At 43.9% G+C, this 55,054-nt stretch overlaps 2 protein-coding genes across 3 annotated transcripts; one reads left to right on the top strand and one right to left on the bottom strand.

Annotated features, from left to right (window-relative positions):
- Window positions 1-4,064: 4,064 nt before the first annotated feature.
- On the bottom strand, window positions 4,065-45,137 carry LOC148542371 (metabotropic glutamate receptor 6-like). Of its 2 annotated transcripts, XM_088470512.1 has the most exons (12): window positions 45,098-45,137; window positions 36,498-36,548; window positions 25,414-25,985; window positions 15,276-15,492; window positions 14,969-15,104; window positions 14,577-14,731; window positions 14,340-14,480; window positions 13,089-13,289; window positions 11,306-11,445; window positions 9,188-10,123; window positions 8,612-8,871; window positions 4,065-5,703 (listed from the first exon to the last, which is right to left on the bottom strand). In XM_088470512.1, exons 3-11 carry the CDS (start codon window positions 25,894-25,896, stop codon window positions 8,623-8,625), a joined length of 2,658 nt encoding a protein of 885 aa, XP_088326638.1. In that variant the 5' UTR covers window positions 25,897-25,985; window positions 36,498-36,548; window positions 45,098-45,137; the 3' UTR covers window positions 4,065-5,703; window positions 8,612-8,622. The 2 variants fall into 2 exon arrangements, with proteins under 2 accessions (XP_088326638.1, XP_088326639.1); XM_088470513.1 differs by lacking the exons at window positions 25,414-25,985; window positions 36,498-36,548; window positions 45,098-45,137 and adding an exon at window positions 23,795-23,880.
- Window positions 45,138-49,742: 4,605 nt separating this feature from the next.
- Window positions 49,743-53,810, top strand: ABT1 (activator of basal transcription 1). Its single transcript, XM_088469267.1, has 4 exons — window positions 49,743-49,865; window positions 51,548-51,796; window positions 52,930-53,105; window positions 53,190-53,810. Exons 1-4 carry the CDS (start codon window positions 49,856-49,858, stop codon window positions 53,553-53,555), a joined length of 801 nt encoding a protein of 266 aa, XP_088325393.1. The 5' UTR covers window positions 49,743-49,855; the 3' UTR covers window positions 53,556-53,810.
- Window positions 53,811-55,054: the final 1,244 nt, after the last annotated feature.

Genomic DNA, 55,054 nt, shown 5'->3' with positions numbered 1-55,054 from the left:
TATAATGTTTAGCAAATCTAAATGCAGATCCAATTAGGTCTCTGCTATGTGTCCTCAGGCACCCCTGTAAGTTGCTATTAGTGTGTAGCTGGGACAGTCAACCACAGTACATGCAATGAAAATCATTGCTCAGGAAACTGACGGCCAAAGATGTAACTGCGCTGTAAAGCAAAGCGTGGCCGGCAGAGGACCAATATTACCCGCTAAATGGTTACCTTACTTTGCAGGGGCACAGATTCGTGTCAATCACTGGCCAATTCCAATCGGAACACATTTCCCTCCTAATGTTTTTAATGCATTAGAGTAGTGGTTTTACAGGGGTGCCACAGGTAGGTGGCCCAGGACCAAATCAAAATAATTTATGGTCAATCTGATAGTCAAAACCAGTACTGGTGGCTGCCAGTCTCAAGAAAGTTTGGGAACCACTGCATTAGAGGCTTAGGCGACCAGCGACTCGCCAGCTTGCACATAGGGCCTGATCCAGCACGGATCGCAATTGCGATGGCAGCTCCGTAAGCGCACGCAGTGCCGCTACGAAAATATGGTAATGTCTGCCACCGCTCAGCTAGCATAGAGACGCCCACTTCTGCTTTCTCACATCCGTAACACCTCGCAGTCCAGCGTTTACATCGAAGTACATCGGGCTGTCACGCACAGTTAGCTCTGACCTGTCTCAGAAATTGCAAGTCTCGTCGCACACGCAGTGGGTACGACGTTGCAGTGGCTAATTTATGCACGCCCACGCAACGGCGTTCAAACGGACAGGCAGGCCTGCGTTTCTCCGACCACTCCCCCGTCACCACCCCCAAACGCTGATGTCCCGTCACTCACTCTGCGATGGCTTTCTATGTGCGTACGTGATCGCAGTGCGATTGCAATGCTGTCGTTGAGCACTCGCACTGCATGCGCAATACGCACCATCGACCGAACTGCAATTGCGATCCATGCAGAATCAGGCCCATAGTCCTTTAAAGTCGTCTGAAAGTGGATGATCGTTTAGGCAGAAGAGGACCAACTGATATCTTATTTTCAATGTTATGTGAATGAACAATACCTGAGTCCTTTTTATCAACAGCAACAGTTTAGTGTGACCCCGTTGAGTTGTGTTAGACCAGGACTCCTCAACCGATAGGTCAAAATTGTTTCTAGATTCATAAAAATTGATGTTCAGTTTAGCTCTAGGAGTTATAACCAGACTCAGAATTTAGCCAAATAGAACATCAAGTTCTAGTCCTTCATTGAGACTCATGGAGCTCAGTGCTCGATGATAGAAAAAGCTCTGCCCTCTGTGGCTCCCAACCTCTACCCTCAAGTTTTCCCAATAGGTCATGTTTTGAGGATTTCTGTCTGTGGAAGCTGGTGGGATAATTACTGACCCAGCAAAATAGATTAACTCACCTGTGGATGATTAAAGATATCCACAAAACATGACCTGCTGGTGGTAATTGAGGACTGGAGTTGAGAACCCTTGCTCTAGAGGTCTATGGGGTCCACAGATTAAATGCACTGAGCCCCCTGAATGGTAATGAAGGACTAGACCTCAATTAAGTTATTCACCTAAAACGTAGCTCTGGCCCTAACTCCTGTATAGTAACATCTGAGAGATTTGGTTGCTAAAACTAACATTTTTTTTTTTTTTTTTTTTATAAAACTGCCTTAAATAGTTGGTGCATATGCATACCTATTTTACTAAATATATCACTCTCACCATCCGTTGGCTGTATATGGTTCTTTCTCTTCTCGTACCTGGCAAATACAAAACAGGTCAGTCACTGTCTGGCATAAAGGAGTTTTTGAATAGCTGCCACCATTGAGGGGGTCTCCCTAAATCCACCTAAAAAAAAAAAAAAAATCAAATCTAAATATTACCTACTTTTAAATTTGTAACCGTTTAAATCATTCTTCTGTTATTCAAAATGTAGATACTATAATTTTCATTCAGAAGTGGTTTAAGGGTGCAAACCTACAAATATATATATTTTAAAAATGTATTTACAGGAAGGTTTGTACCTATTAATTAAGGGAAGGCGACGGATGGATTCCCGACTGTCTAATCCCGGCAAGGGGTTAAATGACGCCTGTCACTTTACCTACACCGGGAGCCCGACACACGGCTTACCGATCGAAGGTATCCCGGGCCGGACAGCCGTCAGGGGGGTGTGTGTGGGGGGTTTAGGGTTCCAAGGGGGGACTTAGGGTGAGGCACCCCCCCGGGAGTTTAGGGTTAGGTGGCGGGGAAGGGAGGGTTAGGATTAGGCACCCCTCTGGGGGACTTAGGTTTAGGTGGCGGGGAAGGGGGGGGTTAGGTTTAGGCACCCTTAAGGGAGGGTTAGTTAGGGGGTAGAATAGGTTAGGAAGTACTTACCTTGGGACGATCGGGATTTTCACTATTGCCGGGATGCCGCTGTCGGGATTTGAACCGCCGGCCATGCGGATGGCGGTCAATCATACTAAATCCAAAAATTAAGCAGAGTTTGAGATATTTTATGATTGATATGGCTGCCCCAGCACAACAGCCTCATACGTGGAGACCTATGGTTTTTGCTTCTTCCCAAAAGAATGCTGCCTGATGTCTGGGTCAGAGCCAGTCAATCACTGGGCTCCTTGCTGGTCATGTGATGGCAGAGCACATGGAGAGGGAGGTGTGTCTGTTGACAAGTGTTACTTACCAAAATCTCCTCACTCGCTACATCATAGTATCATGTGACTGTGGCTGCCATGGTAATCACATGATACTGAGCAAATCTATTACTGGTAGTTACTTGAATCGTGGCACTAAGGAAAAGAACAACAAAACCGTTTCTTACCGGGAGCCAGCAATAACCATACATCATTTTTACAGGGAAGATACTCGGGGAAGCCATTTTGTTATAATATCTCCTAGATATCTTTTTTGTTACAGTCTCTCTTAGATATCTAGTTATATAGTTACAGTGTAAACTTTCAGGCCACTAAAGCAAGATTTTGTGCTTGGAAAGTGTTGAATATACCAATGTCGCACTTTTCTTGACTGAATGTAAATTTACCAGCGTTTAGTCAAGAGTTGTCGTGGAACCAAAAGACCCAGAATGCTCTTCCACAAAGGCCAGAGGGCGATAAATTGTTCACCTGTGGTGTATGGGGTAAATGAGCAGTTCGTGTCTGCGTCTGAAAAATTTTCCACCTCTATCAAAAGCAAACATGAAAGTGAACAGCCCCCACGCAATTATATTAATGCTCTATTAAAGTTTTCTTACAATACGCTAGAGAGTGGTGCAGTAACGATACTGGCCCAACTCATTCCTCTGAATCATAGCTATTAAGAAAGCACATTAATAAGCCATTACCCTGTAAATGCCGACACCTGACTTTACCCCTGAGATACAAAAATTAGCTATAAAGTCATTTAAATGTGCTGGTTTGATGGCACCATCTACGATGGCTGGGCACAGAATATATGCCACATAGCAGCTTTTTGTGACACTGCACCATCCAAGCACTCTTGATTTTGCTAAATAGGTTACAACCTCAAAAGTGCCTGCCTTCTCTCTCTGATACTTTTTGTCCTTTCCAGCCCTGACCTTATCTCTAATGACATTGTGACTTCCCACAATCATATCATATCATATAGTATATATCTCTTGCCACTAGTCCATGCGCCAAGATAATATACTGCAAGATGATTATCGCCCCCCGATTAAACCAGGTAACTTGGGGAAGATGACGTAAAGGGATTATGGGCATAGGAAGTGAAACAACACATAGGTAGGTAGGTAAAGCCCTTTGGACGTTATATTATACAAAAAATATTGTGCTTTTTACATTTATGACTTTTGGATTTCTTAGAATGTGCAAAAAGTTACTTAACTCGTTGTTTCTGACAAAACATGGCATTGTACCGTAACCACCAGCCTCACTATGTTTGAACAGAGAGAGCGAAGTTTAGGTTATATTACCCTACAGTGACCCCCACTGGTTAGGATAAGACCTCACCATACACATCGCAGGCAGTACTGACAGATGAGATAGAACACATGAGAATAAAATGTTTATTATTCATCCCTCATTGGGGGAGAATTTCCTGTGATAATGAGTGAATGCTCCTCTAATGTCCATCTAAAATGTTTTTTTTTATTATTTTTTTCTTTTCTTTTTCGGGAAGGGGAATAACGTATTCGATAGGAAGGAGAGAAAGGTAATTGGTTCTGTGGGAGACTGGTGTGACAGCGACAAGGGATGCAATGAGAAATGACTTCCAGTACAGTGGCAAGGTTGTAAAATGCATTGTGATGATTGTAAAAGGAACATTATGACCTATTATTTGTTGATGGGCTGCAGTACTCTCTTACATCCTGAGGGAGTGTTGTTAGCTATTTTATTATGTAAGAAGAGAAGTTGGGCTGGCACCAGCTGCCCGTAAAGCACTCACGGAGGCCCTGTGGCATTGCCATAGGCAGCATCTGGGTTCATCAATAACTTCAGAAAGATGGTAGCTATAATGGCCAGGATGAAACATGCGGATATAAAACCTTGCTGTGTGTAATATAAACAACTGTAGCATTCCATTTAGGTGTTAAACTAGCTCCATATCCAGCAATCAGTCACTGGCCTGTGTTTGTCTAGTTAGACAATAGAAACAAGTGTCTGTCTGGTTGCTAATGTGCATTGCTAACTTTGCACCCTAAATGCATAATGAATAGCCCTTTTGTGTAGATCTGTCAGTGATAAAGGTGGTAACATCCAGCACTCTGAAAACGTAGCTGAAGAGTGGGTACGTGATTTAGGAAAGGAGGAGAGGAGTTAAGTGATAATCACAGGACTCTGGCAGGAAAGGGGTTAAATTATGTTGTGTGGGGTGTTGGGAGGGTTTAATGGATATGCACAGGACTCTGGCAGGAGAGGGGTTACATTATGTTGCATGTGGCTCTGGGAGGGGTTAACGGATATACACAAGACTCTGGCAGGAGAGAGGTGTAAATGATGTTGTATGGGGTTTTGGGAAGGGTAAGCACAGGATTCTGGCAGGAGAGGCATTACATGATATGCACAGGACTGTGGCAGGAAAGGGGTTAAATCATGTTGCACAGGGCACTGGCAGTATAGGGGTTAAGTGATGTTTTAGGGTTCTGGCAGGAGAACAGTTGCAAATGGCTGGAGCTTGATTAAGTGATGCAATGTAAGGTCCTTGCATGAAGATTGTGGCAAGAGAGGGGTTAAGTGATGGTTCAGAATACTGATCTTGTGTACAGCTTTATCAGGGTAAGGGTGCAAGATAATCTATGCAGAAATGGGGCAGTAGAAGGGTTAAATGCTGCTGTACTTGTTCTTTCAGGAGCAGGGTTTACATTATTCATGCTTCTGGTCAGGATAAAGAAGGAGTGCACGCTTAGGGCAGGAGAAGCGTTATATCACAGTGTGCAGGGTTATGTCAGGGAGGCAGGAGAAGTGTTATGTACTGCTGTGCATGCTTCTATCAGGAGAGGACTTAAATGCTGCTGCACACGGCTCTGATATCAGTAGCAATAAACTTATACTGCGCAGAGCTCTCAATGGAGGATTGTAGAGGTTCTGTCAGGCTGACAAGTGCTCCTGCGGGTTCCCGATATGCATCAATGTGTCTGGCAGAGCTGACGTCCAGGTCCTGCAGTGTAGCCTGGGTACATCCTGTGCTACAGATGTGCTTATAAAGCAACGTCACCAGGGGTGCGGGTCTCGTCATAGTACCTGTTGGTGTAGACAGAACGTCAGTTGTGCTCTCGTCGCTTCCTGTTCGCACAAAACATCTTGGGAATAGGTCATCTTAGCTGAACTGGTGTCTGCCTATATATAGCCTTACCTTTCCTGCCATCCTGGACAGCTCCATAAAAACAACGCACTCTGCAATGGATGCTCAGCAGCCGCGGCATTAACATAAAGAAAAGAGGAGCGGCTGTGCCCAAAGCCGCTACTACAAATGCCTTCAACTCTGAATCACCTTCTCGGTGCCCTACCATCTGTGTACCAGACGTTCCCTGAAAACACTGTTCATCAAAGCCTATCAGCTCCCCCCCCACTCTTACCTCTGTGCCCTCTGCCCCATCCCAGTTATACACCAACTCCCAGTCCGTAAGCTTTCACTGGCACGGGCAGGGCCCTCCAGACTCTTGTCCTCTCCCTTCATTATCTCTATATCCACTTCTCTCCCACTCACAGCCAGTGGGGTAGACTCACTAAAGCTTCTAAAACAAACAAGTGCTGCTGTTGCCCATAGCAACCAGATTCTGGCATTTTCAAGTAAGCAGTAGAGAAATGATAGACAATCTAATTGGTCACTATGGGCATCACCTCCACTTTTAATTTTTAGAAGCTTAGTTCATCTACCCCAGTGACTATAATCCTTTTTGCCCGGCCACCCCTGGGCACTGGGTCATTGAGAAATAATGTTTAAACTGTAACTTTTTTATACTGAAACCCTAATTATATTTTTCCCTGTATGGCAGTACGGACCCTCGGTGGTGCCACATACAGTAAATAAAAGATTATACAGTACATAGGTGGTTACTCTCTAATCATGGCCCTAGTAATATGTACATAGCAGCACACAAACACCTTTGCATGTCATCTGCACTACAGAAAGTAATGTGTGAACTTACAATGCTCCCACACTCCAGTAGGCCAGAACAAGCTTATATCTGGTGTATATAAAATGCATGATGTACAGATGTGTCCTCTAACATCATGGCTGCAGTAGAAAATGTGTCAGTCGTACTATTGTATATCTGTGTGCGACTTTTAGTCTCTGAATCCATACACTAAGGGCTGCGATGCTGCGGCTTTCTCCCACGCCAAGTTCCATTCCGCTTCGTATGCAGATGCACACAGATATACAAGTGCCGCGACTAAGATGCATTTTCAACAAAAAAAGCCGCCCGGCTTTCAATAAAGAGCTATGACTTGGATAAGTGTCCCTTCAACACTGCCAAGATCAGTCTCTCTTCATCAGTGACTCTCTCATCACTGCCTAGGTCAGTCTCTCTTCATCAGTGACTCTTACCATTGCTTAGATCAGTGACTCTCTCATTACCGCTTAGATCAGTCTCTCTCCATCAGTGACTCTCTCATCACTGCCTAGGTCAGTCTCTCTTCATCAGTGACTCTTACCATTGCTTAGATCAGTTACTCTCTCATTACCGCTTAGATCAGTCTCTCTCCATCAGTCAGTCCCTCATAACTGCTTAGATCAGTCACTCTCTCATCACTGCTTAGATCAGTCACTCTCTCATCACTGCTTAGATCAGTCTCTCTATCATTCACTATTATCATTGCTTAGATCAGTTAATCTCTCATTACCGCTTAGATCAGTCTCTCTTAATAAGTGACTCTCTCATCACTGCCTAGGTCAGTCTCTCTTACTAAGTGACTCTCTCATCACTGCCTAGGTCAGTCTCTCTTACTAAGTGACTCTCTCATCACTGCCTAGGTCAGTCTCTCATCACTGCCTAGGTCAGTCTCTCTTACTAAGTGACTCTCTCATCACTGCCTAGGTCAGTCTCTCTTACTAAGTGACTCTCTCATCACTGCCTAGGTCAGTCTCTCATCACTGCCTAGGTCAGTCTCTCTTAATAAGTGACTCTCTCATCACTGCCTAGGTCAGTCTCTCTTAATAAGTGACTCTCTCATCACTGCCTAGGTCAGTCTCTCTTCATCAGTGACTCTCTCATCACTGCCTAGGTCAGTCTCTCTTCATCAGTGACTCTCTCATCACTGCCTAGGTCAGTCTCTCTTCATCATTTACTCTTACCATTGCTTAGATCCAGTTACTCTCTCATTACCGCTTAGATCAGTCTCTCTCTCCTCATCACCGCTTAGATCAGTCTCTTTTTATCAGTCTCTCTCTCCTCACCACTTAGATCAGTCTCTCTCCATCAGGCACACTCACATTACTACTCTCATCACTGCTTAGATCAGTCTTTCTAATCACCACTTAGATCAGTCTCTCTACATCAGTGACTCTCTTTTCATTGCTTAGATCAGTTACTCTCATTACCGCTTAAGATCAGTCTCTTTTATCAGTCTCTCTCTCATCATGCTCAGATCAGTCTCTTTTTATCAGTCTCTCTCTCTCTTCACCACTAATGCTGGGTACACACTATACAGATATATCTGCAGATGATGGTTACTCATATACACTGAACAGCCATCATCTGCTTCTGCCCCGGGGTCGTGTCGGTGGCATGTCCCCGCTCCCTCCCTGCGGCAGCTGCTGTATGTGTACGGGTGGTCTGCAGACATATCTGTCCATCGGCTGTGCAGCACAGCCAATGCGATATGTCTGTACACACTGGCAGACAGCCAGAAGATATATTGGCCAATCAATTGATCGGCCAATATATCGGCCAATCAATTGATCGGCCAATATATCGGCCAGTGCGTACCCAGCATTAGATCAGTCTCTTTTTATCAGTCTCTCTCTCATCACCACTTAAATCAGTCTCTCTCTTATCATTGCTTAGATCAATCTCTCTCCATCAGTCACTCTCTCATCACGCTTAGATCAGTCTCTCTCTCATCACCACTTTGATCTAAGTGGTGATGAGAGAGAGACTATCACTGACTAGGACAGTCAAAATCACAAGATAGATTTTCTAGATACCTTAAACGGAATCACTTGCTCTCAGGGAGGCTCTTTTCAGGAGGCTTGCTCTCTCCATTCTGCCGCTCATTGTTTTTCTGGGACAGGCGCGTAGACATTGTGGCTGCTGTTGCTACTGCCTTGAAGCTCCTTTTGCGTTTTTGCACATTCTGCTCAGGGTGGAAGACGATGACGTAAACCTTGGGGACATAAAGCATTCCCAGAGAGACAGACGCACTCAAGCTCATCGAAACTGTCAACGTGGTGGTCTGGATATAGATCTAAGTGAATGAGGTAAAATTAGAAAGTCGACTCCGCTGAAAGTGGGAAGATGAGTACTGTGTGATGACGCCAAGCAATGGACGAACGGTGGATGACAACTCAATGGACCATGAATGTGCTGGTAATGATCTCCTAAAGATGGGGCAGGTGAAATGAATTTCAAACAATGAGCTATCCATGGACCACAGTCTAATGGACCAACGCATTCTTGGCCAAAGTAACAGTGACCAGAATGAGCTTACAATGGACAGCACAACTGAAATGATGTCATAAGGTGACTAGGAAAAACAAGGACGGCCAAGTTATGCAATTCACCTTCTCAGCAGACTGTGCAGTGCCAAAGAAGATGGGAACAAACGCCAGCCAGACGATACAAGTTGTGTACATAGTAAATCCAATGGGTTTTGCCTCATTGAAGTTTTCAGGCACCCCACGGGCCTTCACTGCATATACAGTACAGGTAACCATCAGCAGGATGGAGTACATTAAGCAGCTGACCAGAGACAAATCAGACAAGTCACATTTCAATACCCCTCTGGCTTGCTCGGGGTTGGGCGTTCGTTGCTCCTCATAGTCAATCACGCTGTGTGGGGGTAATACAGCCAACCATACGGCTGTACCCAGCAGCTGCACGGAAATGAGGCTAAAGGTGATGGCCAGCTGGGAGGCGGGGCTAATGAAACGAGGCGGAGTCACTGAGCGCTTTCCCTGTTCAAATATGCGGTAGATCCTGTTGGTTTTAGTCAGAAGAGCAGCATATGAAATACACATGCCTAGACCCAGGAACAGCCGCCGGAGGGCACAGACAGCCACACCGGGCTCTGCCATCATCAGGAAGGTAATTGCGTACATCAAAAAGATTCCCGTGAGAAGAACGTAGCTCAACTCTCGCCCGGATGCCCGCACAATTGGCGTATCATTAAAGCGTATCAGGGTACCCACCACAAACAGGGTACTGAGAATTCCCAAAATGGACAAAAACAGAGGCAGAATGGCCCAGGCGGAATGCCACTCCAATTTCACAATCGGCGTCGGGCGGCAGGCAGTCCGGTTCGTATTGGGCCGCATATCAAAGGGGCAAGCCTGGCAGTTGAAGTCATCCAGCTGGAATTGGTACCCATCGCACAGTTCACAGTGCCAGCAACATGGTACACCCTTCACCATTTTTTTACGTTCCCCGGGATTACAGGGAAGGCTGCAGACTGATGAGGGTATGTCCTGCTGCCCACCAAACCACTGCATCTCCTCAATCTGTCATAGGAAAATGGGGAGGGGAGGGGGGGGGGGTGTGTGAATAAAAAGCACAGTTTCATCTGATGTAAACAATTATAATAGCTAAAGATTAGGGGGGGAGGGGGGCAAGAAGGTTCTCTCTTGGTATAAATGATATTTGAGATTCTAAAACTAAGGCCCTCATTCAGAGCCACTCGCTAGCGGCAGGACGCTCATTCCGAGCGATGTTCGCACATCTGCGCATGCGTACGGATCGTTATACGCATGCGCGAACCAGTCAGTGCGGCCGAAATTCATGTGCTCGCAATATAGCGAATGCCTGCTAATTTGAGTGACAGAATGAGGCGTATGTGGGTGGTAACAGGGGAAGGTGCTTGAAAACGGGGAGTGGAGATCAGAACGCAGGTGTGCTTAAAGGTCAAAACGGGCGTTTTATGGGTGTGCATAATTAATACAGAGCTTCATTGACCACGTCACTGGGTTATTTTATAGCCAGAACTGCTCGCAAGATTGTGGTTGAAAAAACCAACCACAAGAATAGCGAGCAGTTCATACGCTGTTCGATGTACTCGATTAATCTAATAAATAGCGGACATGACGTATGGTGCGAGCGGCCAGGGGGCGTTTTTATCAAATAAACGAGCGTATGTTTTGCTCGCTCGTTCAGACATGGAGGCGGCAACAGACCGCAAAGAGCGAACGGTTCATTTGAATAGCCACCCCCTTTTTATGAACGAGCGAGCGCTAATTGCGAGCGGCTCTGAATGAGGGCCTAAGTATTCGCATATTTTGACAATGCCATAAGAGCAGAAACACATTACAAATAAGCATACTCATTTTAAGCAACCTCGTTTGTACTCTACGCAGATTAAGTTCCTCACCTTAAACTGCAATAAAAGTGACCATGGTTCCATGTTTGCTCTTCCAGTAGATGGTGCAGTCTAAGTACTGGCTAATTATCCATTTGGGCTCTTGCTATTATTAAATTAAGGTATTATATTACTGGACATGAGGAAGTGATGGAACGTCTGGGCTTCCTCAATTTCAAGGGTTACATTTGATCTAATTCCATATAGACAATGCTTCTGTCAGGGAATATCACTCTGGATGTAATTCAATTTGTATCATAATACAAAACGTTGCATCACACAGTAATGGCTGACAATTACACTGGTACGGCTAACAGAAGAGCACTCTTACATTCAGCCGCAAGTACTCCGTCCATTGTCCAATGACTTTGTAGGGCGGAGCGGTGGTATTGGTCATCTGATACTGGAAAATGTCATAGCGCCCCGGAGCATCTCCATTTTCATTGAACATCACAGGAGTTCCGGCACTTCCTGGGCAGGCAAAAATAAGAGAACAGTGTCTCGGAGGGGCAAAACCACTCTTTCAAACACTATGGGGGGTCAATACAATTGCGAAAGCGAACTCCCATCACGAAAAGCGCATACAGCGCGGCAATGAGCGCAGCCGTGCAATGCGATATTCAATTACAAATGCAAATGCATGGGACTCACGGCAAGATCGTGCGACTTTTCTACAGAAAGTGACCTGGCAGAAGTGCAGGAAAAAAGGGAACCAACCTAGACCCCCGAAAAGTGGCAACTAAGGGCCTGATCCAGAGATTTACTCTAATGCACAGGTTGTCAAACTCGGTCCTCAGGACCCCAAACAGTGCATGTTTTCCAGGTCTCCTCACAGAATCAGTGAAATAATTAGCTCCATCTGTGGATCTTTTAAAATGCGTCAGAGATTAATGAATACACCTGTGCACGACTACCTGTCACTCACTTTGCAAATGGATCCTCTGTGCGTGCGGAATAGAAAGACAATCACAGCGTGTGCGCAGTGCGACTTATACACATGCAAAGTGGCAAACAATTGCTCAATCTGCATAAAAAAAAAAATCGCCTTGGCGCCCATCTCTAAATCAGGCCCTAAGATAGCAGGACAGAAGCAAAGCGTTAGTGGCCATTTCACCCATTATTGAGCTTTTTATAGAAATTCACCTGAACACTGACAGGTCGTTGCTGGCCAAATTATACTACTCCAAGTGCATGATCACTGATTGGGAGGGGTGTACCAGAGGTTCTGCTCTGTCCCCCGACATTTTTACCTTGAAATAGAGATTTTCCCTACTCTTTCACCTGCTGAAAGGCATATGGACAAAAAAAAAACATGGGAAATGCAATGAGAGTTTGGAATTGAATTGCAAATACAATTTGTGCAGCAAATGCGCCGTGAAAACTGCCCGCAGGACTGAACTCGCTCCTTATTGAATTGCCCCTATGTACAAAGTATTCACTAAACATCCTCCCTAATACCACTTTTCCACTAAAAACCTTGGTCCGACCTGGGTTTTCAGACATGGTTCCAACCCAGGTTAGACCCAGTTTACACAGCATCATTGATCTGGGTTACTCCCAGGTCAGCCCCGTTCACACTGAACCTGAGCCTGCCCTGCTAAACTTGTGAGGTCATAAAAAGTGGGAGGTGACTGATCCACAGCCACCAATCAGCTCATTTTTGGCATCACCAAGCTCAGATAACCCTGGTTGCGCCATTTACACTGCACCATTACCTAGGTCCATCCTGGGTCTGACCCTGGTAGCTACCTGGGTTGGATTGCTGGGTCACTTGACCCGGGTTATTTTTCAGGGACCCTTTTACACTGAGCTGCGACTCGGGTAGATCCAGCAATAACCCAGGTTTTTCCCTCTGGTGTAAAAGGGGTATATTACTGTTTCGGAACAAATATTTTCCTCACAATGACAAGAATTCTCTTCTAGAGCTGGGATACAAGCCTTCTCAGATGGGTATGACATGCTCTAATTAATGCTGGTTTGTAGAACCAACCTTCTGTGGCACATCTGTCAGAAAACGCATTGTGAGGTGCAATTAATTTCTTACCTGGCAGCACATAGGGACGATACGAAAGTGCACTGGAGCTTCAGCAATATTGAGCGTGCGGTATTCTTACCATTAAAGTTAACTCTGCGAATGTACTGCAGGAGCAGTCGTCCGTCCATAGGATCCATCTTGTCACAGACCCCAATGCTTCCGGCGCAAAGTTCACTGTGCATAATGTGTAATGCATAAGCCATTGCGTACACGGCGTCAATCACGAACTGGACTTTTCCCTCTTGCTCATAGGCAGATTCTCTACCAATCCTCTCCTCCCCTGTAACAAAAGTAAAATCCATTGCAACCTTGTACACATGGGGCACAGTCACCAACACGCCATCGCGGTACCTGCACACTGTAACCTCTAGATTCCAAATCATTACCGAGATGCAGCAATGTAAATATCCAGCAGATATACATTGGGTGCCAGTGCGCTGGGACGCCGTTGCAGGGGCGTGCATAAATTATTCACTGCGATGCCCTACGCAGCCTGAGGCCTCATAGCGTGAAGTTAGCAATTTCTGAGTGAGGTCAGGGCTTGTGCAAGTGTGTGTGAGGCTGCGATGGGTACCGATGGTTTCGCAGTCTTGCTAAACATTACGGATGTGTGTAAGGTAAAGTGGGGCGTCCTTATGTAGTGCTGGGGCGGCATAGCGATCGCAATGAATTAGCATACTATCGCAGTTGAACTGTGTGCGTAATCGCTGCTGCGATGGCAATAGCGATCCTTGCGGAATCAGGCCCTGTGTGCGCAGGACAAAAATCTATAGTCCCTTATGTAGAGTTGAATGCATCCTGCGGTGTGCCCGCCCGCTACATGTATACAAGTCACTATTATCAGTGCACACTGGGCACCAGCGTTTTGCTAGGTACAAGACATATTTACCTGTTAATTGTTAAATGTTTTATACAATTAGATCAAACATTTAACAAACTTGTCTGACGTCATTTTCATCTGTTTTCTGGCATTTAGGAGCAAATTGCTGATCATCAGTTACTCCCATACATTACCAGATTTTCATTCCAACCAATCAACTAGTTGGACGGTTGGACAGAAATTCTTTACGTGTGTACCCAGCCTTACTTCCAAGACTGCATAGCCTTAGTTCCATCATTCATTGAGCTTTGCTAATGCAATTTGGGAGCATACACGGTTTGCAAACACTCAAAATGAGCTCTGCAAGCATCCATTGTAACACTCTGCTGTTTTATACAGAAATATTAGACACACAGAGTGCAACCACTAAACCCGGTAAATTGTAAATGACCCTTGTAATCACAAGGCAATATGGCAGCATGCTCACAAATCCACTCAATTTCAAAATACCAGTGCACTTTCGTCTGGTCTCTTCTGGCTGGGCTGCGGTTCTGGTCAGTTTGCATTTAAAATCGTCTTCCCAAAATTCTGCAAACCAGATGTTGCGCCTGTTGTTCTCCAATGTCCGGCTAATAAAATACTGGTCAAAGCCTAAAATTAAATGAAGAAACAAACAAAAGAGCCAGCGATGACGTATCCAGTGAAGGCCTGACCGACAGCAAGTTCACCAGAAAACTGCCCACTCACCGTCAATAGATGCCCTTTTTGGCAGGATAGTTACAGCTCCCTCTGCCACTTCCTCCAGCCCCAAGACCGGGGAGGTTTTGGAGCCCCAGCTGTCTGACCCCACCCACAAGAAGTGACCTGTATGATTGGCTCGTTGGGCTGCTTCTAGAACACGCCTACCAGGACACAAAAAATAATGTATAGAAGCCAAATACTTGAAGTAAGACAACATTGTATAGAACAAATTACATTTTAGCCAATCTATACTTATAAGCCAGGTGACTGGTGGTCTGGAAATACAGATGGGTGAGCAAATACATTGAAAACTGTTAACAAAATGTATTTATTTTTATTTTTTTTAAAATCTGTAAAATGGGAGTCCCTGCGTAAAAGGGACTTGAGCTGTCTCTCACTTTATGTCATCCTCATTGGCAAAGATAATGATGCCACGGGCATTGGGTGTCTCTAGCAGCCTTCTTATGACCTTATCAAACTCCCCAGCACGTGGTTCTCGCGGTATCTTGATAGACTGGGCAATACACACCCCTCCTGCAGGACAAGACAGATGTATTTTACACGCGTGATACAAATGTAAGCCTATTGTATGTTTTTATATGGACAAATAATAGGTTCTAACAGGCCAGATGAGACTTTAGAAAAACTAGCCAAGCAGACACAGGATAAACACTTAGGTGCGTGTGATCTTTAGAAGGAACCCACCAGCTTCACGAGAGATCTGTACGAAAGCCTCCACTCCACTCTCTCCATAGTTGCCTTCTGAAGCCAGGGTGGACACATAATTCCAGCCAAGTGCTTTAACAATATCCACCATGGCCTGCGCTTGGTAGGAGTCTGGTGGCACCACCCGCGAGAAGAAGTCATACCGGTTATTGTCGCTGAGTTCCGGGGCTGTGGAGGCGTAACTTATTTGGGGGATCTGAAAGAAATGCAAAGACTGATACTCAGGTGCATCCTACAAAGGTATGAAAACTCCACAGACAGATTCTGAAAGTCAGTACACTTGTCTTTCAGATGAGACCTAGCTGTATTGTCTAGCTGGCATGACTAAGGACCTGATTCAGACCCGCTCGCTAGCAAGCGGAGGCTCGTTGCAGACTATGTTCGCTAATGTGCGCATGCGTGTAGTTCGCAGTGCACGTGCGCAAACTAGTACAAGCAATCGGAATGTGCTCGCTCCACCTGTCAAGACAGCCCAGTGGAATGATTGACAGGAGAGGCCATTTGAGGGTGGTAACAGGGGCAGGGCAGTAGCAATGGGGGAGTGGAGTTGCGGACGCAGGCGTGCCAGAGTGTTTCAACACCGTTTCAGAGGCGTGCATAATTAACAGTCAGTGTCATAGTACACGTCACCTGGTTGATTTTTACACAGAACTGCTCACAGTGCTTGCGGTAGGGTACAGTCAACCACAAGCACTGCGGTCTTATCTGATGGTTCCCGATGTACCGATGGTTGTATATACTTCCTGGAGATGATGTATGCTAGTGGCGGCTAAACACAGGCTGGTGGGCATCTATAAGCACAAAGTGATCGCTCGCCAAGACATAGTGGGCGTGCTTATGTCTTGCTGGGCGAGCGGCTACCTTGACATCACTTAGTTGAATTTCCATACGCTGGGAGCGAGCGGGCCCTAAGTACGACCCTATCTATCACAAATGTAGCAATCGTTTGTTTCTCAGCAACAGAAAGAGCGTTCCTGATATATGCTGAAATGACAATAGTCCAGTGTCTGTGGCACATTGAGCATCTGTAGCCTGAAACACGAACATAATCCCCAGTTCAGCACATTGAGGGTGGGTGTCATGCACTGGCTCCATAATCTCTAACGCTGCACGCTGCCAGTGCATCCTTACAGAAGCCTTACACGTTTAATTTGATTACTATGAGCATCTGTACTCTAAATCATTAGACCTCTATTTTGACACACAGGCAGTAGATGATCTATAGTCCAAGCACAGGAGGAGCAGTCCCTAGCCAGATATTAAATGGAATAATGATGTCTTGCCTGACACATTTGTGACCAACCCTTGTCTGGCACAGAATAACCACCTATAGGCTGACACAGCGTAATTATATCTGGTCTGACACAATGTACAGTAACTGTGCGGAGTCTGAACACAGTATAAACACTTCTCGTCTGACACATCTTGTTTTATACAGTTTAACAATGTGTAGTCTGGCATGTTGTAACTATTTTTAGTCTTCGTGTTCTGAAATGAGATACTGTAACCGCCAGCAGTCTGTCTTCACTAAGTGTAACCATTAAAGCCTCCACTAATCTGACATTTACAGAATGCAATCAATCATATACTGACACTGGGTCTGAACGCAATGGTGATTATGGACGCACAGAGGATCCACTTGCAAAGTGAATGACAGGTAGTCAGCATTTGGTAGTCAGGAAAACGCAGGCGTGTCTGACCGTTTGAATGGGCGTGGATAAATTAGCCATTGCCATCTCATAAGCAGCACATATGACATCATTGTGTCACAACAAGACGGCAAGGCCACCGCAACCACTAAGTTGATCTTAGGACACTCCGGGCGGCTCTGCGACTGCTCTCTAGGCCGCCTGGTGCCGCTCCAGGCACCCTGCAAGCCAAATACAGATGACACGGGGCAGTGATGGTGCCGCACCTTAGGCCTTGCACTCTGGGTGGTGACCCACTCAAGCACCCCTTGTTATGGACCTGCTCTACACCATTGGGGAGTTTTGCTAAAGTCTTTGAAAGCCGTAGCTTTTTGGTGTATTTATGTGTGCTTTGTAAAGCGTGTGATGTGCTAAAGGTCAAACTACATTATGTCAAACATCCAGATCTGAAACCACCAATTCAAGCTGCGGTTTACAAAATTGAGCATCACACTGACGTGGTTCTGATAGGCGAGAGCACCTGTGTGTACATTAAGTTCTGCTGGTCAATATAAGGTGTGAGTCAATCCAAACAATATCTAGTGTTCAGTGGTCAAACTGCAATGACCAGCTACTCTATGGAATACAACTGTTTTATCACACCCCATCTCCTGTCTGAAGTTACGGGAGTTCGGGGTGCGGTGTTCAATAGTTTTGAGGCGCCCATGCCTTTTTCGCGAACCAGGTTTAGCCACGTAAAATGGCTAAACCTTCCCAAAGGAATGGCTAGCACGCCCAAACAGCAGTTTGGGTGCATGAACCACAGACTTATTGCACATTTCTGCTCACAGCCTCAGGAGGGTGCTAGCATGAATGTGTGCTTCCACGGCTATTCGCTTCCACGGCTATTCGCGTCCAAGCAGAGCAACAACTGATTTGCTCCTTCAGGCTCCCAATAGTGTCAGCCGCTAGCGCAGCAATTGAATTCCCTCCTAAGTGTCCTTATGAAAAGGAATATGTCCTCTTCATAAGGACATAAAGTAGCTGGTTATTGTGGTTTGACACTTTACACTATATATTAGATTGTTGGTATCGACTCACACCTTATATTGATCGTCAGAACTTGTTTGTATTTAATATATACTTAAGACATCACAAGTGCCCCAGACTGCACCAATATCACAGTATTTTATTTATTTAGGAGGCTGGGACACCTCTAGTCTTAGAGCTGCTAAGGGTACACCTCTAGAGCGCTGTACATACCTTATTGTATTACTGATAGGGAAGAGAGAATGAAATGATATGCCATTCCAATACGATACCTATAAATGATGACGTTTCTGCCACTGCCAGAGGTACAGCGCCCACTACCTGCAGCGCTCCTCCCCTAAACCTGCCATCGTTCACATGATACTTTCAAAAGATGGTGCATGCGGAGAAGATGGTAAAGGCTCTGGCACAGAGGCAGAGCCTTTGGATTTCCTGTGCCATCTTTCCGCTAGTCTACTGCGCATACACAGGTCTCCGGGAAAATGGAGCAGTGGCCATTTTCCCGGAGACCTGCACATTCGCAGTAGACTCTGGCACAGCTCCAGAGTCTAGTCACAGTTGCTCCACTAGCTAGAGAAGAGGGGCCCAGACACAGGTCACCTCCTCTTTTAATAAGCCCCAGCGGCAGAGTGAAAATACACCACTTTGTGTAACGCATCTTAATATCAAACATATGCAGAACAGTAACCCCATAGATATACATCTGAGAAAGGTATGTGGGTTTTTTTATATTAAATTATGCCACATGCTCCATCAGTCACTACACACTTTGCTGACCGTTTTACTGTCCTCACAATTTGAAAACCTCTTCATAACTTGTGCTGGGAAATGGGTATAAATTACTACCGGCAACTCAATAGCCGCTGGTTCAAGTCCCGACAGCGGCATCCCGATACCTGAAGATCCCGACAAGGGGGGTAAGTATACCTTACCCCTCTCCCCACCTAACCCACCTTTAGAGATGCCTAATTTAGAGGTGCCTAACCCTAACATCCCCCCGTTTGTGCCAAATTTTAACCCCCCACCTTCCCGCACCATAAACCTAACCCTCCCGGGGGGGGGGGGGGTGCCTAACCCTAAACCCCCCCAGATGGTGCCTAATCCTAACCCCCGCTTCCCGCACCCTAAACCTAACCCTCCAGAGGGGGGGTGCCTAGCCCTAAACCCCCCCTCTATGGTGCCTAACACCCCTCATTCCATAGCCTAACCCTCCCCCCTGTGGCTAAGGCCTATAAAGTCCCGTTTACCTTCGTTTGGGACGCCGACTGTCGGGATTTCGTTGTGAGGCTAAAGATAGGCGTCTGGATTTTGACGCCTATCTTTAGTTCCGGGTCGGGCTTCCGATGTCAGGATTGGTAATCTAACTACATCCCTTTGTGTTGTTATCTAGTACATTACCCTTAATTTCAAGAATTAAAAAAATAGTTCTACCCCACGTCACTCATCCCAAAATGCCCGCATCTCTGGGACCGCCCCTATCCATGCAATTTCTTTCATAGCCGCCATCATTTATCAGTGCACACTTGCACAAGCCCTGTCCTTGGTGCAAAAACGCGGAATGCAATTCTGTCTGCGCACCCTCGCTAAGCTGTACCCAAAGCCTGGTTACCACCTAGTTACACTCTGTTACCCACCAGTGGAGATGGGACTTCTCAAACCTCTACACATTGGATACGGTTTTAGTTTTCTGCCTCCCAATCGCAGGACTGTAGATCCGATGCTTTGGCTCTGAAAGCTGCATGTGATGTGTAGCAGTTCCCAAAACACACACAGAGCAGCTGCTTAGAAAATCTCCCCTCATACATGTAAGTTTGGCTGACACAGTGCAAACATCTCTAGTCTGACAGAATCAAATTCAACTCTGTAGCCAGCTCTATCTGATCAGACACATTGTAACCATTAGTCTGACAGTGAGTAACAATGACACATCTTTAACTTCACATGTTACAACTATATTTAGCCTACCACAGTGTAACTAAATGTAGTCTGACACAAGGTATATCTCTATAGTATCATGCAGTATGACAATTTCAATAACACAATGAACGTGTATCACAAATCACTTTGGTCTTGCACTGGAGGCACCAAGATGGTCCACATAGTGTACACTAAAAACATCTCTGCTTTGCAAACCTAGAAGCACCTAGTAACCCCCCCTGCATGCACCAAGGATGCCAGCTGCAGTTTGCAGTGTTGTGCCTAGAGAGCACCATGCATATTGCTCAGCAAATCCATGCACTTTGGCAGGGGTGTAACTAGGTATATGAAGGCCCCATAGCAAAAGTTTTTAATGGCCCCTATGTACCACTCAATGGTGAAAGATGTGTACAACACATATAACTTTGACAAGGAAGATGGTCCCCCCCCCTCAGCTCTGGGCCCCACGGCAGCTGCACCCCTTGCACCTATGGTAGTTACGCCCATGCACTTTGGAGGAAAGGGTGGCAGATGAGCGTTTGCTCGCACCCAGCGTATGCAAATCCTTCGCACGCCAAGCAAGGCAGGCAATCGCACGGCAAGGCATTAGCATGCCCACTATGTCTTGGCGTGCGATCACTTTGTGAATGCAGACGCCCACCGGCCATTCATAAAACGTCCACTTGCGCACGTCATCTCCTGGAAGTGCTTGAAACCATCGGTACATCGAGCACCATCAGATGCGACCACAGCGCTTGAGGTTGACTATACCCTGCCACAGCACTGTGAGCACTTCAGAGTGAAATTCAACCAGGTGACGTGTACTATGACGCTGCCTGTTAATTATGCTCGCCTCTGAAATGGCGCTGAAACACTCAGGCACATGGTATATATACACATCTCTAGTCATCTGGCACAGTGCACCCATGGTATATATACATCTCTAGTCATCTGGCACAGTGCACCCATGGTATATATACATCTCTAGTCATCTGACACAGTGCCTCCATGGTATATATACATCTCTAGTCATCTGGCACAGTGCACCCATGGTATATATACATCTCTAGTCATCTGACACAGTGCACCCATGGTATATATACACCTCTAGTCATCTGACACAGAGCACCCATGGTATATATACACCTCTAGTCATCTGACACAGTGCACCCATGGTATATATACATCTCTAGTCATCTGACACAGTGCCCCCATGGTATATATACACCTCTAGTCATCTGACACAGAGCACCCATGGTATATATACACCTCTAGTCATCTGACACAGTGCACCCATGGTATATATACATCTCTAGTCATCTGACACAGAGCACCCATGGTATATATACATCTCTAGTCATCTGACACAGTGCACCCATGGTATATATACATCTCTAGTCATCTGACAAGGTATAGTTCCCTAGTGTTCATTCTAGCTCTGGCACGAGGCAGGGCGCAGGAGCTAGAGAGGGCACGATCTTGCGTGTGCGCGACCGAGAAGGGGGCGTGGTCATTGAAAAGGGGGCGTGTCTATAAGACGCGTCCCCTTTTCGTCACTCTTGGGGGCGTGCCCGGCACTTACGGACACGCCGGGCAGCCCCCAAGCCCTGCAGACAGTGAGAGTAGATGCCGGGCGCTTGCGCCCGGTGTCTATTCTCCGGCGGTGACCGGGTCACCGTACATTTCTTCACCCGCGGGACACTGCGACCCGCGGGTGAAGACGGCTCCCGCAGGCTGTTAGGGCAGGGCGCTTTTTGCCTTCCAGAAGGAGGGCAGGACGCTGCGCCCCGCTAAAACAGCCTAGCGGGAACGCTAGTTCCCCCATGGTATATATACATCTCTAGTCATCTGACACAGTGCCCCCATTGTATATATACACCTCTAGTCATCTGACACAGTGCACCCATGGTATATATACATCTCTAGTCATCTGACACAGTGCCCCCATGGTATATATACATCTCTAGTCATCTGACAAGATATAGTGCCCCCATGGTATATATACACCTCTAGTCATCTGACACAGTACCCCCATAATATATATACATCTCTAGTCATCCGACACAGTGCACCCATGGCATATATAGACCTCTAGTCATCTGACAGTGCCCCCATGGTATATATACATCTCTAGTCTGACACAGTGTAACCATTGTATAACCATCTCTAGTCTGACACAGTGTAACCATGGTATAACCAGCTCTAGTCTGACACAGTGTAACCATGGTATAACCATCTCTAGTCTGACACAGTGCCCCCATGGTATATATACATCACTAGTCATCTGACACAGTGCACCCATGGTATATATACATCACTAGTCATCTGACAAGGTATAGTGCCCCCATGGTATATATACATCTCTAGTCATCTGACACAGTGCACCCATGGTATATATACATCTCTAGTTATCTGACACAGTGCACCCATGGTATATATACACCTCTAGTCATCTGACACAGAGCACCCATGGTATATATACATCTCTAGTCATCTGACAAGGTATAGTTCCCCCATGGTATATATACATCTCTAGTCATCTGACACAGTGCCCCCATGCTATATATACATCTCTAGTCATCTGACACAGTGCCCCCATGGTATATATACATCTCTAGTTATCTGACACAGTGTAACCATGGTATAACCATCTCTAGTCTGACACAGTGTAACCATGGTATAACCATCTCTAGTCTGACACAGTGTAACCATGGTATAACCACCTCTAGTCTGACACAGTGTAACCATGGTATAACCACCTCTAGTCTAACACAGTGTAACCATGGTATAACCATCTCTAGTCGGACACAGTGTAACCATGGTATAAAAGTCATCTGACACAGTGTAACCATGGTATACCCATCTCTAATATGACATAGTATAAGAATGGTATAACCAGCTCTAGTCTGACACAGTGTAACATGGTATAACCATCTCTAGTCTGACACAGTGTAACATGGTATAACCATCTATAGTAAAATAACAACTATAGTATAACCATCTCTATTCTAAAAGTAGAACTATATTTCACATAATACATTTTTGTATATTGTCTGATACAAAGTTCCAGAGTGATAAACACCATCAGAATAGTAACTTAATTTTTGTAGTATAATCTATAATAAACGTTTTCCCACTAAATCCATTGCTGTCCGGGTGATTTCTTTTGTTACAGCAAATAACACTCATTGTAGGATACAGATGTACAGTGTACAGACATCCTCACATAAAGGGAACTGTAAGTAACTAATTGAGCCTGGAATCTTTCAATGCATCTGAACTATTTTTGGGCTTTCGGACACAATACAGCTATCGCTGGTCTAACACAAATCTAAAGTGTGAAATAATGAGAACAGCCGAACTCTGGATAGGTCTTTTTTTTTTGTAACATATAACCTATTTAGAAGCATTGCTCATTCTGTACAGAAAGCCTACTTTCACATATTTTAATTGACACGATTGGGAGCTATCTGCTACTTGGCTAAAGAGAAACAAAATGTTAACCATGTACTTAGCTAAATTGTTTTGTCTCTTGAAACATATTGCAAAAGTTTCTGGTCTCTAGGACTCAATCTCATTACAATGCCGGAGTACAGTGTGGTTAGAATGCAGTCAGACCACATCAGCCGAACATTCAGCGCACTAAAAGAATAGCAGCCATTGGCATCAAAGCTAGATGCTCTCTTCCACTTATATACTATCATTCGGTAATATCCACCACACTATGGAGACAGCATGAAGCATTTCCAGTACCCTGGATATAACTGTGAGATGTGCTGGCATCAGGGTTAATTGCCCTGACACATGTGCCTACCCTCAGTCCATATGGACAATAGTGAAACCACAATACAACACAGCAAATGTCAATGTACACACACACACACACACAATGTACCTCTGTACCACTGTGCTGTACTCCATCTACTTGGCAATTATGGACGTTCAGGTGAGATCTCTAGCGCTGCAGCACCCAGCTAACGGTTCCTGTAGGGCCTCACACCCACTGGTATTGCATTTGTGTTAAGAAAAACACAAGAAAAAACAGGATCGCAGGCTCCTCTGCATGCATCTGTTACAAATGTATATTAGATCATGCAGGTCACATAAGCTCCCGCAATGTATTTACATGTTAAAAATGCAAGGCAATGAAATGCGATTTTCTTGGAAAACACATGCAAGCAAAGCCTATTTAAAAGTTCCTGTTATAGAGTATACGAATGCTAGTAAAAATGCCATGGATACAGGAATGCTTTGTCTCAGTGAAAAGCACGTACTTAATGACAGTGGGTACAATATAGATGTTTGTGGTATCTCTCACTGAAATCTGTTACATAATATATACACACACCAATGTACACAAATACACCTGGAAGCTGGAGACAAGTCACTACTACATCCGCTATTATTATTATAAGCAACAGGTCGCACCTGTGACGTGAAGCCAAACACAAATCTCTACAAAGTACCTGAGTAACTGTTACCTGGGATCCATAGAGCAAGCGGAAACACAATGATTTCTCTACAAATTACCCATGATCCTACCTCTCCTGCTAAATGTTCCTCTTTCAGACATTCTAAACACATTATATGTCGCTCAGACCTTCCTGAAAATTATTTTGTGGATAGGTGTCCCTGAGGTTTAATGCACCAGATGTACAGTATGCAGGGCACCACAGCTGAAAACTAATAGTGTACTTTCCATTCAGGATAATGGTATTGGGCTCTGCAGCTTAATAAAAAACAAAACAAAAAAAACAGTCTCATTCAGCATACTGGCAACCGTGTTCTCGATGCACCTCATCATGCAGAACTAGAATTTTTTTTTTACCCCACTGTCAAGGTGAAGCCCATTTTTACACTCTGTGCTGTCCGTGGACAGGATGCTCTTCATTTATAACTTGTCTATGCAGAAACGATTGAAACAATCCCGTGGAACCCACTAGGTTAAAAGGAGACCTTAGCAGTGTTTCCCAACTCGAGTCCTCAGGCACCTCTAACAGTGCATGGTTGCCAGAATTTCTTGTTGGTGCACATGTGTACTCATTACTGGATGACACAATTTAAAAGATTCACAGGTGGCGCTAATTATTTCACTAGTTATACTGAGGTGACCTATAAAACATGCACTGTTAAGGCCCCCATACATCAGCAATTGATTGCAGGAAACGTGCAATTTGAAATCGATTGTGAATAAAAATCTTTCCCATTTTCAATCGATTGTGGCAATTCTGAATCGATTGAAAAAGGGAAAGATTTTTATACAGAATCGATTGCAAATTGCACGATTGCTGCACTCAATTGCTGATATATGGGGGCCTCTAGAGGTCCCAGAGCACTGGAGATGGGAGACACTAAACACTCTGCTGTGAAGCAGTGGCAGACTGACTTACTATATAAGCAAACCATTCTCTTGCAGCGCACTGTACAAGTAGGTAACAGCTGGATACATGTGCTAGGATTTGCTGATGAAGGTAACACATCTAAGAAGGTAGGGGGTAAACATGAATGGAAGAATCTCTTACAGCAAACAATCTCAACACGTTGGCCACCATGATGGAGACCGAACTAGCGGAGGCCCCGATAACTCCGACAACCTTCTCTGGGCGACTGATAATAGCCGGCTCTCCATTGGAACAGCGAATGTCTGAGGTGTCCTTCTGAATGAGTGCCTGAACAAACGTCAGGGACTGTTCTAGAGCATAGGTGTCCCGAGAGCATGTGTCTAAAATACGCGCCCCAAGTGTCAGGTTGGGAAGAAGCTCGGGATCCCCATTAATTTGATCCAGCGCATACAGCATAGCCTCCATTCGATGTACTCCAGCTTCCTTCTTTACTTCTCCGCAAGGAATCCCTGCCGGACCTTTAGCGTGAACCGGGAACAGCCCTCCCAAAGTAATGTCCCCATCTATCTTAATAGAGTGAGGCTGAGTATTCTGCTGGGCCTCAACTCCACTCTGCAAGATGAGGAAAAAGAAAAAGGCTCTGGGTGATGGCGGAGGTCCCATATCTTTGCGAGATCCCCTCGAAGGAGGACTGAAGATCTTGTAGACTCTGTCATTCAGGCTGTATCCAGTAACATATGAATGGGAGCTTTCTGTGGAAAGATAACAGGGAAATGGGGCACTGAGAAGGTTTCATGCAGTTCTAAAGCAATGCCTTTATCACAGACTATACATTTCACACAGTAGGAACATACAATGATGCCTGGGGGGTGTCAGAACGACGTGTATAAAGGTACGTTGACACTGGACAGGGAAATGGATAGAGACAGAAAAAGAGACAGACAGAAAGAGAGCAAATACAGGAAAATTAATGCAACCAAACCTTCACAGGATACAGAAAGGGGGCAGAGAGAGGCGTGCAGGCAGCTCACAGCCCTGCCAGTGACAGTCTGCCCCAGGCCATCTCTGCTTCTATTCTTTAAATACTATTTATAACTAAGAGAAGAAGCACAGAAAACACACACTGCATGGCTCTGCACGCTGCTCTCTGACTCATCTATGTTCTAGTAAAACCACAAAATTGTACATCCTCTGATCTATGTGAAACAACCCAAATACAGCCCCTATAAATAATACCAATGAGATACAAGATGTATATATAGCCCACAATAAATATAGAATTGTCATACACCACACATAAAGTCATACTAAATACACCAATGCGACACAACACATATATAAAGCTGATAAATAAACCAGGCACATATAGTCCAGGATAAATACATCAATGTGACACAGGACACACACAGCCCCAGCTATGTATACACCAATGTGACACAGGACACACTCAGCCCCAGCTATGTACACACCAATGTGACACAGGACACACTCAGCCCCAGCTATGTATACACCAATGTGACACAGGACACACTCAGCCCCAGCTATGTACACACCAATGTGACACAGGACACACTCAGCCCCAGCTATGTACACACCAATGTGACACAGGACACACTCAGCCCCAGCTATGTATACACCAATGTGACACAGGACACACTCAGCCCCAGCTATGTATACACCAATGTGACACAGGACACACTCAGCCACAGCTATGTACACACCAATGTGACACAGGTCATATACAGCCCCAGACATATATATATACACACCAATGTGACACAGGTCATAAACAGTCATATATATATATATATATATATATATATATATATATACCAATGTGACACAGGACATATACAGCCCCAGATATACAGTCAGGTGCATATATATATATATATATATATATATAGGGACATTGACAGAATTTTCATATTTTGGCCTCTATTCACCACCACAATGGCTTTGAAATGAAACAAACAAGATCTGCTTTACCTGCAGACTTTCAGATTTCATTTGAGGGTACGGTAATTACATCCAAATCAGGTGAACGGTGTAGGAATTACAATGGTTTCTATATGTGCCTCCCACTTTTTAAGGGGCCAAAAGTAATGGGACTATCAACTCAAAAGCTATTTCATGGACAGGTGTGGGCTATTCCCTCGTTATTTCATTATCAAATAACTAGGTAAAAGGTCTGGAGTTGATTCTAGGTGTGACATTTGCATTTGGAATCAGTTGCTGTCGACTCTCAATATGAGACCCAAAGAGCTGTCACTATCAGAGAAGCAAGCCATCATTAGGCTGAAAAATCAAAACAAACCCATCAGAGAGATAGCAAAAACATTAGGTGTGGCCAAATCAACTATTTGGAACATTCTTAAAAAGAAAGAACACACCGGAGAGCTCAGCAACACAAAAGACCCGGAAGACCACGGAAAACAACTGTGGTGGATGACAGAAGAATTATTTCCCTGGTGAAGAAAACCCCTTCACAACAGTTGGCCAAATCAAAAACACTCTCCAGGAGGTAGGTGTATATGTGTCAAAGTCAACAATCAAGAGAAGACTTCACAAGAGTGAATATAGAGGGTTCACCACAAGATGTAAACCATTGGTAAGCCTCAAAAACAGGAAGACCAGATTACAGTTTGCCAAACAACATCTAAAAAAAGCCATTACAGTTCTGGAACAACATCCTATGGACAGATGAGACAAAAGATCAACTTGTACCAGAGTGATGGGAAGAGAAGAGTATGGAGAAGGAAAGGAACTGCTCATGATCCAAAACATACCACCTCATCAGTGAAGCATAGTGGTGGTAGTGTCATGGCGTGGGCATCTATGGCTGCCAATGGAACTGGCTCCCTTGTATTTATTGATGATGTGACTGCTGACAAAAGCAGCAGAATGAATTCTGAAGTGTTTCGGGCAATATTATATGCTCATATTCAGTCAAATGCTTCAGAACTCATTGGACGGCGCTTCACAGTGCAGATGGACAATGACCCGAAGCATACTGCAAAAGCAACCAAAGAGTTTTTTAAGGCTAAAAAGTGGAATGTTATGCAATGGCCAAGTCAATCCCCTGACCTGAATCCGATTGAGCATGCATTTCACTTGATGAAGACAAAACTGAAGCGAAAATGCCCCAAGAACAAGCAGGAACTGAAGACATTTGCAGTAGAGGCCTGGCAGAGCATCACCAGGGATGAAACCCAGCGTCTGGTGATGTCTATGAGTTCCAGACTTCAGGTTGTAATTGCCTGCAAAGGATTTGCAACAAAGTATTAAAAAGTGAAAGTTAGATTTAGGATTGTTTAGTTTGTCCCATTACTTTTGGCCCCTTAAAAAAGTGGGAGGCACATATAGAAACGGTTGTAATTCCTACACCGTTCACCTGATTTGGATGTAATTACCCTCATATTAAATCTGAAAGTCTGCAGTTAAAGCACATCTTGTTTGTTTCATTTCAAAGCCATTGTGGTGGTGAATAGAGGCCAAAATATGAAAATTCTGTCAATGTCCCAATATTTATGCACCTGACTGTATATACACCAATGTGACACAGGACATATACAGCCCCAGATATATATATACACCAATGTGACACAGGTCATATACAGCCCCAGATATATATACACCAATGTGACACAGGTCATATACAGACACAGACATATATATCTAGCACTATGTCCAATCAGGACAAAATCCAGCACACCATTAATAGAAAAATGTTATGTTGTAGAACATAACCATCAGGGTAAAAAACAAGCCATAGTAAAGTTGGAATACTTAGCACATAAATATCAGTAAATAGCCTTCAAGGGGCCCGGGGAGCCATGCTCTGAACCCGGCAGGTTCCAACAGCTGTTTCGGGTTGCCTTCCTCAGAGAACCACGAGATATATATAATACACCAATGTGACACAGGCCATATACAGCCCCAGATTTTATATATATATATATATATATATATATATATATATATACACACACACACACACCAATGTGGCACAGGACATACACAGCCCCAGATATACATACACCAATGTGACACAGGACATATATGAGTAACTGTTTACAGTGCATAGCATAACATAACAGGTTGAGTCTCCCATATCCAAAATGCTTGGGACCATGGGTATTTTGGATAACGGAATATTCCGTATTTTGGAATAATTGCATATCATAATGAAATATCTTGGGAATGGGACCCCAATATACACACAGAATGCATTTATGTGTTATATACACCTTATACACACAGCCTGCAGCTCATTTTATACAATATTTTCAATAATTTTGTGGCTGAAGCAAAGTTTGTGTACAGAAATTAAATGAATTTATGTTTCATATACACCTTATACACACAGCTTGAAGGTAATTTTATACAATATTTTTTAATAATTTGTGCCTTATACAAAGTTTGTGTACATAGAACCATCAAAAATCAAAGGTTTCATTATCTCAGTCATGCCAAAAAAAAAAAAAAAATCTGTATTTCGGAATATTCGGATATGTGAGACTCAACCTGTACACACACAATGGGGACAGATATTTTGGGGGCTCAACCACCATTCTATTAGCTAAGTAGGTCATTTTAGAAATGAAACGCAAAAGAAGAACAATTGTCAAACCCTACAGAAATATAATACTTGTGAGATAAATATATTTGCAGGGATACTTGGAGCCTGCAGAAACAGCGCTATTTCCATATGGCTTTAGCTTTAATAGACTCCTAAGACCATCAAGTGGTTAGCATACAGTATATAACACATTCCCCAAGTTAGGCCCGTATTCAATTAGTTTCGCACCCGCGATACTTTTTCGCATGCCGGACTTTTTGTATACATTGCGTATTTTAGCCGCGGAAACGTATCGTGTGCGTCCCCGCTATTCGCCATATTCAATTCCAAAACACGCAAAAACGCAACTCGGCGAATGCAAACCAGGCAAAAAGTCCTATCAGAATTGGCGAAATCAGCCTGACACCCCCTAAAAGATGAACTAACATTGGCGATCAATGTACATGCCCCCGAATAGCCCTAATAAAGCTATTTGGGGTACTTAAGGTGTGTCAATTTCTTCTTATTAGCGTCTTTGCACAAGAGGTGAAGAATAGCATTAAGCAGTTTTTTTAGGTGAAAATAAGTCGTCCTGCCAAATTTGGGGTACTTGAAAATGGGTGCAAGCATGGTTTAAAGTCGCTAAAGTAAAGTTTTAAAAAAAATTTAAAAACCACACCTGAAGCAAGCACCTGCAATCCCAAAAACACCTCGCCCCTACTTGCACCCCCCCCCCCCCCAAAAAGTCTATTTCGCTAGTTTTTAAGTGTGTACCCTCACTTTGCACTTTTTTGCCCACATTTTCAAAGTGGTGTTTTGGGGTGTTCCTCACTTTTTTTTTAGTTTTTTTTTTTTTTTTTACGCAGTTATCCATAGGGGGGCTGTCCCAAGGGTGCTGAGTGGATCCCCACCTTTGCACCCCAAAAAGCGATTTTGCACTTTTTTATCCACCTATTCAGAGGCGAATCTTTTTCGCCTATAATACTGCATTGCCTTTTCACGTATGCGAAAAGCGGATTGAATTGAATACGGCGAAAAGTCGCAATCGGCAATACTTTTTTGCGGATCTCGGCTTTTCTAATTGAATACAGGCTTTAGTGTACAATAAAGAGATCATTCTCTCTTGACCAACAAATATACGTCCAATGCTCAGATTGCTAGTTTACATTACAAAACTTACTCTCTGGTAGCTAGTATACAAAACAGAGGCCATTCTCTAATGACTAGTGAATTGTAAATACCTGAATACCTTAATAGAATGGGGTATCTATTGAACAATTTAGACCTAAGTGTTTGTTTTTTTAGATGCTCTTTTCCACCCTAAAGCCGCGTATGCACTTGCCGTAAACAGAGCGTTCAATCGCTCATTAATGCTGCATAAATTGGGCAGTATAATATCGCAAACGACCAGCGATGCGACCTCCCGCTGGTCGTTTTCGACATCAATCATCGCCTGAACATGACGTGACGGAAATGACAGATTGGCCATGTTCAGGGGATGAGGCAGGGTGCGTGCACTGACCGACATATCGTTCAGTGTGGGCACCTACAGGATGAAGAACGACTAAACTATTACGATGTCGTAATTGTTCTAACGTTCTTCAGTCGGCAAGTGGATACGCGGCTTAGGACCTAAGATATTCAGCGTAGAATAACTCCCCAATAGCGTTGGTAAGAATCGTTGGTGTGGCAGAATACTAGTCCAGGAACTTAAATCTAAAACAGCCATCTTCTCTACCCAAAAGGGTAGTTGAAATAAAGATACACAAAAGGACTAGGGGGGTGAGGACATTCGGGATGATATTGCATAGTAAAACTACTGGCTCACTGGTTGCAGTGGTTGGATAGTCAGCTTTAGCATGTGGAAGATATGACAATGGGCTTGCTCCCCTGGCACGCCATCCATTCTCCCTAACCAGGTGTTATGCATGGGTTACCAAATTGCGTTGTATCTATCAGCACACAATCTGGCAAAGCAATATCTTCATTTAGGGACTTCCCAGCCCCCCAAGTTATAAAGTTGAGGAGCTGTTGATTTTCCATGATGGCTTCTAAGTGCTGGCTTTTTCCCCCCAGATGCCCGGCACAGGTATGTAGGAAATGTCCCTTCTCTCACAGTACAAAGTCCTAAATTCTACATACAGACGTTTTCCTCAAGTTTTAGTCAAGAATCAACCCAGCTGCATGGCTTCCTCAGGTGGTAAGATGGTGGAAGCTTTATATACATGAGAAACATGCATCCTCTCTCGGACGCATTTGATAATTAAACAGAGAAGACGCCTGGTGCCCTTCATGGTGCAAGAATCTGGTTAAATTACTTTAACTAAATGTGAAAGGCCTATTCTGCATTCATGGTGGAAAGCCTCATCATTTCATTTAGATGTTCCACCTTTGTTTTCAGCATGGTACCACCCTCGGCACAGAGGATCCTCATACACTAATGTCCTGAGAGCTGTGTTATGGTTTTCCAGCTAAAAAAATATCTCCACTTGAGGGTTTCCCTGCAGCAAAGACCAGAGAAAAGCGATACAGGGCAGCTCATTAGGATAAGGACTGGGCTTCAAGTTTGAAACATGTGTAAACACATCCGTATACCGGAGAACGTTCCAGGCGTGGAAGGATCACACACTTTGTAGGGTACGCGACATACCAGGAGAAGGACGGGGTTCCAGTTGAAGCCCATAAAACTGTAGGGCTGATTCTGTTAGATCCAAAGTGGCTGTAATTGCGGGTAGTAGTGGATGGTGGATTTACTACCTTATGCTAATGCCAGTTTCCATAGCGCTAGTTTGAGGTTCCGTGCAGCTTCATGCGGGAAGTCGCTCCGTCCACTGTTTTTTTTAGCCCCAGCCGCAACTGTAATCATCAGTAGCGGCACGTGCACCAGCCCCATGATAGGTGAAAGAGATCCGTCAGTAACAGATTCCACTTATCTGTACGCATGACTCGGAAAAGCGAAGACCTCTAGCTACACGCCCACAACCACTCCCACAAGACTAAACAGCTCTGTATGATTGCATTGTTCCCAACCCCAAAATGACCATTTAATAGAAAGGCTGTGCCAGCAAGGATCTGTCCGACTCAAAATAGAATGGAGAGAACGCGTAAATTCGCATCTGTGCCTGCGCTGTATGTTATAACTCACCATTTATATCCCTGCATAGAGATCAGTCTGAATCAGCCCCAGAGAGCGCAGGATAGCATTATGGACTTGCTTCACGAGGACGACAATGGCAAAGCCTCATGAGGCTGGAAATTTGGTTCATAAGGACTTGAAGTTATTGTAATTACCTTTTATTTAAAGGGTGCCACAAGGTGCAGTAATAGAACGATTACATAAATACATGGGATAATCATAAACACAATGACAAAACAAAAACCAGTGCGGGCGTAAGGGGGAGTAGAGGGTAGGGTAAAAACTCACTAGGGCTTGTAGATGCAATGATGAGTCGGAAGGGGGGCAGAGTATGGCGCGAACAACACTATATTAGCCAGTACCCAGTAAATGGGAAATCCAGTCTCCGTGCTGGCCTGATTTTAATGTTATGAATCACTCTCGCATAGAGCTCCAGTAAAGCACTGGATACCACTGGGAAGGTTGCTGGCGAATGGTTTTGAGTTTCCAGAAGTCTGATTGCAGATTGATGCCAAATCTAATGACTTAGCAGCAGTCGGAAATAGAGGGAGGAGGAAAGCAGAAATTATGTGGCCATACACTGCGACATATCTCAGAGAGTATGGCCACGATATCAGCTGGAGGGTGAGGCTGTCACATGAAATGTCTGTCCGTCTGACAGGCATCGTATCTGACAGTGTATGCCCAGCATAAGAGAGGGCACCTAATACTAGAGGAAGGTACAGAAAGAGCTATTGGGTAGGGTGAGGATACGTTACGATGGCCGAGGGTCGAGTGTAAGGAAAGAGGATTAGGGTAAGCAGAGTGTAAGGATCTATACTACACATAGGTCTGCGATCTGGAAAGAGTAAGGAAAGGGACATAATTTGAGAATAAAAATAAATGGGCCTGGGATGAGAAGAGGGTAAGGAGTGTGTAAGGAAGAGACTGTGCAGTAAAATGACAAAAAACAGGGTAAATAAACCTATGAAAGATTATAAAGAAAAGATACATGAAAGCATTTGCTCGTACATCTTCCTTGGTAAGAGTTGTCAGTTTCAGTCAGTTATATTATTGTGACATGTGACCACAAAACTCAAAAACAAATAGGGCACGGCCAGATATGGGTAGACCACAGGGTAGGGTGCGGGGGGCCCATTCCATTAATCATTCCTTAAAACGGGTGAAGCGATTATTTTTCACCTACTTTTGAAGGAATAAAGTAATGGACCCATTCATTAAGTCAGTATCACTGATGTCTCCTACTTTCATTACACAATCAATGCGGTCCGCTGTCCCATATTGTAATATAGGGACCCTCATTCATCAAACTCCGAGAAGTGAACGTTCTCAGAGTTCGACTGTGGTAACCTACGTCATCTTCAGATGGCGTTGGCTCCCGGAGCCACACTCCTTCCGGTTTGAAGTAGGTCCAGGTTGCGAAGAGGGATCTCTCCGCCCCCTCCAGCAGTGCGCATGCATGTACTCAGTTCTCGCATGTGCAGTGACACCAATTAGCTGTGGAATTAGGTAGGGATTACGGGGACAACTGTTTTTCAGAGCAGCCGTATCCGCATCGGAACTCGCGGCAACACGAATACATAACTTACGTGGGAGCGTAAGGGGCATATTATATTTACCCAATGATGCTTACAAATCTTCATGCATGTATTAGTGTCATATGCCATTTAAAAAAATATTCGTCTTGAAAGATCCACACAAAAATAATTCTCCCTAAAAACCTACAGCACACCCTCCAGGATTGGAAAGCTAAAATGACAATTGTAAGGATCGATTATAAACAGGAGAAAAAAAAAATGTGGATGTACAACATATTTTTTATGCACTAAAGTTGCATAAACAGGAGCAAGCCCTCATTTTCCTTTCCGTCATTGGTATGCAATCGGGAAGCCGGCTGACATTGTACCGACAGCCAGCTTTCCGACTGTCATATCCCGGCGAGGGTGAAATGACGGGCGTCTAGATTTTACCGGCGCCTGGCTTCCTGATCGAAGGGACGCCGGGCGCCGCGAGCGGACAGCCGCACGGAGGGGCGGGTGGGGGGAGGAGAGGGTTAGGTTTAGTGCTCCCGGGGGGGGCTTAGGGTTAGGCACCCCTCGGAATGTTAGGGTTAGGCTAGGGGGAGGGAGGGTTAGGGATCGACACCCCCGGGGGTAGGTTAGGGTTAGGCACCCCCCCTGGGGAACTTCCCTGTCATTTAGTACGGAAACGGTTGCACATGTTGGCCGAGGTAAAGAAAAAAAAAGTTTGAAAACTCTAAGGTGGGGTAAAAATCTGCTTTCCTAAACTGTGAATACTCCCCTGTCCCAACTCATTTCAGTATCTTGCTAAATTTGAAATCTTGATTTGAACTCATGAAGAGAATTTAGTATATTACTGGGCCTCTCCTGCCTAAAATGCTGCGTTCTGTCCATTTCTGGTCATCTGCACCATATTGTTATACATGTACGTAGAAAAGTTGCAGTTATTCAAGGAAAGGTAAAAGTGGAATAACAGCTCAGTGCACAAGTCCAGCTCACCTAACTCCAGATGCCTTGCTTTCTAGGGGGGCTATTCAATTGATTGCATCGACAGCTGTCATTGATGGGAATCTGACAGAGCAATTCAATTGTTTCTTCGTTCGGGCGCAAACAGCTGGCAGCGCGTGTACTTCTACTCCTCGGGTGGCGAGCAGAAAGCGTAAAAAGTTCGGGGTTTGGGTGCCCTAACCAGGACTTTAGACGGGTTTAGATGCTATATGCAGCTAATCCCTGTCTGTTTGGGCGCGACAAGTATGATAATTAATGGGTGCCCAAAACATTTTAATTTCCTCGACGGGTGCCCATGAATTATCACGGAGCCCAAAACAATTGAATGTAACTGTTAAAATGACTCTATTAAACAAATGAAATGGACTAACAGTTCATTATTACATGGTGGTTGGTGATGGGCTTAATGATGGTGTATGGAGAAAGTTAGGAGTGAAGATTTGAGATGAAAACAAAATGCTCCTGTACTCGATTTACAGTACAATATTTACATACATGTAGAAGGAAAGTATGTTTTCCATATACAGGAAGAGCGCTAACCACAGATTGCGATGACCATCGTTGGCTAATCCAGCACTCGCAACAGTAAGTTACCTACAGAGTGATTTTAAATCTCTCTGTCCTTCAGAACAGGACAAGCCACCTCACTGTTACAGAAAACTACTAAGTAACGTGGAAATCACATTTTGGGAACAGGTTTCTATATCTGATAATAAAAAAAGTATATGCACTTAAAGCAAATGCTATTCGCAATGCATAAATATAACATACTGTACACCAGAGAGACACACACAGAACATGCATGAAAAGTACTACACAATATAATGTGCAACATAAATACATGAACACAAACACTGAAACACAGTATATATAGTAAACAGCACAAGCATAACAACACCTAAATATACGCCTACGGTGTGTACACAAGTGCAGACGCAGGCCTCATACTGAGACACCGTTACAAAATACACATAGTATAATGACATACAGCATGTGAATTAAAATAGCACAGATAAACACACATCACTTCCATACTTACAGGAGACGATGGGAAGTTTGCAGAAAGGTGAGAAGTTTGGGGTTCTTCAGTCTGGCAATAGGAGATTGCAGTTAGTGACTATGGCTGGCATCACTTCCTCTCACTGTACATTACTTAATCAAAAAGGTTACCCGATGTGCACGAGTTCATATAATTTTTTTTTAATCTGCTAATAATGATGGGCGAGTCTAATATATATCCCGGTGTCTCTTTTTCAGTTTCTATCTATCTTTCCAGTGTTTCTTCTCTGTCTGTCTCATTCCTATGTCCATGGGTATCTCATTCACCCGAGTGGCTCTGGCAGCCTGGGCTGTGGAGCTGAGTGCACAGCCCCCCTCTCTTCCCTCTGAGGTCACTTTACGATTTGAGTGCCACTAAATCCTTTAAAAGCTGCAGAGATTTACCATGGGCAAAAGCTGCTGTTCTTCCATTATATTCCAGCCTGGAGCATTGGCACTGCTGACAGCAAGGGGTGGGGGCAAAGGGAGAAGAACAGGGAGAGTGATGGCTGGCACAGGGGATGCACAGGTGGAAAAGGGACCAGGTACCTGGGACGCAAGGAATACATTGTGGGGAGAAGAGGCAAAAGGAAGAGCCAAGGTGAGCAATGAATCAGGACAAAAGCAGATGTCAGAAGACGGGACAGCATTTATAGACAATTGTAGATGTGCACTGTGAGAAATGTAGAGAAAGAAGGGCAAGCACTGAAATAGGAGGTAGTCGAAGTCAAAGGAGAGAACTGTGGAGAAGAAGGCTTGGCGCACTGAAGAGCCGGAAGAAAGTACCAGAAATACAAAATAAGAGGAGACCCTGGAGACATGAAGTTTAGAAAATGTTCAACAGAAAGGTGATAACTTAGGTGTTTATTTATTACAGGCAGCAGTGAGGCCTTGAAAAGTATAATCTCCTATAAGAACCAGACCCACCAACATTGGCTGCGAGCATCTCGGGACAGGAATGTGACCTAATCGCGGATGGGGAGTGTCTGTATCACTGAGGGGTCATGGTCACACTACAGGGGGTATGTTTAGATCACCAACACACCTCCTATTAAAACTTTCTAACTGCCACGCACAACGGTGACAGGTGCGAACAGCGCCCCTTCACTGCTGCTCTGCTATTCTGAGAAGCTTTGGATGGACATCCACACATAACTGCCCAGTGATTCGGACAATGCAGTCCTGATCGTGACACTGTGACAGAGCCTTTGTGACTGTCCCGCTAAAATCAGTACGATTGTATGTAAGAAATTGCTTTCCAAGGGTATTTATCAAAAACCTTTTACCATGACAAAGACTCTCTGGGACGGGCTCCTGTCTAGCAAGACAGGAGCCTGTCCCAGAGAAACGGATGGCAGTACACTCATAGCTATAGTTTTCACTTTACTACTAGCTCTTACATTGAGCATGCATAGTCATGAGGCCACGAATGTGCAGATAACGTTTGAGATACAGTGGTGGGGAAAGGTTTATGTGGACACATCTGTGTTTCAAGGAATGGAACGTATTGAGGCATTTAAGCACATAGAGTACCAGGACTAGCAAGAAAGGAAGCACTGGCACACCTTCAGTTACAGGAAGTAGCAGGAAGGGTAGCGCCGACACACCTGTGGTTACAGGAAATAGCAGGAAGGCGAACACTGGCATGCCTGTGGTTACAAGAAATAGCAGGTAGGGGAACACTGGCACGCCTGTGGTTACAGGAAATATCAGGTAGGGGAACACTGGCACGCCTGTGGTTACAGGAAATAGCAGGAAGGGGAGCAGTGGCACGCCTGTGGTTACAGGAAATAGCAGGAAGGGGAGCAGTGGCACGCCTGTGGTTACAGGAAATAGCAGGAAGGGGAGCAGTGGCACGCCTGTGGTTACAGGAAATAGCAGGAAGGGAGGCACTGGCACGCCTGTGGTTACAGGAAATAGCAGGAAGGGGAGAAGTGGCATGCCTGTGGTTACAGGAAATAGCAGGAAGGGGAGCACTGGCACACTGTGGTTACAGGAAATAGCAGGAAGGGGAGCAGTGGCACGCCTGTGGTTACAGGAAATAGCAAGAAAGGGAGCACTGGCACGCCTGTGGTTACAGGAAATAGCAGGAAGGGGAGCAGTGGCACGCCTGTGGTTACAGGAAATAGCAGGAAGGGGAGCAGTGGCACGCCTGTGGTTACAGGAAATAGCAGGAGGGGGAGCAGTGGCACGCCTGTGGTTACAGGAAATAGCAGGAAGGGGAGCAGTGGCACGCCTGTGGTTACAGGAAATAGCAGGAAGGGGAGCAGTGGCACGCCTGTGGTTACAGGAAATAGTAGGAAGGGGAGCAGTGGCACGCCTGTGGTTACAGGAAATAGCAGGAAGGGGAGCAGTGGCACGCCTGTGGTTACAGGATATAGCAGGAAGGGGAGCAGTGACAGTTAACAGATATAGTAATTCTAAAGGAGGGGAGTTCTAAGATAGTTTGAGTCCAGTGAAGAGAAGATAACTTTAGAGTGAAAGTACAAGTGTGGACAGGATGCAGCCGGCGAAAACAATCCTGATAATTAAATATGAAGCATATCTTATTAGGGCTATGGACTATACTTCAATTTTCCTATATGCAGCTCATGAAATGTAAGTATCTTTCAGAAAAAGCTGGTCTCCTCTAGTATATTGTGAAGACTCAAGTAAAGAATTGTGGCTTTATGTGAAAGTAACATGATAAAGGTGGTTATGACCCAGAGGGATGAATTACTTTTCTTAGAATCATATAGGGGGCACCGAGGCAGTAATAACAGCCACAATGATGGGCTAAAGATAATAGGCAGTATGCAGCCCCGGGCCCTCGCCTAGACAAATCCCGCTCTGAGTGGCTTCCTATTGTCTGGAATAAATGAGCCTGGAAAGACCCCAGAACAGGAAGCAACATACAGTAATTACTTACAGAGTAGACCCTAGGGCAGGGTCTGCATAATAGTAATAGAAAGTTATATGAAACAAGTTACACTGGAGCACAATATATAAATAGTAAAGACTGATAGATGTGATTAAACATTACAGTAAAGACTGAGGGTATATAGGTCAGGAATAAGCGTTGGCCTGCACAGGAACATCAGAAGTGATATGATAACTTGTGAGTAAACAGCAGAACGAGTCCATAAAAGTGAGAACAACATAAAAAGACAGCACAGAGAGTACTGTAGGTTAGGCCTGTGCTCATCAAGTTGTGGCTGACAGTTGTTGAGGTGCAGTAACAGGTGCTCGGAGCAGCAGTAACAGCTGATTGCAGGGACTCGGAAACAAGCAGGGGTGTTTGCGTGAACTCACAAACGATAGGCAGTATTCATATGTACATCTGTAACTACAAGAGCACAGGCTGTGGAGGTGGTGCCAGCGGACGGTCATGTAATAATGTATAATGGATGGAGGCTTTGTGTGAGCAGTAGCGATCTGTGCCTGTAATCCCTGGATGGGAGGCAGCTGTCCGCACCCGATTAACATCCCCCAAATCCCTGCCCTCCCATCAAAGGATGTGTATTCATATTAATTATATCCCACTGACTCCATGATACCGCAATGGCCCCCACCTCACGATCTTGCTTATAATTAATAGAAGCTTTTTAATTTGGCAGTAAGGCAGGAAAATGCTCACATGTCTGTAAATCGCATCCAGGCTTCAACATGCACATTCCAGAAATTCCCCATGCTTCAGTATCTCTGTGTATTATCATCATACTGTGCTATGTATACCATTCTCTGCACATCACCATATTAACTCTGTAAACACACATGGGCTGATGGTGAGTGTGTCGTATAATGGTATAAAACATATCACACTCAAACATATCATATTTCCTACCATATGCAGAAAGCGTTAGAATGTTGCTTTGGTTCAGTGTGTCGACAGGCACCATGTCATCATCCTCGGAATGTTGACATGTTCACAATGTCGATATCTGAAATGTCAACATTCTCAGAATGCCGACGGCTATGCGTCGCCGGGAGGATTAAGGCTAGGCTGCGGAAGTTTAGGGATTAGGGGTAAAATGCTAACCGTAACACCGCACCACCGGACGTCTCCGCCAGGAGTGCTGGTCACATGGCCGCTGAGACCCGGAAGATGCTGGAGAAGCCACTACCGCCAGAATGTTCTTATCATGTTGACATGTCACCCATGTAGGCATAATGAATGTCATCATCATCGGCAAGTGCAACAGTTGCGAATCCTTATGCGCGTTACTGCAGGTCTGCATTTGTATGAGCATGCCACTACTGTACTCTGCCTAAATTTGCACACACCATCCTTCCCCCATTCCCGTTCTCAAGTCATAAGGCGTCGCCAGTCTGCTTTGGTGCACATGCGTGCATTCTTTTTGTGGGTGTGGGCAGTGTAAATTTGTTCAATTTCCACCACACAAACAACATCATATTCTCAATGTAGTTCTCCAGTCTCCATACGGGTTCAGTGTGATTTATCGACAATCACTATGTTGACAGTCATACTGTAGACTACATTAGGTCGATTGGAACTCCATGTCGATAGTATTAATGTAAATAAGCAAAAACGTCAACTTGGAACATGTCGACATGTTATAAATGTTAACACCCAATTTTAACTCTAACATTTTGACCATGCAATATGTCGTCATTTTAAGTGTGCAGACATTCTGTATATGGTAAAATACAACATTCTGGTGTCGCCCTTCTGAACGTCTAATTGTAGATATGTTGACTACATCCCTATCCATACACCGTGCATATTACTATACCATCTGTGTGCACACTCATGTCTCACCATACGATATTTATTCACTCTCACTGCACTTTTTTGCAGAACCCCTCTACACACCCACTGCTCCTCACTAACTTGTGACTGTACATACTCTAGGGATGGGCTACATAGACAGGGGAAGCTTAAATGCTGGGAGTTCAATTAGACACATCGTAGGTTCAAGCATGCTGGCTGAGGAAACCATTCCGCAAACGATGGAGCCAGGAAAAAGGGCAACAATGTGGGGGGGGGGCATAGTGCCCACAGTGAATGGTCAGAACCGAAGGCATGTAGCCTAGTGGCCCTAGGCAGAATGCTGGCATGGCTGGCTATGTTTCAAATGCTTTTCCCAATGGCTAGGCATAAAAATGTGAGAGCCATTAATATGCAGCCAAAGGTCGTGGGAAAAGATTTGCAAAAAAGTGATGCTGGACCGATTTATTGGGCCATTCACTGAGGCCCCCATGGAGGATTTGGTAGTGCTGTCCCTGGACCTGGTGCCCAAAAAAGTACCCGGGAAGTTCAGGCTCATTCAGCATCGGTCCTTCCCGAACCTGCTGGAAAGTGATCAGTGTTAAGTCCAGTATCCGTTATCTCACTGCGCAAGCAAGATGACTAGAAGATAGGGCAAAAGGCCCGTATTGGCAAACATATAACAGTACAGTTTATTCCTTAATTGCAAATATGGCCATGCAACTATTATTCTAGTGCCCTTAGACTGGGAATTATGTTAACCCTGCTGAATGGTCAGGCCCTGACGTGGGCAACTTGCTTTTTAGAGATATGATCCTATGCTAAATGACCACTCTTTCTATGTGCTCTTGCAAAAGCTATTGATGATCCTCATAGAGCTGCAACTGCTGATGGTAAACTCAGCAACCAAGGAGGACATATAGGCTTGGAGAATACTGTAGAAAGGAGACAGTGGATGGGGGCACAGAATGGAACATGGCTGCCAAACAACTTCAACTCAGAAAAGCTTTTGTGATCTTTAACGTGAATTAGCCAGAATTGATCCTCCTCTTGGTTTGAAAGAATTTAAGAACAGATGTGTTGCAATGGATTCATGCTGCAGCAATACCACAGAGAGTTGAATTTATGTTTATACTGTGCAAGTCCAAGCCATTTTCTAATTGAATGTCAATCATGCAAAAAGAAAAATAATCTGTTGTAAAGCGCCAGGACCCCAGCTCTATTGTATAAAGAGGGCAAAGTGAGTTGGTCATTGCCCTCTTCAAAAGAGAATGTATGTTGACCTTCTTGCTACATATAACCTCCAGTCAGAATCCTGAACAAAGATGTGTTGATTTCTACAGTTGCTCTTATTGATTCTGGTTCCATGAGAAATTATACTGATAGAGGCTTTGTTCAAAGTTATTATTTGCTCATGAGAAAAAAGAAAGTGACTCTACCTCTTGATACTTTTGATGATTCCCCTATGAAATCAGCTTCAGTGGATCAGGAGACTTGGCAGATAATAATAAACACAAGACAACATCATAGTGAGACAATAGTTTTGAATACTGTTCATTCTCCAACATACCCTGTTGTTCTCAAGGTATGCAATCGGCATCCCAGCGGTCTGGATGCTGACGCTTACCTTACCGGCGCCCGAATACCAATGCCGGTCACAATCCTGGTAAGTAGAGGGGTGGGGGGGAGTTTATGTTTAGAGGTTAGGCACTAGGGGGGAGGGTTAGGTTTAGGGTGCGGGGAGGGGCAGATTAGGTTTAGGCACTATGGGGGGAGGTTAGGTTCAGGCACCAGGGAGGGAGTGTTAGAGTAGGGGGAAGGGGAGGGTTAGCATACCAACTAACAATTGTCGGTATGTTAACCCTCTCGGGATCCAGGTGTTGGGATTCTGACCGCCTGGATCTGGTCTTTTGGTATTACATACAGATTCCGTTCTTGGAATTCTCCCGGTTGACAAAACATAACCGCACTGTAGTTTGTAAAACAGAGCCTTCTTTTTGCTGGCGCTACTTGTGAAGTGAAATGTCTAGGACCCGTTAACGTTGTGTCTAGTTTAGGAGGAATATCTAATTTTCCATAATGGTGTCAAGATTATAAAATGGTTATTGACAAAAACAATATATACAATGCAGCGAGAGAGCTCTCAAGCTCAGATGTGTGTGCAAATAATGAAGCATAGGATATCAGATGTAGTGTGCAAAACATTTTACTGATGGCTGCTGCAGTAATAGCCCTTTCACACTGCCAGCAATAACCCGGGTTATTTCACGCAGCAACCTGGGATATTGCTCAGTGTGAAAGGGCCCAGTTGATATAACCCGGGTCGAGCATTTCAACTAGAGTAATGAGCAGGGTTGAACACATGTTCAACACGGCTCGCGGAACAGTGTGAACGGGTAACCCTCTCGGGAAAGCCGGGTCGGGCCGCCAGTCTGAAAGGCGTCTCAGCCGGGTCGCACACGGAATGGACCAGTGTACAAAATCCCGGATGCGACCCGGGTTTGCCCACACATATGCACACTAGAATTAATTTTTGTTGGAAACCAATTAACCTACCAGTATATTTTAGGAGTGTGGAAGGAAACCGGAGCAGCCAGAGGAAACCCACGCAAGCGCAGAGAGAACATACAAACTCCACAAAGTTAGGGCCATAGTGGGAATCGAACCCATGACCTCAATGCAGTGAGACAGTAATGCTAACCATTACACCGTGTATTAGGATAATATACTACTATACACATTATTAGATGGGAATAACAGTAGTAATTACAGTGTATTAGGATAATATATTACTATACACATTGCCTGGGAATAACAGTAATAATTGCAGTGTATAAGGATAATATTCTACTATACACTGTCAGGATGTGACCTGGGATCGGCCGCTACTCACCACCGCGCCGGCATCCTTGGGCTTAGGTGTTCGGTCGTTGGGAGTGGAGGTTGAGTATTCTCCCCGGGGTCTGCTAGGGCTTCCATGTGTGCATCCTGGTTCCCATGGTAATGAGCATGGGCGCAGCCATGTTGGTCCATATCATCTGACTAGTCTCCCCCAATGGTAGCCCTTTGGTCACATTCTCATTCCAGGAACAGGAAGATGCTGTTCAACTTTGTGGTTCCAGTGATTGTTATGCTCTCCGGTGTTTTCCCCAAAGTATCTCCAGTGTGTTGTTTCAGCCCTCACGCTGACCTCCAGTGTTACTTGTATTAGCTACCATGCTAATTCTTAGCATGTTACTTTAGCTCTCTCACAGAACTCCAGTGTTTCATGTAACAGTTCCTATGTTGTCTTTCAGGCTGACTCTCTGTGCTACATGTGTCAGCCTTCCAGCTGATTACTAATTTAGCTGTCAAGCTGCATCCCTGTGTTTATTCTCCTTACATTTCTCAGTGCAACCTTGCGACTAGATCTCTACCCATTCTCGGTATATTCATTCGTGTGTCTACACTCTGCAATTAGGATCCCTACTAATTCTCAGTGTATTCCTGTGTCTACATTTCTCAGTGCAACTCTGCAATTAGGATTCCTATAAATTCTCAGTGCAACTCTGCGATTAGGATCCCTATCAATTCTCAGTGTATTCCTGTGTCTACGATTCTCAGTGCCTCATTCCAAGTGCTGACTACCATCGATTCCCAGTGTCTCATTCCAAATGCTGACTACCATCGATTCCCAGTGTTTCATATCAAGTGCTGGCTACCATCGCCACTCAGCAGCTATACCAACTATCGATTACCATCGCCACTCAGCATCTCATACCAACTATCGATTACCATCGATTCTCAATGTCTCATTCCAAGTGCTGACTACCATCATCACTCAGCGTCTCATACCAAGTCCTGATTACCATCGCTATTCAGCATACCAGGTGCTGATTACCAGTGCAACTCACATATCAGTCTTTGGAGCATCATCCTTGCTCATCAGTGGTTATAGTGCTCCCGTATCTATCTCTCTGTTTTCTCCAGGTACCTGCGTCAGGGGCCGCGACCTGTTCACTTGGTGCAGGGAAACCCACATCCCGCTTGGAGGGGTCAATGGTGAATACCATCGAGTGGACTAGACTCTGTGCCCTGGGATAGGTCTCGCCAACACCTGGGAGAGAAGTATGAAGAGGACGTATATATTGCCTTCCCTTTTCCACTCACCCGCTTCCCACCGGCCCAAGTTCCAGCAGGTGTAACCTATATATATATCCGGGCGTGACATACACATTATTACCTGGGAATAACAGTAGTAATTAAAGTGTAATATACTACTATACCCATTATAACCTGGGAATATCAGTAATAATTACAGGGTATTAGGATAATATATTACCATACACATTATTACCCGGGAATAACAGTAGTAATAACAGTATATTAAGATAATATATTACCATACACATTATTACCCGGGAATAACAGTAATAATTACAGGATATTAGGATAATATATTACCATACACATTATTACCTGTGAATAACAGCTATAATTACAGTGTAAGGATAATATATTACCATACACATTATTACCCTGGGGTAACAGTAATAATTACAGGGTATTAGGATAATTACAGGGTATTAGGATAATATATTACCATACACATTACCAGTAGGTATCAGTAATAATTACAGGGTATTAGAATACTATATTACCATACACATTATTACCCGGGAATAACAGTAATAATTATTACACTGTATTAGGATAATATATTACTATACACATTATTACCCGGGAATAACAGTAATTACAGGGTATTAGGATAATATATTACCATACACATTACCCGTAGGTAACAGTAATAATTACAGGGTATTAGGATAATATATTACCATACACATTATTACCCGGGAATAACAGTAATAATTATTACACTGTATTAGGATAATATATTACTATACACATTATTACCCGGGAATAACAATAATTACAGGGTATTAGGATAATATATTACCATACACATTATTACCCGGGAATAACAGTAATAATTACAGTGTATTAGGATAATATATTACTATACACATTATTACCTGGGAATAACAGTAATAATTACAGTGTATTAGGATAATATGTTACTATACACATTATTACCTGGGAATAACAGTAATAATTACAGTGTATTAGGATAATATATTACTATACACATTATTACCTGGGAATATCAGTAATAATTACAGTGTATTAGGATAATATATTACCATACACATTATTACCAGGGAATAACAGTAATAATTATTACACTGTATTAGGATAATATATTACTATACACATTATTACCCGGGAATAAGAGTAATTACAGGGTACTAGGATAATATATTACTATACACTATACTATACTATACTATACAGGTTGAGTCTCCCATATCCAAATATTCCGAAATACAGAATATTTTTAGCATGACTGAGAAAGTGAAACCTTTGCTTCTGATGGTTTAATGCACACAAACTTTGTTTAAAGCACAAATTATTAAAAATATAGTATAAAATAACCTTCAGGCTGTGTGTATTAGGTGTATATGAAACATAAATGAATTTCATGTATGTACACAAACTTTTTTTGATGCACAAAATTATTAAAAATATAGTATGATACTACCTTCAGGCTATGTGTATAATACCCCTTTTCCACCTAAATTCCGGGTCTGACTCGGAGTTGGAACAAAGGGCCTGATTCAGACCCGTTCGCTATTTGCGGTCGTTCGTTCAAAAACAAGGGGTGGCTATTCAAATGATCCGTTCGCAAATTGCAGTCTGTTCACACCTCTAAGTCTGAACGAGCGAGCAAAACATACGCTCGTTTATTTGTTAAAAACGCCCCCTGGCCGCTCGCACCATACGTCATGTCCGCTATTTATTAGATTAATCGAGTACATCGACCAGCGTATGAACTGCTCGCTATTCTTGTGGTTGGTTTTTTTCAACCAGTATTTTGCGAGCAGTTCTGAGTTAAAAAAACCAAGTGACGTGGTCAATGACGCTGCTGGATTAATTATGCACTCCCTTAAAACGCCCGTTTTGACCTTTAAGCACGCCTGCGTTCGGATCTCCACTCCCCATTTTCAAGCACCTTCCCCTGTTACCACCCACATACGCCTCATTCTGTCACTCAAAATAGCAGGCATTCGCTATATTGCGAGCACATGAATTTCGTCCGCACTGACTGGTTCGCGCATGCGTATAACGATCCGTACGCATGCGCAGATGTGCGAACATCGCTCGGAACGAGCATACTGCCGCTAGCGAGTGGCTCTGAATGAGGACCAAAGTTCCTATACGGATCAGACCAGTAATTTTGCCGGCGCCGACTCGGGATATTCCCGAGTCGGCGCCGCTCACACCAGATTCTGGCTTTTCCGGAGTGAAAGTGGTCGCTTGGAGATGACGTCATCTCCAAGCACCACTGAAGCCGGGCCAATCGGCCGGCTAGCAGCGCACTACAGGTCATTGTGACCCGGAGTGCTCTGTTCTCACAGCAGGGTTTCACGGGCTACACCCGTGTCAAACCCTGCTAGTTACCTGGGTTGGATTGCCGGGTCACTCGACCCGGCGATCAAACCCTCTCCCATTTTACACCAGGGAGCTGCCCGAGTTAACCCTTCAAAAATCCGGGTTTTAGCTCCGGTGTAAAAGGGGTATAAGGTGTATATAAAACATAAAAGCATTCTGTGTTTAGATTTGGGTCCTCCCAAGATATTTCATTATTTTATGCAAATATTCCAAAATACGGAATATTCCGATATCCAAAATACCCCTGGTCCCAAGCATTTTGGATATGGGAGACTCAACCTGTAACAGTAATAATTAGTGTATTAGGATAATATATTACTATACACATTATTACCCAGGAATAACAGTAATTACAGGGTATTAGGATAATATATTACCATACACATTATTACCTGGGGGTAACAGTAATAATTACAGGGTATTAGGATAATATATTACTATACACATTATTTCCCGGGAATAACATTAACAGTGTATTAGGATAATATATTAATCTACACATTATTACCCGTGAATAACAGTAATAATTACAGTGTATTTGGATAATATATTAATCTACACATTATTACCCGGGAATAACAGTAATAATTACAGTGTATTAGGATAATATATTACTATACACATTATTACCTGGGAATAACAGTAATAATTACAGTGTATTAGGATAATATATTGATCTACACATTATTACCAGGGAATAACAGTAATAATTACAGTGTATTAGGATAATATATTAATCTACACATTATTACCCGTGAATAACAGTAATAATTATTACACTGTATTAGGATAATATATTACTATACACATTATTACCCGTGAATAACAGTAATAATTAGTGTATTAGGATAATATATTTATCTACACATTATTATTACCCGTGAATAACAGTAACAATTACAGTGTATTAGGATAATATATTACCATACACATTATTACCCGGGAATAACAGTAATAATTACAGTGTATTAGGATAATATATTACCATACACATTATTACCCGGGAATAACAGTAATAATTACAGTGTATTTGGATAATATATTAATCTACACATTATTACCTGTGAATAACAGTAATAATTACAGTGTATTAGGATAATATATTACTATACACAATATTACCCGGGAATAACAGTAATAATTACAGTGTATTAGGATAATATATTAATCTACACATTACCCGGGAATAATAGTAATAATTACAGTGTATTAGGATAATATATTACTATACACATTATTACCTGTGAATAACAGTAATAATTACAGTGTATTAGGATAATATATTACCATACACATTATTACCTGGGAATAACAGTAATAATTATTACACTGTATTAGGATAATATATTACTATACACATTATTACCCGTGAATAACAGTAATAATTAGTGTATTAGGATAATATATTACTATACACATTATTACCTGGGAATAACAGTAATAATTACAGTGTATTAGGATAATATATTACCATACACATTATTACCTGGGAATAACAGTAATAATTACAGTGTATTAGGATAACATATTACCATACACATTATTACCTGGGAATAACAGTAATAATTACAGTGTATTAGGATAATATATTACCATACACATTATTACCTGGGAATAACAGTAATAATTACAGTGTATTAGGATAATATATTACCATACACATTATTACCTGGGAATAACAGTAATAATTACAGTGTATTAGGATAATATATTACCATACACATTATTACCTGGGAATAACAGTAATAATTACAGTGTATTAGGATAATATATTACCATACACATTATTACCTGGGAATAACAGTAATAATTACAGTGTATTAGGATAACATATTACCATACACATTATTACCTGATAATAATACTAATAATGAGTGTTGATTAGTATATAATAATATATATGATTACACACATTATCCCCTCAGAAGTTCTGTCAGTCACTGACAGAGCCTAGATGCATCTCCCTCCTCCCCTACGTTTTCCCGCCCAGTACGTCACTCACCCACGTGACACACCTCCTCTTGGAGACTGACAGCTTCAAGCCCCTCCCTCCTACCTGACGTCATTACCGTGTGCCGGAACTGTCCTGCTGGCTGCACGTTGTTGTGTGTGTGGATCTGCGACAGCAGTGCCGGGGATTCTCCGCTTCCTCCTCCATGGTATCCGGTGTGTACATCTATATAGATCCCCTTTGTGTCAGTATATGTGTGTATTACAGTGTATGTATGTGTACTGAGTAGCATATACCCCGATGGCTCTACAGCAGCATATCGTCTCAGTGTGTGTGTATGTGTGTATATATATATATATATATATATATATATATATATATATTATAGTATTTTTTTGTGTGTGTGTCTGTCTGTCTACCCACCCATATATTGCGTGTGTGTGACGGACATTAAGAGTTATAGGTACTAAAGTGAGTTTTTAGAAGTGGAGATGTTGCCCATAGCAACCAGATTCTAGATATTATCTTCTAGAAGGTGCTAGATAAATGTAAAATCTGATTGGTTGCTATGGGCAACATCTCCACTTCTAAAAACTCACTTTAGTACACATAACTCATACTGTCCATCACACACTCGCAATATATGGGTGGGTAGACCTACATACATACATAATAATAATAAATTATATATTATTGTATTTTTATTGTGTGTGTATGTCTGTCTATCCACCCATATATTGCGTGTGTGTGACGGACATTAAGAGTTATAGGTACTAAAGTGAGTTTTTAGAAGTGGAGATGTTGCCCATAGCAACCAGATTCTAGATATTATCTTCTAGAAGGTGCTAGATAAATGTAAAATCTGATTGGTTGCTATGGGCAACATCTCCACTTCTAAAAACTCACTTTAGTACACATAACTCATACTGTCCGTCACACACGCGCAATATATGGGTGGGTAGACCTACATACATACATAATAATAATAAATTATATATTATTGTATTTTTATTGTGTGTGTATGTCTGTCTATCCACCCATATATTGCGCGTGTGTGACGGACAGTATGAGTTATGTGTACTAAAGTGAGTTTTTAGAAGTTGAGATGTTGCCCATAGCAACCAATCAGATTTTACATTTATCTAGCACCTTCTAGAAGATAATATCTAGAATCTGGTTGCTATGGGCAACATCTCCACTTCTAAAAACTCTCACTTTACTAAATATACTCCTGTGTGTTTCCTGTGTGGACATGTAGCTGCTGCCAAAATGAGAGCAGTTGTTTTTGGTCTGATACACGTTGCTGAGTAAGTCGCACCTCGCCGCCTCGTACCTCTATCCTTCATATAGATCAGTATAAATAATCGCTTCCACTTTATATAACGGTCAGTGTTTGGTCATTTCTGGCTCTCCAGCTGCCCTGTCACTAAGAGCCGCATGTTGCATAAATCTCTCTTGTTCCTATGAGTGTCATTCTTACTCCAGAAGGTACAGTGACATTCGCCCTGCGTATAAAGTATTTTAGAGATGTTTGCGCCTGTGTGCGTCCTTGCTTTGTAATCTGCCAATGCTTCTGTATTATACACGGATAGAGCCAGACACTCAACATACATGTGGCCAATTCGGACCAAACCAGTCATCTGCGTGGAACACAGCCTTTGGTGGCTGTATAATGACTGCACACGTGGTTAGACAGAGGTCATGGTAATCATATACTTTACACTGATTTACTAAACCCAAGGTTTTACCCTGTCCGTGGTGCTGGAATCATTTAAATCTAAAGTACCAGTTATCTGTCTGCCCAAATATTCTGCACATACGTAGTGACATGATCTAGGCTAGGAGTTGTTTGTGTTTATATTGTCCTGAACTGTGGTCTCTTCCCAATGTCTGCTAGAGCACAATATGGAAGCCAGAGAAGAGCCCGTGGCGGGAAACGAAGAGGCCACTGTGACTGAGGAGGGTGGCGAGAGGGTAGAAGCAGAGTGTGATACAGAAACGGAGAAGGATAATACAGAGGGCAAGAAGAAGGTTATTCCTGGCATCATCTACTTGGGTCACATCCCACCTCGACTCCGGCCACGTAACATCCGTAACATGCTGAGCGTCCACGGGGAAGTGGGACGTATCTTCCTACAAGCCGAAGGTAAGGATAAACTCATGTTATTTGTATGGCAGAATGGCATTAATGCACAATATATTTGGAGAAGGTGGCAGTGATTGCAGAGAAGGTTTGTAGTTGGCAGCGTAGAGTCTGTGATAATGGGGGATGTCAGCCATCCTCTTCAGCTGTGTAGATGTAATGTCTTACTATATCCACCTTTAAAGGGAAAGTCCACGTACACAGCAGACCTGTTGCCGCCACTTTAGGTTCCATGTTTTGTCTATCACTCTAAAAGGAGAGTCCATGTGGCACAATGAGCATAGCATTCAGGCGCTGTATTAATCTAAAAAAAAAAGGTAAATACCAGTTGTGTACCAGGCACATTGGACCTAATGGTTTATCTGGCTTGGATGCCTCTCTTTGCCATTAGTTTAGTAATTTTCATATATTGTTGAAAAAATATATATTTTACAGTTTTTAAATGTACCAGCTGGGTTCTTCAGGTGTGGCTAGTTTCCCCAATGTCTCCCTTTTAAGAGGTTATCTGGACACCCAGCCAACCAGAGACACCAGGAGTTGTTGCACAAGCTACTGGCTAAAGACTTTGAGATCTATTTATCAACCAGCGTGTTATCAAAGCTGCTAATGATCGGAGGCTTTGACAACACGCTGGTTTGTGGTACAAACGCCAGTAGCATTCGGCCACATTTGCCAGTCAGCTGCGGGACACTTCTCGCTAGAATAGACTAATCGGGTTAACTTCTATGGTAGATGACTAGTACCAAATCCAAGCGCACACATAGGGGGTGGGCATACACCAAGGTGCGACTATGCATACAGGCAAATATTCTCAATTTTCTTCATGCAGGAGCACATGGGACAAACTTCTGTCTCTGCGTCAATTCCATTCTTTTTTTAATTGCCTACATTTTTTGGGTGGGATTGTGTCCGTTTCCCCTATGAATGTTCTCGGTCATATTTTTAAGTTCTGTTTGCTCTATCCACACCCCAATCATCTTGCGTGCCTCTACCACGCCTGTTGGTCATTGCTATTCAGTTTATTAATTTTAGTCTTCGAATAAGATATGACATAATCTAACCCTTTTCCTTATTCTGTCCTACCATGTCTAAATACAGATACATTGAAATTTTGCTCTTTTTTTTTTTTTTTTCAGAACGCTTTGTCCGCAAGAAGAAAAAGAAAGCTGGCGCCAACGCCCGCGACTTCACGGAAGGTTGGGTTGAATTTCGGGACAAGCGCCTTGCCAAGCTTTTAGCTGCTAGCCTCCACAACACACCCATGGGCGTGCGGAAAAAGAGTCGCTTTCATGACGACTTGTGGAATATGAAGGTGAGATGGGAATCCATTTATTGCCGCGCTAACTTACGCCAGTCAGGCGCTGTCTACATTTACTAAACCTCATGTCTTCTGCAGTACCTGCACCGTTTCAAGTGGTCTGACCTGAGCGAGAGGCTAGCGATTGAGAGACAGGTTCGGCAGCAGCGGATGCGTGCGGAAGTGTCACAGGCCAAGAGGGAGACTAACTATTATCTGCAGAATGTAGAGCGCAGCAAGAAATTCTCCAAAGCAGAGCGGAAGAGGGCGGCCGAGCCGGGTACCAGCGCAGCCCCGGACAAGCAGTGGAACTTTACACAGCGCAAGACGGAGGAAGAAATTCAGGTCCTTAAATCGGCCAGAGACAACAAACGTATCCAGAAACACCAGGAGCAGACGGATCGGGCGCAGGAGAAATCGCAGACCAACCGCTCGCTTCTGCAGAAGATTTTCAATACTTCCTGAACACTGAGCGCCTAGGGCTGATGACCCTGAACTCACTGACTATCACTGGAAGGTAGTGTAAATGCCTCTACGCCCCAACAACAGGCTTGCTCTCATTCATACTGGCGTTTCCCTGACGCAGAAGGAAGCCTCATAACACAGACTGCTAGGCATGTGTTATTCCATGTGCTCCATAAATTAGACAAGACCGTTAGACACCTCTCTCTATTCGCTAGAAGTTATAGAATAAACAGAGGAATTTTTTTTTTTTTTGTATCTGTTTTGTGGCATAATGAATTTATCCATCTAGTTGAAAAGTATGGCTTTTATTTGTTGTTTCATGAATATGCCCCTAAAGTATAACACACTGTGGGGGTCATTCAGACCCGGTCGCGAGCGCAGGACGCTCGCAAGCGGGTCAATGTTGCCCCAATGCGAATGCGCACGATGGAGGGAGCTCCGTCTTGCGCATGCGCGAGACCCGGACAGCGACAGCCAAGCTGTCGCTCCGGGTCTCGCACCAAAGGGGACGTGCTGTCGATGGTGACTGACAGCACGCCCCCTTTGGTGGGCGTGCCGGGGGCATGGCTGCCAGACGGAGGCGTTCCCATGGGAACGCCTACCATCTGGGTCCGGCCCCACTGACATCACTAGTGATGTCAGTGGGAGTGATTTTGGCTCTGATAGAGCCAAAATCACTCCAGGGCTTGCGGTCACCGAGACCCTACCGCAGGGTCTCGTCGCAAGCCCGATGGTCTTGACCATCGCGACCATCTTTTTGGCCGCTCGTTTATTCTGTGGGTGGTCACCCACAGCTATGCGAGCGGCCAGGAGGCCGCTCCATTTTCATGTAGGAGGGCCCTGATTCAGAGTGAGCGCTCTGGTCAGTGCGTCCGGCTCTGAATCAGGCCCTGTGTACCCTGATACTTTTGCTGCAAATTAGGCAATTAGATACCATAAACTGACCACGATCCCCAAAACTGCCCTTTCCACTGATTATTACAGGTGGTGGAACTATACAGGGCAGTGTTAAGCTGCATACACACTTAAAGATTTTCTTTCCAACTAGTTGATTGGTTGGAATGAAAATCTGGTAATGTATGGGAGTAACTGATGATCAGCAATTTGTTCCTAAATGCCAGAAAACAGATGAAAATGACGTCAGACAAGTTTGTTAAATGTTTGATCTAAACAATTTGTTCAGACAACAGTTTTTGTAAATTTTCCGGTGTTTGGGAGCAAATTTCTGATTGTCATTTACTTTCATTCCTTACCAGATTTTCATTCCAACCAATCAACTAGTTGGCTGGTTGGACAGATGATCTTTACGTGTCTATGCACCTTTAGTTTGTGTGCATGTGTGAACTTACATGAGTTGGCTGAAAATTAGCTGGCCCTAATAATTAATGGGCCTGTTTTTCTAAAAACATTCTGAGACGTGTTTCCGCATGTGTAACCGGCTCGTTAGTGGTGACGAATAGGCCCCTAAGTGCTGCAAATCAGATATTTCATAGGTTTTA

This window comes from Taudactylus pleione, unplaced genomic scaffold, assembly GCF_031769625.1.
Source record: "Taudactylus pleione unplaced genomic scaffold, aTauple2 ptg000013l, whole genome shotgun sequence".
Lineage (NCBI taxonomy): Eukaryota > Metazoa > Chordata > Amphibia > Anura > Myobatrachidae > Taudactylus > Taudactylus pleione.
This window is presented reverse-complemented; position numbering and strand designations above follow the sequence as displayed.

What these genes read in the sequence shown, in the direction of transcription:
- LOC148542371 (XM_088470512.1), bottom strand. Translation starts at nt 25,896, where the DNA reads ATGGGACCTCCGCCATCACCCAGAGCCTTTTTCTTTTTCCTCATCTTG. An exon ending in GACCAGACGAAAGTGCACTG is followed by an intron (nt 13,290 to 14,339) that starts GTATTTTGAAAT and finishes CTTTTGTTACAG; the next exon opens with GGGAGGAGAGGATTGGTAGA. An exon ending in CGGAGTACTTGCGGCTGAAT is followed by an intron (nt 10,124 to 11,305) that starts GTAAGAGTGCTC and finishes TTCCTATGACAG; the next exon opens with ATTGAGGAGATGCAGTGGTT.
- ABT1 (XM_088469267.1), top strand. An exon ending in TATCTTCCTACAAGCCGAAG is followed by an intron (nt 51,797 to 52,929) that starts GTAAGGATAAAC and finishes TTTTTTTTTCAG; the next exon opens with AACGCTTTGTCCGCAAGAAG. An exon ending in ACGACTTGTGGAATATGAAG is followed by an intron (nt 53,106 to 53,189) that starts GTGAGATGGGAA and finishes TGTCTTCTGCAG; the next exon opens with TACCTGCACCGTTTCAAGTG.